Source organism: Anolis sagrei, chromosome 4 (genome assembly GCF_037176765.1).
Source record: "Anolis sagrei isolate rAnoSag1 chromosome 4, rAnoSag1.mat, whole genome shotgun sequence".
In the NCBI taxonomy this organism is placed as follows: domain Eukaryota; kingdom Metazoa; phylum Chordata; class Lepidosauria; order Squamata; family Dactyloidae; genus Anolis; species Anolis sagrei.
The window spans coordinates 246,237,393-246,309,081 of NC_090024.1; the positions used below are offsets into that span (position 1 = coordinate 246,237,393).

Genomic DNA, 71,689 nt, shown 5'->3' on the forward strand with positions numbered 1-71,689 from the left:
AAGCTTGGAACCCCAGGTTTCGGCGGTGTCCAGGGGAGCATTTGCACAACTCAAACTTGTGCGCCAGCTGCGCCCGTACCTTGGGAAGTCGGACTTGGCCACGGTGGTCCACGCTCTGGTCACATCCCGGATTGATTACTGCAACGCACTCTACGTGGGGTTGCCCTTGAAGACAGCTCGGAAGCTTCAGATGGTCCAGCGCTCGGCAGCCAGGTTGCTAACAGGAGCGGCACTCAGGGAGCACACCACTCCCCTGCTGAGCCAACTCCACTGGCTGCCAATCCACTACCGGGCTCAATTCAAGGTGCTGGCCTTGGCCTATAAAGCCCTAAACGGTTCTGGCCCCGCTTACCTCTCCAAACGCATTTCCGCCTACGAACCGACTAGAACATTAAGATCGTCTGGGGAGGCCCTGCTCTCGATCCCGCCTGCGTCACAGGTGCGCTTGGCGGGGACGAGAGACAGGGCCTTCTCAGTGGTGGCCCCTCGGCTATGGAATGCCTTGCCAGCAGACATCAGACAGGCACCTTTGTTGCTGGCGTTTCGGAGAATGGTCAAGACCTGGCTTTACGAACAAGCGTTTGGCTAAGCAATGCAACTAACTAAGGAAGACGGTAACTGAACATAGGAACGGCACAATGGCTATGAGAATGGATCTGACTTTAACGGAGGCGTTATATATGTTGTTTGTTGATTTGTCTGTCTGATGTTAATTGTTGTGGAGCGACGTTGTCATCCCGGTTGTTGTATTGCCGTGTTTTAATTACACTGTAAACCGCATTGAGTCGCCTGCCAAGGGCTGAAATATGCGGTATAAAAGTGAAGCAAATAAATAAATAAAATAAATAATGTTGGTGGACAGCAAAAGAGATTGAAAGATGGGCTCAAAGCCAACCTTAAAATCTCTGGCATAGACACTGAGAACTGGGAAGCCCTGGCCCGTGAGCGCTCCAGCTGGAGGTCAGCTGTGACCAGCAATGCCGCAGAATTTGGAGAGGCACAATGGAGGGTGAAAGAGAGAAACGTGCCAAGAGGAAGGTGCATCAAGCCAACCCCGACCGGGACCACCTTCCACCTGGAAACCAATGCCCTCACTGCAGAAGAAGATGCAGAGCAAGAATAGGGCTCCATAGTCACCTATGGACCCACCCTGGAGGATTATCCTACCCGGACAATGAGAGATCGCCTGGACCAAGCCTACATGACATATGACCCACGTGCCAGGTGTGGCCTGCAAAGAGCTTCCCTATGTCCCTAGACAGCTATAGAGTTACATAGTTGCAGTGACCCAAAGTTTTCTCTCTCTGTCTACCTAAACCACCTCTGCTGTGATGGATACTGATCCCCAGTGGGATGTTTCTCCACCTCTTCTGCTTCCCATCAGTTCTCTCTCTACTTTTGCCTGGAACAGAGCTACATGAGATCAGCACTCTGAGCAAATTTCCTTGATATGGAGTTCCCATGATAAATAAAGCATGTTGCTCCATGGCAGGCATTGTTGCCTTTGCTCCTCAATTCAGATCCCCAATAGCTATGTGGTATGTGTGTGTTTTGGGAATGTTTCTGGGAACAGGAGTGACACACTGGCCATCCAGGTTGTCCTCTTCTTCCACCCCTCACTAACAACCCAGCAACCCCATCACAAGTGAAATGGACTCACACTACTAGTCGGTAAGGTGTCATGCACGCCTTCTCACAATTCTGTTTGCAACACTTGTCATGAAAGGGGCAGTCATCATCTGTTTCACATTTCATTTTCAGATTGTCACAGTCCTTCACAGTCGATTGTTTTGGGCAAAACCCAGGCTTTTCTGGAAGAGAGGGCAAATGCAAAAGCTATGAGACACCCCCACCCCATCCCCCGCACAGATACAGCCCAGAAAATCCAACATTTTCAGAAGGGTGAGGAGGTCGCATCAACTCCTAGGGTTTGGACCCCTACTAGGCACAACCCTTTGACTTGATCTCATTTATCTTGCACACCCACCACCTTGCACACCTGTCAAAGGGGAAACCATTGCTATCCCAGAATACTCTGACCATCCCATTGCTGGATGACCTCTTCATCCTCTTCAGTTGCTCTCCATCCACTACGTTCCCTTCACATACTTTGGTTAATGGGCCCCTTCCACCTCTGTGTCCAAATGCTGGCAGTAATCTACGAATGCCTCCACTTTCATAACTCGTCAACAGATGGCAGTAATGGTATGCGGCAGGAACTGGCTTGTTCAGTAGACTCTCCTCTACAGTTCCATTTTAACAGGAAGCCTTAGCATTGAATGGTTGTGTTGTTAGAGTGCGAAGTATGGAACCTTGTGCAGATGGTCAGTCAATGCGACTTAAGCAACGTGTAGTCATTGAATTCTTGACAGCAGAAGGTGTCATCCCAAAGGAGATTCATCAGAGAATGCAAGCTGTTTATGGTGATTGTGCTGATTGTGTTTATGGTGATTGTGTTGATGTACTGGCTTGTTCAGTAGACTCTCTGCTACAGTTCCATTTTGGCAGGAAGCCTTAGCATTGAACGGTTGTGTTGTTACAGTGCAAAGTATGGAACCTTACACAGACAGTCAGTCAATGCAACTTAAGCTATGTGCAGTCATTGAATTCTTGACAGCACAAGGTGTCACCTCAACATCTTTGAGCCTACTCGCCCAATGATGCACAGTACTCACATCAACACAATCACCACAAACAGCTGGCATTCTCTGATGAATTTCCTTTGGGATGACACCGTCTACTGTCAAGTATTCAATGACTGCATGTTGCTTAAGTCGCATTGACCGACTGTCTGAGAAGGGTTCCATACTTCGCACTGTAACAACGCAACCATTCAATGCTAAGGCTTCCCGTCAAAATGGAACTGTAGAGGAGAGTCTACTGAACAAGCCAGTACCTGCTGCATACCAGTACTGCCATCGGTTGAGGAATTATGAAGGTGGAGGCATTACTTTTCGTTCAACCCTCATAGCATTGGAGGATAGGATTTCTTTGGAAGGCAGCAGAGTGGTTAGTACCGATGTCCAGGAGACAACAGTAGGAAAGACTAGTAGGGCCCTTTGACTGGGCCCTCTAAACACTCCTGGTCAGCCACCTCCCAGACCTCCACAATCCAGTCATTTTATTTGCAAAAATTGTATAATCCATATTTAACAAGGAGATCGGTCTATAATTTTTGATATCTGTGTCTGGTGATCCTTCCTTATGTATTACAGTAATTTCCGGTTCATTCCATGAGTCTGGTATCTTCTGAAAATGCATTGCTTCATTCACAATCATTTTAAAGGTTGGTATTAGAGTTTGTTTAAGCGATTTATAAAAGCCGGCCGTAAAGCCATCCGGTCCTGGGGCTTTATCTGCATCCATTTTATTAATTGCCTTTTCTATCTCCAGTCATTTTGACCATGCTGTGCTCTAATATCTACACCTGGATCTGAAGTTGAATGAAGGAGAACAGGTCAAGGCAAGCATATGTTTGAAAGAATGCCTCATCTGGAATGGGGTCAGCAAGACCTTTGGGAGGCTTGGTCATCTGGGTACGACTCACCTTTGCCAGAAGCTGCAGGAATCAAGGCACAGAGGGCCAGGAGTGCAAGGAGGACAAGGAGACCACCAGAGGACTTCATGGTGAGTCAGGACCAAGTGAAGCTGCAACTCTGCCCACTTTGTTTATATCCCCTTCCAGAAGAGGTTGGGCAGCCCCTGCCCAGGGAGCCGAGCAGAGGAAAAGCACAAAGGCTGCCTCCGGAAAGGAACTTTTTGGCAGAGAAAGACTGTTGAGATAACCAATGGTGCATATCTGAAGTGGTGAATTTGGGGAGTGCTCCATGTTCCATGTTCTAGCAGAGCTCAAATAGTATTGTATTTCAGTGTTGATGTTGAGTTTTGAGGAGAGGTGGCTACCAAGGTAGCAGAAAGAGTCAATGTTTTCTAATTCTACACCATTAGGCTGTATTTCTGGCATTGCAGAGGGATTGCCTGGTGACTACTGAGGGAACACTTTGGTTTCCTCTATGTTCAGTGAGAGGCCAAGCTTTTTGTATGCTTCTACAAAGAGATTTCATAGAATCAAAGAGTTGGAAGAGACCTCATGGGCCATCCAGTCCAACCCCATTCTGCCAAGAAGCAGGAAAATCGTATTCAAAGCACCCCTGACAGATGGCCATCCAGCCTCTGTTTAAAAGTTTCCAAAGAAGGAGCCTCCACCACACTCTGGGGCAGAGAGTTCCACTGCTAAACAGCTCTCACGGTCAGGAAGTTCTTCCTAATGTTCAGCTGGAATCTCCTTTCTTGTAGTTGGATGCCATTGTTCCACGTCCTAGTCTCCAGGGAAGCAGAAAACAAGCTTGCTCCCTCCTCCCTATGATTTCCTCTCACATATTTATACATGGCTATCATGTCTCCCCTCATCCTTCTCTTCTTCATGCTAAACATGCCCAGCTCTTTCAGCAGCTCCTCGTAGGGCTTGTTCTCCAGACCCTTGATCATTTTAGTCACCCTCCTTTGGACGCATTCCAGCTTGTCAATATCTCTATTGAATTGTGGTGCCCAGAATTGGACACAATATTCCAGGTAAAGTGGTCTAACCATGGCGGAATAGAGCATGGGGAGCATGACTTCCCTGGATCTAGACACTAGGCTCCTCTTGGTGCAGGCCAAAATCCCATTGGAATTTTGCCACTATGATTCTATTATATTGTGCATTGTGCTCCAACTGATGACAGCAAGAGGAAACAACAACAACAACAACAACAGTAATAACCACTACTACTTTATTTTTATACCCCCATCTCCATCTCCCTGAGGAGACTTTGAACAGCTTACATGGGGCCAAGCCCAACAGAACAGTTAAAACATCACACATTAAAATGCATATCAACAAAATGATAACAAAACACTATAATGAAATAAACAACATTAAACAGTATATAAAAGTATACAATTTCTGAGACTGGTATGAACTTTCAACATTGTCTAAAGGCTGTATTTGAAGAGCAACTCAGGACATGGACAAATAAAGGCCATTTTAAATCTCTCATAAAAGGACATTATGTGAGTCGATGCAACTGATCATATGATTGTAAATCTGTTGTTCTGAATTATGAAGAGTAAACGACTTGTTCTTTACTGTTCATCTGCATGGCATATTTTCTTTCTCTGGCAAGGCAGTGTGGGGGCTGCTCAAACGTGAACTACGCCTGGTTTATTCTACGTAACGCTACAAGCTCCGCTTGGGCTTCGGGGCAACGACGACGTCCTGGTAGCCCTTCACCCCTTTGAGCTTGTCACTTTCAAAGTCCACCACCAATTTCCGCAGACCGGATTGCCAGGGAACGAAGACCACTCTCACTTTGGCTTCTTCACCTGGATCAATTGGAGACTCACTGGGGAGAGACAGGAGAACCACGATCAATTAGCTGACTTCAACCATCACCTGACATCCGCCGGGAAGTAGCAGCCAATAGTGAAAGGACCAAGGCAGAGACATCTCCAGCTCATCCCCTGTTTGGGTATCAGCCAGCATGTCAACGACTTAAATCTAGAAATAGTTTTCTAAGCTCTACAGAGACACTCGCTGGAACACCTCAGCAAGCGAGAGTCCAAAAGTGGCAGGCTCAAACCCAGAACCTCAACCCATGCCTGATACCCAATGAGAGACTCCCCCCTGGGCACACAGAGGACTGGGCAACTTGGAAGGCGCTGAACAGACTGCGCTCTGGCACCATGAGATGCAGAGCCAACCTCAAGAAATGTGGCTACAAAGTGGAATCCTTGACATGCGAGTGTGGAGAAGAGCAAACCACTGCCCACCTGCTGCAATGCAACCTGAGCCCTGCCACATGCACAAGGGAGGACCTTCTTGCAGCAACACCAGAAGCATTCCAAGGGGCCAGATACTGGTCAAAGGACATTTAATCAACTACCATACTCACAAATTTTGTAATCTGCTTGTTTGCTTTGTTCTGTTAGAAATGTAATATAATTTGACTGGTTGATCTGACACGACAAATAAAAACTCGTGGTGATGCTAAAAGAAGGCTTTCCGCCTGTATACTTCTCTGTTTTTAGAGCCAAACCATGGCCAAGTCATGCCAGACAAACCTTGGCTAGTATTTTCCCACCTGATAGAAGGGGGCTGTGCTGGTGGACTGAATGGACCTTGGGTTCTCTTCCAAATTTACAATTCCAGTAGAGTTCTAGTTCTAACTCTCCCCATAATGAGTGACCATATGCTTTTTCCTTTCTATTGACATTGGGATGATGTAATGAATCCCTTACCTTAGCTAGCTGGCAAAAGCCTAAGGGAGTGGGCCTGGCAAAGCCACAACATCCATTTTAGGAAAGGGAGACAAGGAGACACCATCTTAGTTGAGGTTTGCCTTAAGGGGATGTGTTCTAGTCTTGGAGGGAAAGTTAGAAGGCTAGGATTGGTCAGAAATATGGGGGCGGAGCCTAAGTGATCTAAAGGAAAAAGTGTCTTTTAAACTGAGGTTTGAGTTCCCAGTTGGGCAGTTGGAGCTTGGAAAGGGTAGAGAGAAGAAGTGTGGGTGTTAGTGAGAGCAGTCTGAGTTTTGAAGAAGTTTGGGTCAGTCTTTTGTAAAGTATTCAGGGTAGCTATAGAGAATATAGCTAGAATACTGTGTGGAGCAGAACCCCATTAGTGGTCTGTTCATTTCCTAAGGAAGTCTAGTTCAGGGTTTTTGGCTCAATTCCTAAGGGGGATTTTTGGGAGTTACTTTCAGAGATTCATTTTCTGAAGTAATTTTCTGTGTTGTAACTTGTAACCCAGAAGTTTTAAGATCTTTACTCAAACGCAACCACAAGCTTTTTATGCCAGTATTTTACTGAAACCATTAAGCATTTGTACCTGAATATTTCAAGCCTGTTCAATAAACGTTATTGTTATTTTTATCAATTTATACCAGCCTCAGTGTGAATACCTTTGTGGCTAAAGCATTATTCAAGTCAGCTTTTAACAGCCTCTAAGAAAACTATAGTGACACAGCGTGGGTCATAGAACCATCTCTCAACATAGAAACAACCTGTTTATTAGTAATATGGTGGCAGCGGAAATCTTTTGAAGAAACATTTTAAGTCTCTCAGTTCCAGTGGTTCCCAGTTCCTAACTTTTAAATAGACAGTTGGTTCAACAACCATACTCCCTCGATATTTTGGTGAGCTAGTCTGTAGTGGAGGTGTTATTGTTATAATTTGGTGAAGCAGCATTGGGATTATTTTATAAATATTTCCCTGTCTAAAGTAATTTAATTAAAAATCTTCTCTCTCACCTACTACCCACTGCGGTTCATTATAGATGGCTTGAAAAAGGAATAGAAATGTTGACAGAATGTGATCTTTGACAACTGTGAGTCTTCCCAATCATTATAATTGTAGTGTTGAACATTGTTTTACTTTTTGTTGAATATGGAAACATTTGAATCGAGTCCATGAATCAAATTCACAAAAGTCAAATTCTTAAATGTGGATAGCCACCTGTGGCTTGCAAAACTGTAAATCCCATAATTGCCTAGCATAGAGCCCTAGCAATTGATCTGCAATTCTTGTGCAACCTGAAAGCACTGTTTAAGAAGAGAAGACACCTACATTTCCTGGACCTTCTGTCCATCCGTGAGTCCAGCCCCTTCCACTGTGAAGACACAACCGGTCAGAGGAGTGGGCAGTGGGTTGGTCAGTGTCAGTTCGGCCACCAGCTTCCGCTTCTGCATTGGCTCCCCCAGGATCTGTGTTTGTAAAGAAGACATTGCAATGGGGGCAAAAAATGTGGAAGAACTTTGTATGGGGAGGAAATGCCATCATCTTTCCTTGTTCGCTGGGTTCAAGGGTTCAGGACTCCCATGAATATGCTTCCCAAACTTTGGTCCTACAGAAATTCATGGGTCACCGTAAGTGGATAGTTGACCTGAAAAGCTGTCCTTGTTTACTTTTCAGACTCTCCTGGGAATTCTGGGAGCTGTGGTCCAAAAAGAAGAACCTTCTCCAAGCCCAGAATTGCTGCCAAGGAATCCAAATGCCATAGGTGTTTAGAATAGACAAAGTTCAAATTTACATGGGAAGTTAGGTTGTGGTTAAGCACAAAGGTTGTGGTTAAGTGCAAAATCTGTAGGTGCAAGAAGGTACTTTCCTTCAAAAGGTCAAGGAAGGGGGGCTAGAAAGAGAGTACTTTCCACGACCAAAAAACCCTTGTATTACTTGAGTATAAAGGTCAGCAAAAACAGAGGAGGGGGCAGCAGTCTGTGAAAGCTCACACAGAAATGCTGTCTATCCACCTCATGCTGATCAGCTTGAATAAATGGTGTCTTACATGAACGTATTGGACTCCGTGGATTTCTTCGAAAGGGGATCCCGCACCCTAAACCCGGGATCCCTTACAGTTACATCTCTCAGTCTGTTTGTCTTTGCCTTTGTCACCCTGTACCATCTGCCAGATGATAATAATTCAAAAAAATAATATGCTGAGTGAGATGGTTTCAGATGAAGGAACTGCCAAAGCTGTGGGGATTTGTAAAAAGGCACCATGATGTAATGGGTTGACTGGAAAGGCATCTGTTGGCAGCTAATTGGCTGAGCATGCCAGGAGCCAGAATTCTGATTGGCTACTGTCTCTAGCTTGCTGCTGAGTGAAACGGTTTTAACTGCCATTTTCACCTCAGAGAGTGAAGAGAGCGCTGACTGGAAACAGCCAGGAAGGAAATGACTGCCAACTTTCTGAAGCCTTATCATTTCTAAGGCAAGAAGCATATTTTAAAGACTGTTTAAAAGGACTGTTTATTCCCTCTGTTCTCTGTGAGAATTCAGAGACTGCTATTTATATTGTTGCTCTAATTGACCTTTTGAACTGAAGTAAAGATACTGTTACTCGTTACACAAATCTGAGCGATACATTATTATACTACAGAGTAGATTTTGGTTCAGAAACAGTGGTAAAGCTTCTGTTTATTTACATTTACAACCCCCAACAAAAGCCACCTCTGAGTGTTTCTGGCCTAAGAAAATCATGGGTTCCCCATAAGTCTACTTAAAGGCACATGCGTGTGCAAACACACACCATGAGGTCTTATGCAGTAGTTCCCACATCTGCTGGAATCTCTGACTGTTGACCAAGTCAGCTAAAACTTCTAGGACCTGAAGTCCAAAACTCCTGGAAAATTCAAAGTTTGGGAATCATTGGCATTTTTCAATTCTTTCCAAGAATTGTGCCACCTGTGCTGGTACGGTTGTACCGGGAGCTCCAAACTCCCTTTTGTTCTTTGTGCGTTTGCATGTGCTTGTTCTGGCCATGCATTTTGCAGTTGGATGGTTCCTGCTAGGCTGCAGTCATGGGGCTAGCCACCTGTCTATCATTGTTAAGTTTTAGTTCCGCCCTTTTTTCCAGGTTCAGGAGGGAAAGGGAACCATTTTAGTTCACTCTTACAGTTGGAAGCTCAGCTTCAGGACATGAAAGATTTCTACCTGTAGAGAAGCTTCGTTTCTTACAAAGTTCCAGGGGAAAACAGTCCTAAAAGCTCTGGCTGGGGAATTTACAGCCTCACAGCTTTAAGAACAGTCTCTAGAGAAAGGCTTTCAAGAATCATAGAATCATAGAATCAAAAAGTTGGAAGAGACCTCATGGGCCAGGAAAGGAAAGTTCTCCAAGCAAGTTGCCTGTCCATTGTAGACACGTTAAGAAGCATTTGTTTGATTTGTTGAAGATCTAAGATTGTTTGTTGAAGACCTAAGCAATAATAAAGAACTTTGTTAAACTTTTAAGCTTCTAAAGACTTTGTATAGGAAAACCCATAGGGTCTCTCAGCCAAGGCACCCTGGCTTCCCACTGGGCACAAAGAGCACGTCCTGTTCAAAAGCCAATTGCTATAGGCCCAGCGCGTGACAGCACACCACCTGAGTGGACAATGTATCATTCATTCTTCAGCTTTTATTTCCACAGGTGAGATAAGACTACAACCCCCCATCCCAAAACTTCGGGGTGATTCTTACCCTGATTTTGATATCTGGGTTCTTGACATAGATGCTTCGGGCCCCGAGGACCACCTCTTTAGTATAAAGGTCCATGAGGAGGGCCCTCACCTTAATCATGTTGTCCTGAGTCAAGTGGTGGCCATAGTTCTCATAGCGGATGAGCAAAGGGACAGTCCGCTCTGGAAGGAAAAGAAAACCTTGTCAGGAGGGTGGACGGCAGCACCATCATAGAATCATAGAATCAAAGAGTTGGAAGAGACCTCATGGGCCATCCAGTCCAACCCCATTCTGCCAAGAAGCAGGAATATTGCATTCAAATCACCCGTGACAGATGGCCAGCCAGCCTCTGTTTAAAAGCTTCCAAAGAAGGAGCCTCCACCATACTCCGGGGCAGAGAGTTCCACTGCTGAACAGCTCTCACAGTCAGGAAGTTCTTCCTCATGTTCAGATGGAATCTCCTCTCTTGAGCTTCCAAAGTCAGAAATCGCAAATAGAATCACAGAAACTTAGAGGTGGAAGAGGGCTCTACTATTATCTTCTCCAACTAAGGTCCTCAGTCCTTAAAATTTTATTTATTTATTTGCCATACTTATACCCCGCCCTTCTCAACCCCGACAGGGGGATTCAAGGCAGCTTACAGTAGCACACACATCGTGCCTTGACAACAATTACCTAAACATTTCCAAAAAAAAAATGGCAACATATTAAAACAGAGTTAAAACAGATTAATATTAAAAACTTAGAAAACACTCCATCCAAAGTTCATGGTCTGAGGTTCTTGTGGGTTTTTTCGGGCTATATGGCCATGTTCTAGAGGCATTCTCTCCTGACGTTTCACCTGCATCTATGGCAAGCATCCTCAGAGGTAGTGAGGTCTGTTGGAACTAGGACAATGGGTTTATATATCTGTGGAATGACCAGGGTGGGGCCAAGAGCTCTTCTCTGCTGGAGCCAGGTGTGAATGTTTCAACTGACCACCTTCATTAGCATTTGAAGGCCTGGCTGAGCCTGGAGAAATCTTTTGTTGAGAGGAAACAACCAGGCACATCTTAACACCTCTCAACAAAAGATTTCTCCAGGCTCAGCCAGGCCTTCGAATGCTAATGAAGGTGGTCAGTTGAAACATTCACACCTGGCTCCAGCAGAGAAGAGCTCTTTGCCCTTTGCCCCACCCCAGTCATTCCACAGATATATAAACCCATTTTCCTAGTTCCAAGAGATCTCACAACCTCTGAGGATGCTTGCCATAGATGCAGGCGAAACATCAGGAGAAAATGCCTCTAGAACATGGCCATATAGCCCGAAAAAACGCACAAGAACCTAGTGATTCCAGCCATGAAAGCCTTCAACAATTCATGGTCTGAGTCCGTTCCAAGGTCAAATTGCACAAGATTTCAATTCAAAATACTGCATTGCCCTGGTTTCCAAAGGCCTGCTCATAGAGCCAGGTTTTGAGTCTTTTCCTAAAGGCTAATAGGGAGGGAATCGCTCTGATGTCACTAGGGAGAGAGTTCCACAACCGAGGGGCCAACACTGAGAAGGCCCTGTCTCTCATCCCTGCCAGCCGTGCTTGCGAGGCCAGCGGGACCGAGAGCAGGGTCTCCCTAGAAAATCTTAATCTACGTGCTGGTTTGTAGGGGGTGATATATTCGGACATGTCATCATCATCATCATCTTTACTTATACCCCGCCACCATCTCCCCGATGGGGACTCGGGGCGGCTTCATGAGACTATGCAACCCTCCTACCATAGAATCATAGAATCAAAGAGTTGGAAGAGACCTCCTGGGTGATTCATCCAGTCCAACCCCATTCTGCCAAGAAGCAGGAATATTGCATTCAAAGCACCCTCAACAGATGGCCATCCAGCCTCTGCTTAAAAGCTTCCAAAGAAGGAGCCTCCACCACACTGCTGAACAGCTCTCACAGTCAGGAAGTTCTTCCTCATGTAGAAAGACACCATTCTAAGCCCTCTGGACAGATGCTATTTTTTAAAAGTCAGAAAATGAGAGTCCACCAATTATTCCAGCTTCCTTCTTGAGCTGGATTATTAAATCAGTGTAGATGACCTCACAGCCACGTTCTTCTTCTGGGTCGTGCTGCTTCACCTGATCGAATGGCAAAAGAGTAAACAATGACACAAAAACTCAATGCTCACCTCCATATGGCTCCAGCGTGATGTTATTCAGGTCTTTGGATCTGATTTCGGGACCCAGCACCCCATTGTAGCTGACGATATGAGTGCCAAACTTCAGGTGGCACCGGTGCTCCTCCCCCGTGTTGTTGGTGAGGACAGCAAAGACTTTGAAGTCGGAGCCGTTGTTGATGCCTTCAGAGGCTTTGATCCTGACCTTCAGTCCTCCCTCGGCTGGTGCTCGGTCTTTGCGATGTAGGGCCTTTTTGAAGACGGCTCTCTCTTCCCTTGATCCTGCCAAGGGACACAGCCATGCCTTAAGTCCTCAACATCAGCACTTGTTACATGCCCAGGAACCCAGAATATAACAGGGCTATTTGGCCAGGGCTTCATGAACCCAAGTCTCTCAGTGAATGCTGGTCCTGGGGCTTGCTGAATCATAGAATCATAGACTTGTAAGAGACCTCATGGGCCATCCAGTCCAACCCCATTCTGCCAAGAAGCAGGGAAATTGCATTCAAAGCAGCCCCAACAGATGGACATTCAGCCTCTGCTTAAAAGCCTCCAAAGAAGGGGGCTCCATCACACTCCAGGGCAGAGAGTTCCACTGCTGAACAGCTCTCACAGTCAGGAAGTTCTTCCTCATGTTCAGGTGGAATCTCCTTTCTTGTAGTTTGAAGCCATGATAGCTGGTCACCACTTCTGCTGGTTGACTTTGATGGATTTGATTGAAATCATCTCTCTAAGAATTTTGGGACTTCCAGTGCAATTCTATGGTCAACCTCCAGCAGAAGTTGACCATGGAGTCATGCTGGAGGACGTATAGATGCCTAGACAGTATCTTAAGGCCTCCAGTGAGATTCTATGACCAACTGGAGAAGTGGACCCTAGGTGCCCTTTTGTTCCGTCACTTCCAGAATCCCCTGGCCAGCTATGCTATGTTGTTTGAGGGATACAGAGAGTGGCAGTCCAAAAAGAACAATTTTCCACAAAGGACTGCCACCATAAGTCAACACAATGCTTGAAGACACCTACTTACACAACTAAAATCTAGAGTTTTCTGAGGTCTTCTCCCACCCATCTGAGGTCTTCTCCCACCCATTGCTGCCCATCACCAACACATACACTCTCCATAGCACTCCCATAAGAAGCTCTGCCCACCTTCAGGGTACTTGTAGTGATGGGTGATGTCCTCCCTGGTGTCCTTGCCCACACTCTTGGTGCTGATCTTCATGCCCACCAGGCTGGTGTGGGTGATCTTCTTCCAGGACATATCAGTCTGGCGCACATAATTCACCACGTCAGCATTGACCTCAGCGAAGACAAAGGGGACATCGTATTTGACATGAAGGTCTCCCTCTTTAATGGCTTTGACAGGTGCTGGGCCACAGCAGTAAACACCTGCCGAGCAGAAAGAAAGTGGTCAACAGGTGGAGAAACCCAGTGCAGTGAAGGAAGGTGAGTGCTTGAGAGGCATTTTGTCCAAATTCCAGCATAGAGATCAAAAGTAGCCCATGAATATCTGCCCATCCTGCCTCCACAGATAGTCAGTCATCTGTCAACATGAGAACTTACAAAGATGTTCTCAAGTTGAGATGACCACCTTGTAGAGGTCAGAACTTCTTCCTTTCTATCTGGGGAATTAAACATTCCCCATGCAAAGAATGGAACAATGGCAGTCTTGACCAAACTAGCACCCCAGAGATATACTGGATTACAAGTCCATGCTAGCTGTGGATGATGGAGGTTAGGATTGCTATACCATCTCTCAGTCCAATAAGATGGGAGTTCTTGACCACTGTCAAAGAGTGATGGGGAAAAGATCTCCAGAAATGGATATGGAAGGCCATGTTTTCCTTCATGAGACCACCCAAGCTTCATAACAATTTTAGACGATAGAGATACATGTTGTTATTCCACCTCACCATCCAGTGTGATGGAGTTTTGGGGCATTGTTGAAATGTGATGGAGGGAAAGACCTCCAGAAATGGATCTGGCAGACTATATTTTCCTGTATAAGACTGCCCAAGCTTCATGTTAGCTGTGGATCATGGAGCTGGATGTCATTCCATCTCACAGCCTAATGCAGTGGTTCTCAACCCGGGGTCCCCAGATGTTTTTGGCCTCCAACTCCCAGAAATCCTAACAGCTGGTGAAGTGGCTGGGATTTCTGGGAGTTGTAGGCCAAAAACATCTGGGGACCCCAGGTTGAGAACCACTGGCCTAATGGATGTTGATCACAGGGTTGCACTGAAGGATAAAGAGAATACAATCAAATCTGCAAAAGTTAAACCCCCAAGTGTGAAGGGACAACTGTACAGATTCTGGTGAATTGTGTGTGAGGAGAACCCAAGGGAGTCTCGGTTCTCCCAGGCATTGAAATGACCTGTTACCTTCGCTTTTCTCCTGGGGAGTTGAGTCCAAAGCCTGCCACCCATCATATCCTGCTGCAAGATCTGGACGTCCCATCCAAGATTCAACCCAGCAGTGATAATTCCTGTAGAAATCATGGGAAAGAAGCAGGTACAGATGACCAACTGCCATCATCATCATCATCATCATCATCATCATCATCATCAGTGGTTCTCAACCTTCCTAATGCCGCAACCCCTTAATACAGTGCCTCATGTTGTGGTGACCCCCAACCATAAAATTATTTTCGTTGCTACTTCATAACTGTAATGTTACTACTCTTATGAATCATAATGTAAATATCTGATATGCAGGATGTACTTTCATTCACTGGATGAAATTTGGCACAAATACCCAATACGCCCAAATTTGAATACTGGTGGGGTTGGGTGTGGATTGATTTTGTCATTTGAGAGTTGTTGTTGCAAGGATTTATAGTTCATCTACAATCAAAGAGCACTCTTAACTCCACCAACAATGGAACTGAACCAAACTTGGCACACAGAACTCCCGTGGCCAACAGAAAACACCGGAAGGGTTTGATGGGCATTGACATTGAGTTTTGGAGTTATAGTTCACCTACATCTAGAGATCACTATGGGCTTCAACAATGATAGCTCTGGACCAAACCTAGCGCAAATACTCAATATGCCCAAATGTTCACGCTGGTGGAATTTAGGGAAAATAGTATGGCTGGTCAATTCGTTTCGTTAATTCGTAATTCGTTAAAAAATTCGTTAATTTTTGAATTACAAAACGATTACAAAACTTATTTTTAAACCTGGAAGTGTTTTTAAATATCGAAACGGCAGGCGCCAAAAAATTTTGTATTTCCGTCCATTTTGGAAATACATAAGATGGCCACCTGGCTTGCTGGGAGCTCTCCTCTCTCGGCGCCGGCTGAGCAAGCGAGAGGGCGAGCGAGAGGGCGAGCGGCGAGCGAGAGGGTGAGTGAGAGGGCGAGCGGTGAGCGAGAGGGCGAGGGCGAGCGGCGAGCGAGAGGGCGAGTGAGAGGGAGAGCGGCGAGCGAGAGGGCGAGGGCGAGCGGCGAGCGAGAGGGCGAGTGAGAGGGCGAGCGGTGAGCGAGAGGGCGAGCGGCGAGCGAGAGGGCCCGCCAGAGTGAGTGCCTGCCTTCCCTCAATAATAATTTCTCCTCCCTATTCTACTAAATTAATAATTAAATTTAAAAAATATTTTAAAAATATTGAAAAAAAAGGGCGCCATCTTTACAAAATGTTTTGTAAATATTTACGAAATTTCGTAAATACCGAACTTTTTTTTTGGAAAATTTTGTAATTATTTTAAATATCGAAACAAAAAAAAACCCCAATTACAAATCGATTTTAGAAACAAATTTTTGCGTTGTTACCCAGGCCTAGAAAATAGACCTTGACATTTCAGAGCTGTAGTTGCTGGGATTTATAGTTCACCTACAATCAAAGAGCTTTCTGAACCCCACCAATGATAGAATTGGACCAAACTTCCCACACAGAACCCCCATGACCAGCAGAAAATACTGTGTTTTCTAATGGTCTTTGGTGACCCCTTTGGCAACCCCTCGCAACCACCACCCCCCCCAGGGGTCCCGACCCCAGGTTGAGAAACATTGACCATAATCATCATCTCCTGCCTTTCTCCTGGTAATTGCACTCAAGATATCCCAAATATAACACATTAACAAAAGTATAGATATTAGGTTGGCATAGCAGTAAATCCTGGCCTTAGTTATCATCTCCCCAGACCACCACTTCCTGAATTCCATAGCATTGATTCATAGTACCAAAAGTAGTGTTAAAGTGCATCCATTCTACAGTGTAGGTGCACCCGAAATGGCCAAGGGGAAATTTGCCAACTAAATGGTGAGTTGGGGGTAAGAGGATGAACAAAGCATAGTTTCACCCTGTCAAATTGACTTTGACTTATGGCAACCTTGTGAATGAAAGACCATCTTAACGTGGTGTCAAACTGCACCCATTCTACGGTGTAGATGCACTTATGGTTGCCCAGGGGAGACCTTTGGGGCAGGAGTCTACTCACCAGATGGACTCCCGGCTTCTCGGCTGCCCATTCTGGTCCATGTATCGTTCTATGGTCAAGTTGCTGTTGGTGTCATGGGCAGACTCGAAGTTGGTGACCACGCGGGTGGGGATGCCTAGGCACCGGAGCACTGGGAAGCAAAGAGAGAGTGAGGAAACATGCGGTCAGAAGGTGCCTCCAGACCTTCTAACTTCTAAGGCTGCAAAAGGGATCTGGTAGGACTTTTAAGAGCACATCTGCAGGGATGCAAACTTGGGTCTCCCGGGGTCTTAGCATCATGCTGGCTCCATTGTTTCTGGTTTCTGGTGACCCTTCCAAGGGGTTTTTTTTCCCACCAAGAGCCATTGTGAGGTCTATCCTTGACTTCCACTAGGATTGTTGCCAAACCAATTTCTCAGTAGAGAAGCAAGATATAGATTTTAGCTTTCAGCATTGTATAGTGGTGATCTGAGTCCTGTGAGTTATAATTTTACAGAGTCCTTAGCCTTCTTGGCCAAAGAGTGGGGGTGCATCACCAAACTAGAACTCCCAGGATTCCATAGCATTGAGCCACAGCAGTGAGCATAGTATCAAACTACATTATGTCTACAGTATAGATGCACCCTAAGCAGATCAACTTCCAAAGACTACAAAACTACAACTCTCAGGATTCCACAGCATTAAGCCCTGGCAGTGATAGTGGTGTCAAACTGCATTCATTTCACAATGTAGATGCACCCAAAGAGGACTGCCTGGGAACCTTGGGAGGTATAATCCAGAGAGAGGAGTCTCCTTAAGCTTTAGGGGAGAATGGCATAGGGTGTGCATGAAGATAGTGGGCTGAACTGTGTCTCTCTTTTTCAAGGTTCCTCACCTGTGCATGCCACAGCTGCAAAGACCCAGCATTGCCCATAACGGACCGGTTGGCATCCAGACTTCTGCCACCTCTGAAGGATGTCCACACTTCCAGTCCAGGATAGGGGACTAATGCCATCATCGTACTGGTCGTCCCATCGTCCCCAGAGGATGCCTTTGTCATCATTGCAATTCACCTGCAAACCAAGAAAGCAGAGCGGATCAGAGCCAATGAATTTTACTCAGGATTTCCACCCAGTTTTGTGTGATAAGTATGATGTGTGGATTGAATGAAATTGCATGATTGGTGTATACATTTTGCTAGAGTTTGTAAGCTGCTTTGAGACCCCTTCAGAATGAGAAAGTTGGGGTATACATAAAGTAAATAATAATAATAGTAGTATGACTAAAATGATCAAGGGTCTGGAGAGCAAGCCCTATGAGGAGCGGCTTAGGGAACTGGGCATGTTTAGCCTGAAGAAGAGAAGGCTGAGAGGAGATATGATAGCCATGTATAAATATGTGAGAGGAAGCCACAGGGAGGAGGGAGCAAGCTTGTTTTCTGCTTCCTTGGAGACTAGGACGCGGAACAATGGCTTCAAACTACAAGAGAGGAGATTCCATCTGAACATTAGGAAGAACTTCCTGACTGTGAGAGCCATTCAGCAGTGGAACTCTCTGCCCCAGAGGGAGTGTGGTGGAGGCTCCTTCTTTGGAAGCTTTTAAGCAGAGGCTGGATGGCCATTTGTCAGGGGTGATTTGAATGCAATATTCCTGCTTCTTGGCAGGGGGTTGGACTGGATGGCCCTTGAGGTCTCTTCCAACTCTTTGATTCTATGATTCTATGATTCTATGATTCTATGACTGAAACCTGGCAAAGACTGAAGGCACCACCCTTAGAAAATTGGAACCTGGAAGAATGCCATTATGGAGAAACAAAAGGAGTTGAAAAATGTATGAACTGGGTTGTTGTAGGTTTTTCTGGGCTATATGGCCATGTTCTAGAGGCAGGAGTTATGACATGGCCATATAGCCCGGAAAAACCTACAACAACCCAGTGATTCTGGCCATGAAAGCCTTCGACAATACAATTTATGAACTGCTTAACTGTGGTTGAAAACAACATGTTTACATGGTCAAAGATAATGATTCTTTAAATTAAGGGAAAAAACACAATGCACCTTATGTAAGAAGGAAAACTAACATCTCTCAGGAACTAATTTGCAGGAACTTTTAAATTGCTGGCTCCCAGTTTGTTTCCGGGGGCAATTCAAAGTGCTGACTTTAGCCTATAAAGCCCCAAATGGTTCAGGCCTACCCTACTTGAGAGACCACATCTCCTCCTACAAACTTGCACGAGCTCTGAGATCATCAAGAGAGGCCCTTTTCTCACTCCTACCACCATCACCAATGTCTAGGTATCTCCTGGAATAACCTCATGTCCAAAGTTCAAAAAGGAGATGGAATGTGTCTAGAGAAAGGCCACCAAATTAGTGAAAAATCTGGAAACCACGAATCCCTCTGAGGAGTAGCTTAGGGAGTTGGGGATGTTTGTCTTGAAGATCAGAAAGTGAAGAATCATAGAATCATAGAGTTGGAAGAGACCTCATGGGCCATCCAGTCCAACCCCTTTCTGCCAAGAAGCAGGAATATTATTATTATTATTATTATTATTATTATTATTATTATCTTTATTTGTACCCCGCTAGCATCTCCCGAAGGACTTGATGCGGCTTACACAGGCCAAGGCCTCAAATACAACACAACAATAAGCAAATTAAAACAGTAAAAGCAATACTAACAACAAGCAATAACAGTACAACAAGGACACTCTAAAACTGGGCCGGGCCAGGACAATGGGTACAGGATTAAAAAGTGCTGGTGTGACAAGTTAATGACTGAGATGAAGGGCTAGAAGGCAGGATCATCAAGTTTGCAGACGACACCAAATTGGGAGGGAGAGCCAATACTCCAGGGGACAGGAGCAGGATTCAAAACGATCTTGACAGATAAGAGAGATGGGCCAAAACTAACAAAATGAAGTTCAACAGGGACAAATGCAAGATACTCCACTTTGGCAGGAAAAATGAAATGCAAAGATACAGAATGGGGGACAATGCCTGGCTCGAGAGCAGTACGTGTGAAAAAGATCTTGGAGTCCTCGTGGACAACAAGTTAAACATGAGCCAGGAATGTGATGCGGCAGCAAAAAAAGCCAATGGGATTTTGGCCTGCATCAAGAGGAGCATAGTGTCTAGATCTAAGGAAGTAATGCTACCCCTCTATTCTGCTTTGGTTAGACCACATCTGGAATATTGTGTCCAATTCTGGGCACCACAATTCAAGAGAGATATTGACAAGCTGGAATGTGTCCAGAGGAGGGCGACAAAAATGATCAAGGGTCTGGAGAACAAGCCCTATGAGGAGCGGCTTAGGGAACTGGGCATGTTTAGCCTGAAGAAGAGAAGGCTGAGAGGAGATATGATAGCCATGTATAAATATGTGAGACGAAGCCACAGGGAGGAGGAGGGAGCAAGCTTGTTTTCTGCTTCCCTGGAGACGAGGACGCGGAACAATGGCTTCAAACTACAAGAGAGGAGATTCCATCTGAACATTAGGAAGAACTTTCTGACTGTGAGAGCTGTTCAGCAGTGGAACTCTCTGCCCCGGAGTGTGGTGGAGGCTCCTTCTTTGGAAGCTTTTAAGCAGAGGCTGGATGGCCATCTGTCAGGGGTGATTTGAATGCAATATTCCTGCTTCTTGGCAGAATGGGGTTGGACTGGATGGCCCATGAGGTCTCTTCTCTGTCTCGTGTCCCCACCAAGCGCACTTGCGACGCAGGCGGAATCACGAGCAGGGCCTCTCCAGATGACCGAAGTGAGCGTGTGGGTTCATAGATGGAGATGCGGTCACGCAGGTAAAAGTTTGAATATTGCATTCAAATCACCCCCCGACAGATAGCCATCCAGCCTCTGTTTAAAAGCTTCCAAAGAAGGAGCCTCCACCACACTCCAGGGCAGAGAGTTCCACTGCTGAACGGCTCTCACTGTCAGGAAGTTCTTCCTCATGTTCAGATGGAATCTCCTCTCTTGTAGTTTGAAGCCATTGTTCCATTGCGTCCTAGTCTCCAGGGCAGCAGAAAGGAAGCTTGCTCCCTCCTCCTCCCTGTGGCTTCCTCTCACAAGAGGGGACAAGAGAGTCATTTAAAAAATGCCACACCGAGGAGGAGGCAGGTTCGATGTCTGCTGCGCCGGAGACTAGGACACAATGGAACAATCGATTCAAACTGCAGGAAAAGAGATTCCACCAGAACTTCCTGAGAGTTAGAGCCAGGCATGTAGCCGGGGGGGGGGGGGGGATCTTGGTGGGCTTGAGCCCCCCCTGGAATTCTCATGGTGGTCCGCGAAAAGGCCTTACTGGTACATTATTTTAACTGTTATGCTTATTCATATCATGAACTGATCACTATGCTCAATATATCTCATATGTATGGGGGTATTGGGGTAAGAAAACAAAAGAATTGCTAGGGTAGACCCTCTTTCACCCAGACTCAGCCCCCCAAATCAAACTCCCCCCCCCCCCCCCGAATCGAAATCCTGGTTAGAGCTGTTCAGCTGTGGAAACACTGCTGCCTGGGAGTCCAGTGGAGTCTCCTTCTCAGAGGGGTTTAAACTGAGACTAGATGGCCATCTGTTGGGAGGGCTTGGATTATGTCTTCCTGCCTTGCAGAAGGGGGTGGGACTGGATGGCCTCTGGGGAATCCTTCCAACTGCACTGGATTTTGCACCTCCTTAAAAGTTCATACTGAAATGCAGTGGCCACAGCTACGATCCCATGATGGTTAGGCCACTTACTCACTGGGACGTCACGCCGGGGTGAAAGGAAAACTATATGTGGATGACACTTTCACCATTTGGAGCCACGGAGAAGAAGAACTCAACAGGTTCCTGGAACATCTGAACAGCATCCACCCTAACATCCAGTTCACTATGGAATAAGAAAAGGAAGGAAGACTGCCTTTTCTAGATGTCCTAGTCATCCGCAAACCAGATCAACAATTGGGTCACACCGTTTACAGAAAACCCACACACACAGAGAGATATCTACATCAAAACTCCAATCATCACCCAAGTCAAAAAAGAAGCCCCATTAAAGCCTTGGCAGACCGTGCAAAAAGAATCTGCGAAGCCCACCTCCTCCAAGATGAACTGAACCACCTCAACTGGGCTCTACAGGCCAAGGGAGACTCCACCTCAGACATCAGAAGAGCTGCAAGACCAAGAACAAGCCACAAGAGTCAAGATGAAGACCCACCCAGAGGAAAAGTGTTCCTGCCATACATCAAGGGAACCACTGACCGCATAGGGAAGCTGATGAGGAAACACAACATACAAACAATCTACAAACCCACCAAGAAAATCCAACAAATTCTACGTTCAGCAAAGGACAAGAGGGATCCTCTCACCTCTGCAGGAGTCTACCGTATACCATGCAGCTGTGGACAGGTCTACAGAGGGACCACCAAACGCAGCGCCCAAACAAGAATCCAGGAACATGAAAGGCACTGCAGACTCCTTCAACCAGAGAAGTCAGCCATAGCAGAGCACCTGATGAACCAACCTGGACACAGCATATTATTTGAGAACACAGAAATGCTGGACCACTCTCACAACCACCATGTCAGACTACACAGAGAAGCCACTGAAATCCACAAGCATGTGGACAATGCCAACAGAAAGGAAGAAACCATGAAAATGAACAAAATCTGGCTACCAGTATTAAAAAATTCTAAAATTAAAACAGCAGAGAGAAAAACAGGCAGGGACATCTAATCACCTTTCAAGAAGAGTTTGCTCCAGGCACAGTCAGCCCATTGTATGCTAATCAAGGTGGTCAATTGAAAAGATTCACACCTAGCCCAAATAACAAAAGCCTTTTGTCTCACCCTGGTCATTCCACAGATATATAAACCCCTCTTTTCCCAGCTCCAGCAGACCTCACCCTCTGAGGATGCTTGCCATAGATGCAGGCGAAACGTCAGGAGAAATGCCTCTAGAACATGGCCATATAGCCCGAAAAAAACTCACAAGAACTGAGTGATTCCAGCCATGAAAGCCTTCGACAATACATTGAAAACTATATGTCTGGCTATTCCCGGTGGCTATCGGTATACCCTAAAAATAAAGACTCTTGAAACAGGATTAAAGTAAACCAAATAAGTTTACTGGAAACAAAAGGCAAAGCCAACTTCAGTCAGAGTTCTTAAAAGGTGAGTCAAAATAAAATATTGCAAAGACAAAGTCTGTTGGGTTGTTGTAGGTTTTTTTCAGGCTATATAGCCATGGTCTAGAGGCATTCTCTCCTGACGTTTCACCTGCATCTATGGCAAGCATCCTCAGAGGTAGTGACTCACTGCCTCTGAGGATGCTTGCCATAGATGCAGGTGAAACGTCAGGAGAGAATGCCTCTACACCATGGCCATATAGCCCGAAAAAAACCTACAACAACCCAGTGATTCCAGCCATGAAAGCCTTCAACAATACAACAAAGTTTGTTGATTGAATTTAGTTACACTGGAAATAAACACTTGACTATATTAATAAAATATGAGGTTAAACACTTGACTATAATTGTGGTAAGTCACTTGGTAAGTACTTGGCTATTAAAAGTAAAAATATTGGACTAAATGATTGGTTAAATGCTTGGTTATATTGACTTCAATATGCCTAATGACATAATACAGAACTAAGATGGTAAAGTACAGAACTAAAATAACTATATGATAAAGGTACAAGCTATATTGGTAAAGCACTCTGGGCTATAGTGTCTATATGGTAAATATACAGCTAAGATGACTATGTGGTATATACTATAATGATGGTATGAATACAAAGCTATAAGGTATATACAGCTCCGAAGGTCTACAAGGTATATACAGCTGGTAAATACATGCAATGCTGGTAAATACGTGTTATAGAATGCCTGTTTATAGAATGCCTGGGAGTGATCCTGGACTCATCGCTGAGCCTGGAACCCCAGGTCTCGGCGGTGGCCGGGAGAGCTTTTGCACAACTAAAACTTGTGCGCCAGCTGCGCCCGTACCTTGGGAAGTCGGACTTGGCCACGGTGGTCCACACTCTTGTTACATCCCGACTGGATTACTGCAACGCACTCTACGTGGGGCTGCCTTTGAAGACTGCTCGGAAACTCCAACTGGTCCAGCGGGAGGCAGCCAGATTGCTCACTGGAGCGACATACAGGGAGCACACCACCCCCCTGTTGTGTCAGCTCCACTGGCTGCCGATCCAATTCCGAGCACAATTCAAAGTGCTGGTTTTGACCTATAAAACCCTATACGGTTCCGGCCCAGTGTATCTGTCCGAACGGATCTCCCTCTACGTTCCGCCTCGGAGTTTAAGATCTTCTGGGGAGGCCCTGCTCTCGACCCCGCCTTTATCACAAGTGAGGTTGGCCAGGACGAGGAGCAGGGCCTTCTCGGTGGTGGCCCCCCACCTGTGGAACTCCCTCCCCGGGGAAATTAGATCGGCAACGTCCCTTCTTTCATTTAGGAAAAAATTGAAAACCTGGATATGGGACCGGGCATTTGGACACCTGGGCAGCTAAAGAAAAACCTAATGACGTGCTGGAACTTGTCGAGATGGAATGGACTTATGAAACTTCGAACGCTGAACTCAGGATTAACCTACTGCTGTGTTATTGTATTAATTGGTTAGACCACACCTGGAATATTGTGTCCAATTCTGGGCACCACAATTCAAGAGAGATATTGACAAGCTGGAATGTGTCCAGAGGAGGGCGACTAAAATGATCAAGGGTCTGGAGAACACGCCCTATGAGGAGCGGCTTAGGGAACTGGGCATGTTTAGCCTGAAGAAGAGAAGGCTGAGAGGAGATATGATGAGGGCCATGTATAAATATGTGAGAGGAAGCCACAGGGAGGAGGAGGGAGCAAGCTTGTTTTCTGCTTCCCTGGAGACTATGACGCAATGGAACAATGGCTTCAAACTACAAGAGAGGAGATTCCATCTGAACATTAGGAAGAACTTCCTGACTGTGAGAGCCGTTCAGCAGTGGAACTCTCTGCCCCGGAGGGAGTGTGGTGGAGGCTCCTTCTTTGGAAGCTTTTAAGCAGAGGCTGGATGGTCATTTGTCAGGGGAGATTTGAATGCAATATTCCTGCTTCCTGGCAGGGGGTTGGACTGGATGGCCCTTGAGGTCTCTTCCAACTCTTTGATTCTATGATTCTATGATTCTAATGTGTATTGATGATTTTAATTTTTAATTCGTAATGGTTTAATTTGTTTATATATGTATGTATATGTGATAAAGGCATCGAATTGTGCCTTCCTCTGTAAGCCGCCCTGAGTCCCGTCCCCCCGGGGGTGAGAAGGGCGGGGTAAAAGTGACGGAAATAAATAAATAAATAAATTTAGATTGCCAGGCCAAGGAACCCAGACAATTTCTGGCCTTCTCCTCTAAAACTCTGGCACAGACTGAAAAGGAGGGGAAAGTACTTCAGAAAGGTTCTGAGGCAAAAAAAAAAGGCTAAACCAACAGAGTCAGGCCTCTGGGGGGTTTTAAGCTCCATCCCTAAAACTAATCACAAATGGAAAAGTCCACACCAAAGGAAGAACAAACAAGGAAGTGAAACAGAGGAGGGAAAAGGCTAGGCCAAGACATCCCACTCACCATGGCACTGACCACCCGGCTGATGTAGACAGGGCTGTTGCGGCGGGAGCAGTCCTTGTCCTGGTTGCGGAGGAATTTGGGGTTGCTGTCCAGCAGCTGCAGGCAGATGTCCACAATCCCTTCTTCAAACTGGGAGAAGATGGAAAAGAGGATGAGCAAACACCTTTCTATGGTTCCAAAAGCCACGAAAGGACTGAAGGGAAACAACCCTCCATACATCAATGGAGTATGCATCTCTGTGTGCGTCCACACTGTAGAATGAATGCAGTTTGGCCCCACTTTAACTGCTCATGGCTCAATCAATGGAGTGTGCACCTCTGTGTGCATCTACACTGTTGAATGAATGCAGTTTGGCACCACTTTAACTGGCCATGGCTCAATGTAGCTTTACCATTCATTTATGTCTTCCCAGGGCATCTCTTTCCAAGAATGAATGCCAAGGAGGAAAAATACATTCTCTGGTTGGAAACTGATTTTTTCAAAATTTGCATTGAAGCTGGGGGGGGGGGGGGGTAGGGTTAGAGTGACAGAAGAGAGGGATAAATAGAAATAGAAGATAGATAAATTATGGAGAGCCAATAGAAAGACAGGCAGATAAAGAGAGAGAAGCTACAGATGGATAAAAGTGACAGAGAAACAGATTGAGGATAGATAGATAGATAGATAGATAGATAGATAGATAGATAGTCAGACAGATAGGTGAATGATAGATAGGAGAGAGATGATAGACAAGACAGAAGATAGGCAGAAACAGAAGAGATAGAAGGAAATAGGAAATAGAAAGATATAGGATATATGATAGATAGATGATAGATAGAGATAGATGAGAGAGAGAGAGAGAGAGAGAGATGATAGACAAGACAGGCAAAAATAGAAGGAAATAGAAAATATAGAGGATAGATCGATAGAGAGACAGATAAATAGATATATAGGTGACATAGGAGAGAGAGATGATGATTGACAAGACAGAAAATAGGAAGAATAGGAGAGATGGAAGGAAATAGAAAGTAGAAAGACAGAGGATAGATAGATAGATAGATAGATAGATAGATAGAGAGATAGAGAGATAGAGAGAGAGGAAAGAGAGAGAGATGATAGGCAAGACAGAAGACAGGCAAAAATAGAAGGAAATAGAAAATACCAAGATAGAGGATAGATTGATAGAGAGACAGATAAATAGATATACAGATGACAGATAGGAGAGAGAGAGATGATTGACAAGACAGAAAATAGGAAGAATAGAAGAGATGGAAGGAAATAGAAAATAGAAAGACAGAGGATAGATAGATAGATGATAGATAGATAGATAGATAGATAGATAGATAATAGACAGACAGACAGGAGAGATGTGATAGACAAGAGGGAAAATAGGCAGAATAGAGAAAACGAAAGGAAATAGAAAATACAAAGATAGAGAATAGATAGGCAGATAGACAGACAGACAGACAGATAGAGATAAATAGGAGAGAAAGAGATATATATGATAAGCAAGACAGAAGATAGGCAGAAATAGAAGAGACTGAAGGAAATAGAAAATAGAAAGAGGATAGATAGATCAATAGATAGATAGATAGATGATAGATAGATAGATGGATGGACAGACAGACAGACAGACAGATGGGGGGGAGAGAGAGATAGCAGGAAATAGAAAGATAGAGGATGGATGGATGGATGGATGGAGATGATAGATGACAAATAAAGAGAGAGATTTAAGGGAGATGGGGGGGGGGGGTGAGAGCATGCCAAATAATGGTAGATGGTAGATAGAAAATAGAAATAGCAGATAGCTAGATTGATAGATGATAGATAAACAGAAGATGACTGAAAGAGTGAGAAATAAGAGACAGGAAGCTGATAGATAGATAGATAGATAGATAGATAGATAGATAGATAGATAGATAGACAGACAGACGGGTGGGCGGACAGGTAGGCAAGCAGATGGTAGTGAATAGATGTATCCACAGAGTAGATGCAGCAGTGGTTGCAAGCATCCTCTTTTCCCTTTATCCGCATGGCTCCATCCTATATGTGACGGCGCGAGTGGCGCCACCTATGTATAGAACTGTTAGTTGTAAGATTTAAACTGTTGTATCATGCTTAATCCTGCCCCTTTTTACCTTGCTTGTGTATATTTGTATGGATTGGTTACTTATAGCTGTCAATCAGCACTGTTTGGCTCCACCTCTTCCTGCAAGAGGGGAGAACTTCCTTTTCTTTTCATTCTGCCATCAGAGTTTGTACCACATGGACGTGAGTAAGAGACTTCATTCTTAAAGACCCTGTTTTAAGTTACCTCTTAGCACCAATTCTGAGGTTTTTTACCCCTGGGACTCATGCTTTATGTCCAGATCATCCTGGACGATACTGAGGAGACCCAGGCGCCTTCAAGCCAGTTCTTTTGGCACCAGAGGAAGATCCTGAATCTTCAAAATAGGCCATCTGAATTGGGGTTGTTGTTTGCTCTGGCATTGACAGCCATTGAGGAAGAGGAAACCTGGTGAGGCTTCTCAGCTTCAAAGCCCTTGGACCCAGGACTAATAGAGACTGTAAAGTGTGTTTTTCCTTCACCCCTCTAAAGTTTTCCAGTTCATTGCATTGAAGAAATGACTTTGTGACAAATAAAACTTATTTTGAGTTATTTACATCGTTTTGGGTTCTTGGGAGTTCCAGTTTCCTAAAGGAGGGCAAGAAGCAATCCCTTGGGGGAAAGATGCCACGTCCATCCTCCTTTTAAGACTAATAGCCCCCAAGCGCTACGGCACACTATAGAACACTAGAATTTGTCTATAACTCAGTAATACATCTTATTGGCCTATTCATTTTGACTAACCCTGTATATTTATACTTTATAGCAGTTTGATCTCACTTTAAATGTTACCCATGAGAGAAACCCACCTGCCCGAAGACCCAAGGGCAGCCAAAGATGAAATCCTGGGATCCTTGGTAGATCTGTCCATGTTGGGTCAGGACATATTCGACCCGGGCCTCTTCGCTTTTCATGAAGACAGTGTCATCTGAGCAAAGAGAAGAAAGACACAGGTGGAAGAGCAGAAGAGAAAACGGAGAGACAACCTGGCCCTGCGCAGGAAGGGGAACAGCCAGGGATCCAAATTGAACCAGTTCTTACTTTTGATGGATTTATTTATTTATTTCGATTACTTCTACCCCGCCCTTCTCACCCCGGGGGGGGGGGGGACGACGACGACTCAGGGCAGCTTACAAAAGCGAGGCACAATTCGATGCCCGCATCGCAACAACAATAAAATATATAACATCAGTTAACAAAACAGTAAATCTAGCAATAACATCAATTCACAGACATTAGCACCGTCTCCCAAAGCAGTTGCTCTACTCCAAACTTAAGAACGGAAAACGGAACGTTGGTGGACAGGAAAAGAGATTTAAAGATGGGCTCAAAGCCAACCTCAAAAACTCTGGCATAGACACTGAGAACTGGGAAGCCCTGGCCCTTGAGCGCTCCAGCTGGAGGACAGCTGTGACCAGCAGTGCTGCAGAATTTGAGGAGGCACGAATGGAGGGTGAAAGAGAGAAACGTGCCAGGAGGAAGGCGCATCAAGCCAACCCCGACCGGGACTGCCTTCCACCTGGAAACCAATGCCCTCACTGCGGAAGAAGATGCAGAGCAAGAATAGGGCTCCACAGCCACATCTGGACCCACAAGGAAATCCATAATGGAAGACCATCTTACTCGTCCAACGAGGGATCGCCTAAGTAAGTAAGTAAGTAAGTAAGTTCGTATAGGCAAGAATAATCATAAAAACTAAAATCGGCAATAAGACTAATACAAACCATTTCTCCTCATTAACGGTCAATGTTCCACCATCTCATAGTTCACCTTCCATACCACAACAGTCAGTCCTTTCAGTCCTATCCATCTGGTTGTCCACGTCTAATTGTCAGATTGCCCAAAGGCCTGGCCCCACAACCACGTCTTTACCTTCCTCCTAAAGGCGAGGAGGGACGTTGATGCCCCGATTTCCCCAGGGAGTGAGTTCCACAGGTGAGGGGCCACCATTGAGGAGGCCCTGCTCCTCGTCCCCACCAGCCTCACTTGTGATAGCGGTGGGGTTGAGAGCAGGGCCCCCCCCCCAGATGATCTCAGATTCCAAGGTGGGACGTAGAGGGAGATACGTTCGGACAGATATGCTGGACCGGAACCGTATAGGGTTTTGTAGGTCAAAACCAGCACCTTGAATTGTGCTCGGAATTGAATCGGCAGCCAGTGGAGCTGACACAACAGGGGGGTGGTGTGCTCCCTGTATGTCGCTCCCGTAAGCAATCTGGCTGCCGCTCGCTGTACCAGTTGAAGTTTCCGAACAGTCTTCAGGGGCAACCCCACGTAGAGTGCGTTGCAGTAGTCTATTCGGGATATAACAAGAGCGTGGATGCCCCTGTTCTAGGGCTCAAGTAATTACAGAAATTAATGTGGCAAAAGAAAATGTTGACATTAGAAGGCCACGATATAAGAAGAGGGTGGCACGCCTACCTTTGTTATGGGAAAGCGAAAATAGAATACAACTTTACCAATCACTATGTCAGAGCCGCCCTATTGAAAATCTGGAATAAATATAAAAATGTCATGTACCCTCAAATACCCATGTGAACGTCACCAGTTGAGGCTCATCACAAAAGAGAAATACCGAAAAACAGATGGCTCAATTACAGACAATTGCTGACAAAAATTAACAACGAATGGCACCTGAAATCAATGGAAGAACTGAAGGGAGAAGACAAAGAAATAAACTGGTTACAATATATGCAAATCAAACAGTGCTTCAAGGAAGATCTAAAGGTTGGGTTCAGTGAAAAAGAAAGCTGCTGGGATATAATCATGAAAAAAGACAAAAAATTGATTAGAATATTATATAAGAACTTGCTTGAATGGAACACTGAGAGGGAGGTGGTAAAAGAGAATATGGTCAAGTGGGCTAGGGACGTAGGTCACTCCATCTTATTAAGTGAATGGGAGCAAGCATGGAAAACCAAACTGAAGTACACCAAATCCATCAATATTGTTGAGAACTGGTTTAAGGTTTTCTATAGGTGGCATCTGACTCCGGTCCAACTAGCCAAGTTTAGCAAAAACCCTAATAACCGATGCTGGAGGTGCGGAAAAGAAGCTGGCACTTATTTTCATATGTATTGGAGCTGCAAAAAAATAAAAGCTTTCTGGAAAATGATACACGAACATACACAAATCATTATAAAAACGAAATTTGACATAAAACCCGAATACTACCTACTAAATATAATGGAAATCGGGCTAGGGAAAAATGAAGAAATTTTTTTTTTCTATTTATCATCAGCGGCTAGAATACTAATAGCGTAAAAATGGAAAAGTAAAGAGATTCCCTCCAAGGAAGAATGGATAAAGAAGATAATAGACTACAGGAATTGTGATAGCCTATCGTGCTTACTAGAGGAGCAGAGTAAGAACAAACAAACAAATTGGAAATACCTTAAAGAATACTTAAAAGGAAAAATCAAACTGGACATATAAATTTCTATGGGGAAAGAAACAAGAATTACGAGAAGAAGGCAAAAGAATAAAGGAGACAAACAACTACCCTCTGTGGACTGAACGGAAGTTGTATATACATGTGTGTATACCCCTACCCCAACAACCCCTCCCACTATCTTCTCAGCCCCCTCCTTTCCCCACCCATACCCACCCACAATTCTGTCCTTCACAATCTGTCTAAATTCTGTGACTTTCTATCACAATGATTGTTCCCCCTCTTTCGTTGTAAAGAAAAACTGTATAAAAATATCAATAAAAAAAAAGAAAAGAAATTAATGTGGTAACTAAAGAGAAAAAGAAGAGAATAAAGACAGAAGAGGAAGACAATGAAGAGGAGGAGGAGAGGCTGAAGCTAAGGTCAGCCTTCTCTCTCCAGAGCCAAATCGGACCTTTTCTCAGGATGGATTTCAGTTCCCTGCTATGGAAGTCAAATCAAGGTTCAATAACCGGAGTGGCCAACTCATTTTGCAAACGGGGAAAACCCATGTAATTTCGCAACTGCTGGCAAAATCGAAAATGCTTTGTCACCAAAAGAAGTGGCTTTTGCAACAAGAATGATTGACAACTGGAAAATAGAGGGAGAAACCATGGAGGCCGTTACAGGGTTTGTATTTCTAGGTGCAAAGATGACTGCAGATGCAGACTGTGGCCGGGAAATCAGAAGACGCTTCCTTCTTGGGAGGAGAGCAATGTCCAATCTCGATAAAATAGTAAAGAGTAGAGACATCACACTGGCAACAAAGATCCATTGCATCAGGGCCGTAGCCAGAAAAAAATTTCGGGGAGGGTTGACTTTTGGGGGGGGGGTTGAAAATTTCGGGGAGGGTTGAAAAATTTGGGGGGGGGGGTTGAAACCTGCCTCCTAGCTCACGCTGAAGCCAAGAGTACAGCAGGGGGCAGAGCAACCTTCAATAGCCTGCAGCTCCACCCCTGTCAACCACCTCCACCAAGTCTGGCCTCCTTAATGAGAGCATTCAACACACACACCCCCAACTTGGTTGCTTCATTACATCGGCTATTGCTGCAAGTAATGACAGTGTGAATAAATTGTCAATATTTGCTTGAGATAGTGTTTACAGTTCTGGAGGGACTCTTAATTTTTTGCATCTCATAGACTTAGCATGGGGATTGGGTTAACCAGTTAAAACTCATGAGTAAACCAGGTTTTTTAAACAAATCTGAAACATTTCGGGGGGGGGGTTTGAACCCCTAAAACCACCCCCTCGCTACAGGCCTGCATTGCATAGTCAAAGCCATGGTATTCCCTGTAGTAACCTACGGATGTGAGAGCTGGACCTTCGGGAAGGCTGAGCGAAGGAAGAGAGATGCTTTTGAGCTGTGGTGTTGGAGGAAAGTGCTGAGAGTGCCTTGGACTGCGAGAAGATCCAACCAGTCCATCCTCCAGGAAAGAAAGGCCGACTGCTCATTGGAGGGAAGGATACTAGAGACAAAGTGGAAGTCCTTTGGCCACATCATGAGGAGACAGGAAAGCCTAGAGAAGACAATTATGCTGGGGAAAGTGGAAGGCAAAAGGAAGAGGGGCCGACCAAGGGCAAGGTGGATGGATGGCATCCTTGAAGTGACTGGACTGACCTTGAGGGAGCTGGGGGTGGTAACAGCCGACAGGGAGCTCTGGCGTGGGCTGGTCCATGAGGTCACGAAGAGTCGGAGACGACTGAACGAATGAACAACAACATAAAAAAAAATGTGTCCCCAAGAATCTTATGCAATATTCAAGGGAAGGAATGAGCAGAGGGCCAGAGAGCCACAGGTTCAGCAATATGACAAGACTACAGATATCATGACCATTTTCTCCCCACATCAGCTGAAATCAGAAACCTTTTCCCTTCCCACTTTTGCTTTGGCATCCCTTGGGTCAGTGTTGTTTCAGCATCGTATTATTTGTAAATGACAATAAGGGGAACAAAGGGCCATTTTTGCAAGTGGCGAGCTGAGTGCTATCAGCAGGGTTCCCCCCTGGCCCGGTCCTGTTTAAGATCTTAGAATCATAAAATCATAGAATCATAGAATCAAAGAGTTGGAAGAGACCTCCTGGGCCATCATCCAGTCCAACCCCATTCTGCCAAGAAGCAGGAATATTGCATTCAAATCACCCCTGACAAATGGCCATCCAGCCTCTGCTTAAAAGCTTCCAAAGAAGGAGCCTCCACCACACTCCGGGGCAGAGAGTTCCACTGCTGAATGGCTCTCACAGTCAGGAAGTTCTTCCTCATGTTCAGATGGAATCTCCTCTCTTGTAGTTTGAAGCCATTGTTCCGCGTCCTAGTCTCCAAGGAAGCAGAAAACAAGCTTGCTCCCTCCTCCTCCCTGTGGGTTCCTCTCACATATTTATACATGGCTATCATATCTCCTCTCAGCCTTCTCTTCCTCAAGCTAAACATGCCCAGCTCCTTAAGCCGCTCCTCATAGTGCTTGTTCTCCAGACCCTTGATCTGCTCCCTCCTCCCTGTGGGTTCCTCTCACATATTTATACATGGCTATCATATCTCCTCTCAGCCTTCTCTTCTTCAGGCTAAACATGCCCAGCTCCCTAAGCCGCTCCTCATAGGGCTTGTTCTCCAGACCCTTGATCTGCTCCCTCCTCCCTGTGGGTTCCTCTCACATATTTATACATGGCTATCATATCTCCTCTCAGCCTTCTCTTCTTCAGGCTAAACATGCCCAGCTCCTTAAGCCGCTCCTCATAGGGCTTGTTCTCCAGACCCTTGATCTGCTCCCTCCTCCCTGTGGGTTCCTCTCACATATTTATACATGGCTATCATATCTCCTCTCAGCCTTCTCTTCTTCAGGCTAAACATGCCCAGCTCCTTAAGCCGCTCCTCATAGGGCTTGTTCTCCAGACCCTTGATCATTTTAGTCGCCCTCCTCTGGACACATTCCAGCTTGTCAATATCTCTCTTGAATTGTGGTGCCCAGAATTGGACACAATGTTCCAGGTAAAGTGGTCTAACCAAATCTTCATTAATGACGTAGAGGAAGGGTTAGAAGGCAGGATCATCAGTGGGTGGTTGTAGGTTTTTTGGGCATTCTCTCCTGACGTTTCACCTGCATCTATGGTAGGCATCCTCAGAGTTGGTGAGATCTGTTGGAACTAGGAAAATTGTGTTTATCTGTGGAATAATGTCCTAGGTGGGAGAAAGAACTCTTGTCTGTTGGAGGTAGGTATGAATATCTCAACTGGCCATTGTGCCGTTATACCCAGACGCTTTATAAAAAACGAACTATGATGTGCTGTCCCTATGTCTGTGCAAACCGCTGGGACTTTCTGAAGAAAATTGGGATAATCAGCAATTGAGTCTGTTGCGAGGTCTGAAGGATATTTATGTCAAAGTCTTGCAGACTTGGTACAGTTCTTTCAAGGTTGCAATCAAACAGTCAATAGATAAGGTCTAGCCTGAAGAAGAGAAGGCTAAGAGGAGACTGGTTGTTGAAATTAAATCCAGACAAGACGGAGGTACTCCTGGTCAGTCGCAAGGCCGAACAGGGCATAGGGTTACAGCCTGTGCTGGATGGGGTCGCACTCCCCTTGAAGGCGCAGGTTCGCAGCTTGGGTGTGATCCTGGACTCATCGTTGAGCCTGGATCCCCAGGTTTCAGCGGTGACCAGGGGAGCATTTGCACAGCTTAGGCTCGTGCTCCAGCTGCGCCCGTACCTTGGGAAGTCTGACTTGGCCACGGTAGTACACGCTCTGGTCACATCCCGCCTTGACTACTGCAACGCTCTCTACGTGGGGCTGCCCTTGAAGACGGCCCGGAAGCTTCAGCTAGTCCAACGCTCGGCAGCCTTGTTGTTAACAGGAGCGGGACGCAGGGAGCATACAACGCCCTTGTTGTTCCAGCTCCACTGGCTGCCGATTTGCTACCGGGCCCAATTTAAGGTGCTGGTGCTATCCTACAAAGCCCTAAACGGTTCCGGCCCAAAGTACCTTGCGGACCGCATCTCGGCCTATGAGCCCTCGAGGACCTTGAGATCATCTGGGGAGGCCCTTCTCTCGATCCCGCCTGCCTCACAGGCACGTCTGGCGGGGACGAGAGAGAGGGCCTTCTCAGTGGTGGCCCCCCGTGTTGTGGTTCAGCACCAACTTGATGGGAATGGGAGTGAAGAGAGTGCTGGGAATGAGAATAGTGCAGATGTGGGCTCTCAGTTTTCTTCCCATGAATGTAGAGACAGGCCTGTGTCTTCAAGGCCGTCACAAGATTGGAATGTGGTTGATAAGACAGTTGCTGGGTTGCAAGGTCGCACAGGACAGGTGGTGCGAAGGAGTTCGCAGCTGGCAGAGAAGTGTTGACCTCATCTGTGAGAAAACTCCTCGTTAGAGGCTTGTTTGATGTTTGTCTTTTGCTGTATAACGTATAAGTAACCTGCCTGGACATTGATCCTGTGTTAGTTTCAACGTTGCGATATGGCTTGCAGTAGCTCTTCATGGAACCGTAAGCTGCTTCCTGGTTTTGGCTTGATGCTTTGCTTCATGTCTCCTGCTTAAACTGCAAAGGATTATATTGGATCTTTTACCTTGTAACCACTGAATTTTTACTGCATTTACTTTGATTGTTTCAATAAACTTTCTACTTCTCAAGATTGGCTGGTTTTGTCAGAGAGAGAGCAAGGTGAATCTATTCTGAGGCACAACACCCCGGCTGTGGAACTCCCTCCCTGCTGACATCAGACAGGCGCCCTCCCTTATGGCCTTTCGTAAGGGCCTGAAGACATGGCTATTCGAGAAGGCATTCAACTGAGTGCTATGTTACTGGAAATGACAACCGGAATGGATTACGACTACGAGACTGATTATGATTCCATGATAAGACGGAGCGGATTATTTTTTAGTATAATTAGATGTTGTGTATTAGTAATATGTTAGTTTTGTTGTCTTGGCTCATTGTAAATTGTCTTTTATGTGCTGTACACCGCCACGAGTCGCCCTAGGGCTGAGAGCGGCGGTTAATAAATGCAGGAAATAAATAAATTGTTCTGACGCGACAAATAAATAATCCAGGTCTCTTCTCCAGGAGAAGGAAGCAAGGATGGCAATGTATGTATGACGAATGAATGAATGTTGACATCTGTGTGGATGCTGAATAAAAGGTAGTATCTAGGCCTGGGTAACAACGCAAAAATTTGTTTCTAAAATCGATTTGTAATTGGGGTTTTTTTTTTGTTTCGATATTTAAAATAATTACAAAATTTTCCAAAAAAAAAGTTCGGTATTTACGAAATTTCGTAAATATTTACAAAACATTTTGTAAAGATGGCGCCCTTTTTTTTTCAATATTTTTTAAATGTTTTTTAAATTTAATTATTAATTTAGTAGAATAGGGAGGAGAAATTATTATTGAGGGAAGGCAGGCACTCACTCTGGCGGGCCCTCTCGCTCGCCGCTCGCTCGCCGCTCGCCCTCTCGCTCGCCCTCTCGCCCTCTCGCTAGGATGGGTTCCTTCCAGGAGGGGCTCTTTTTCCCAGGCTGCCAAACTACAACTCCCAGGATGCTACAGCATTGAGCCAATGAAAGAAAGAGAAGGAGACCTCCCTCTCGCCCTCTCGCTCGCCCTCTCGCTCGCCCTCTCACTCGCCCTCTCGCTCGCCGCTCGCCCTCGCCCTCGCCCTCTCGCTCGCCGCTCGCCCTCTCACTCGCCCTCTCGCTCACCGCTCGCCCTCGCCCTCTCGCTCGCCGCTCGCCCTCTCGCTCGCCCTCTCGCTCGCCCTCGCCCTCTCGCTCGCCCTCTCGCTCGCCGCCCGCCCTCTCGCTCGCCCTCTCGCTTGCTCAGCCGGCGCCGAGAGAGGAGAGCTCCCAGCAAGCCAGGCGGCCATCTTACGTATTTCCGAAATGGACGGAAATACAAAATTTTTTGGCACCTGCCGTTTCGATATTTAAAAACACTTCCAGGCTTAAAAATAAGTTTTGTAATCGTTTCGTAATTCAAAAATTAATGAATCTTTTAACGAATTACGAATTAACGAAACGAATTGACCAGCCCTAGTAGTATCCTCTTTGTTTGTGTACCCAATGTAGTTATATAGAATCTGTGTGTCTACCTTCATTCTCTGCATAGTACCCAATACTCTGTCTAACTGTAAATGGAATAAAATAATATCTTTAACATTTAAAAAGTATTTCTGACACTCCATGTTTCAATCAGATCTTTAAGGGGGCCAAATCGTTTCCCCAAACACCTTGAATTGTAAGCCCTAAACCCAGAAGAAATGGAACGTGGCACCTTCTACAAGGTGGACCTGAAGGATGCAACACAGCTTCCTACTGGCCAATCTGAGGAGACCTACCTGTGGACCATGGATTGAAGAGCAGGATGAACTCCCCCAGGTCGTAGCTGAACTCTTGACCTTCAGTGGAGATCTCCAGGGTCAGGTGGTAGCGGCCAATCCTGGCATCCGGAGGAGGGAAGATCGCTACGGTCAGGGAGGACCCATCCTGGCCTTCCACAGTGGAGCTCCATTTGGCCTTTTTCAGGGAGGAGGAGAGAGGGAAGGAAGAACTGGTCCCAGATGTCTGGGTGGGGCGAGGACCTGGAAGAAGAGAAAAAGAGGAGGGAGAAGAGAAGAAAGATGGAGGAGGAGGAAGAGAATGAGGAGGAATGAAAAAGAGAGCAAGGAGGAGAAGCAAAGGAGAAGCAGAGAGGGGAAAAGTGGAGGAGGAAGAGGAGAAAGAGAAGAGAAGAGAAGAAGAGAGCAAGGAGGAGAAGCAAAGGAGAAGCAGAGAGGGGAGAAGTGGAGGAGGAAGAGGAGAAAGAGAAGAGAAGAGAAGAGAAGAAGAGAGCAAGGAGGAGAAGCAAAGGAGAAGCAGAGAGGGGAGAAGTGGAGGAGGAAGAGGAGGAAGAGAAGAGAAGAGAAGAAGAGAGCAAGGAGGAGAAGCAAAGGAGAAGCAGAGAGGGGAGAAGTGGAGGAGGAAGAGGAGAAAGAGAAGAGAAGAGAAGAGAAGAGAAGAGAAGAGAAGAGAAGAGAAGAAGAGAGCAAGGAGGAGAAGCAAAGGAGAAGCAGAGAGGGGAGAAGTGGAGGAGAAAGAGGAGAAAGAGAAGAGAAGAGAAGAGAAGAGAAGAGAAGAGAAGAGAAGAAGAAAGCAAGGAGGAGAAGCAAAGGAGAAGCAGAGAGGGGAGAAGTGGAGGAGGAAGAGGAGAAAGAGAAGAGAAGAGAAGAGAAGAGAAGAGAAGAGAAGAGAAGAGAAGAGAAGAAGAGAGCAAGGAGGAGAAGCAAAGGAGAAGCAGAGAGGGGAGAAGTGGAGGAGAAAGAGGGGAAAGAGAAGAGAAGAGAAGAAGAGAGCAAGGAGGAGAAGCAAAGGAGAAGCAGAGAGGGGAGAAGTGGAGGAGAAAGAGGGGAAAGAGAAGAGAAGAGAAGAAGAGAGCAAGGAGGAGAAGCAAAGGAGAAGCAGAGAGGGGAGAAGTGGAGGAGGAAGAGGAGAAAGAGAAAAGAAGAGAAGAGAAGAGAAGAAGAGAGCAAGGAGGAGAAGCAAAGGAGAAGCAGAGAGGGGAGAAGTGGAGGAGAAAGAGGAGAAGAGAAGAGAAGAGAAGAGAAGAGAAGAGAAGAGAAGAGAAGAGAAGAGAAGAGAAGAGAAGAGAAGAGAAGAGAAGAGGAGAGGAGAGCAAGGAGGAGAAGCAAAGGAGAAGCAGAGAGGGGAGAAGTGGAGGAGAAAGAGGAGAAAGAGAAGAGAAGAGAAGCAAAAGAGAAGCAGAGAGGGGAGAAGTGGAGGAGGAAGAGGAGAAAGAAGAGAAGAGAAGAAAAGAGGAGAGGAGAGGAGAGGAGAGGAGAGGAGAGGAGAAGAGAGCAAGGAGGAGAGGGAGGACAAAGAAGAATTTATTTATTTACTTATTTACAGTATTTCTATTCCACCCTTCTCACCCCGCAGGGGACTCAGGGCGGATCACAATGCACATATACATGGCAAACATTCAATGCCATAGACACACAACATATATAGATAGACACACAGAGGCTATTTAACTTCCCAGCTTCATGAGGGTATGCATTGAATTCTGGCCACTGGGGGAGCTGTTGCGTCACTGTCCACTTGTGACACTGATGGAGTACTTCCTCATTCTTGCACAGATACATGGCAAACATTCAATGCCACAGACACACAACATAAGGTATTTAGAAAGACACACAGAGGCTATTTAACTTCCCAGCTTCATGAGGGTATCTTTGAATTCTGGCCACCGGGGGAGCTGTTGCGTCACTGTCCACTTGTGACACTGATGGACTACTTCCTCATTCTTTTGCACGCTGCTGGAGACTTTTATGGCATCGTGAATTAGTTAAATTGGCCTCCTCGTAGGAGGTACCTAAATTTCCTACTTGTCCAATTCTGGGCACCACAATTCAAGAGAGATATTGACAAGCTGGAATGTGTCCAGAGGAGGGCGACTAAAATGATCAAGGGTCTGGAGAACAAGCCCTATGAGGAGCGGCTTAGGGAACTGGGCATGTTTAGCCTGAAGAAGAGAAGGCTGAGAGGAGATATGATAGCCATGTATAAATATGTGAGAGGAAGCCACAGGGAGGAGGAGGGAGCAAGCTTGTTTTCTGCTTCCTTGGAGACTAGGACGCAAGGGAACAATGGCTTCAAACTACAAGAGAGGAGATTCCATCCGAACATGAGGAAGAACTTCCTGACTGTGAGAGCCGTTCAGCAGTGGAACTCTCTGCCCCGGAGTGTGGTGGAGGCTCCTTCTTTGGAAGCTTTTAAGCAGAGGCTGGATGGCCATTTGTCAGGGGTGATTTGAATGCAATATTCCTGCTTCTTGACAGGGGGTTGGACTGGATGGCCCTTGAGGTCTCTTCCAACTCTTTGATTCTATGATTCTATGATTCTATGAAGCTAGACAAATGGTCGGGAGCTTACTCCGACCCAGGCTGGCTTCAAACTCATGACATTTCAGTCAGTAGTGATTTTAATGCAGCTGCGCCACAACCCAAAGAAGAGAAGAAAGCAGATGGAGGAAGAAGAAAAGAGGAACAGGAGAAAGGAGAAGGAAGAAGAGGAGAAGTGAAAGAAAAAAAGAGGAAAAAATAAAGAAACGATTAAGAAAATTATGGGCCTCAACTTTCCCCACGGGAATTTAGCAAGGCCACCCCTAAGCAGGGGCAGTGAAGGAGCAGCTTTGGAGAGGAATGTCTTTTGAGGGAAGAACCAAACAGGAGAAACCAAGATATTGGGGCATAACTCCCAGAAGAGCAGAGAACAGAGTGGCGCAGCAGAAGCATGCATGTTGCAGATGCAACATGCATCTTGTGATTGCAAATCATAGAATCAAAGAGTTGGAAGAGACCTCCTGGGCCATCCAGTCCGACCCCTTTCTACCAAGAAGCAGTAATATTGCATTCAAATCACCCCTGACAGCCTCTGTTTAAAAGCTTCCAAAGAAGGAGTCTCCACCACACTCCGGAGCAGAGAGTTCCACTGCTGAACGGCTTTCACAGTCAGGAAGTTATTCCTCATGTTCAGGTGGAATCTCCTCTCTTGTAGTTGGAAGCCGTTGTTCCACTGCGTCCTGGTCTCTAGGGAAGCAGAAAACAAGCTTGCTCCCTCCTCCTCCATGGCTGTCATGTTTCCTCTCAGCCTCTCTTCTTCAGGCTAAACATGCCCAGATCCTTAAGCCGCTCCTCATAGGGCTTGTTCTCCAGACCCTTGATCATTTTTGTCACCCTCCTCTGGACACATTCCAGCTTGTCAATATCTCTCTTGAATTGTGGTGCCCAGAATTGGACACAATATTCCAGGCGTGGTCTAACCAAAGTGGAATAGAGCATGGGTAGCATTACTTCCTTAGATCTAGACACTAGGCTCCTCTTGATGCAGGCCAAAATCCCATTGGCTTTTTTTGCCGCCACATCGCATTGTTGGCTCATGTTTAACTTGTTGTCCACGAGGACTCACCAAGATCTTTTTCACACGTCCTGCTCTCGAGCCAGGCCTCATTGTCCCCAATTCTGTATCTTTGCATTTCCTTTTTTCTGCCTAAGTGGAGTCTCTTGCATTTGTCACTGTTGAACTTCATTTTGTTAGTTTTGGCCTATCTCTCTCATCTGTCAAGATCGTTTTGAGTCCTGCTCCTGTCCTCTGGAGTATCCAGGGGAACCTGAATGCTACTTCTTTTGGGGACCCCTGATATAAGAGTCTACAGTTCTAAGGTGGTTCATGCCTTCAGTTGGGCCAAAGCAAAACTCACCGGTCTTGACGTGGAAGGTGAGCTTGTCCACCTCTTTGTTGAAGGACCTCTTGGAGAAGTGCAGCGTCACAAGGAAGGACTGGCCCCGGCGCACAAGGAGACGCTGGGAACCGGCGTCGGAGGTCCGGTGGTCCTTGTTGTTGCGTTCACATTGCAGGTCCCAATTCGCCAAGAGCAGTGCTGTCAAGAAAAGAGAGAAAGTGGACAAGAAGTTCCTTTCGGACTGTTTTTTTCTGAAAGACTGTGCAGGAATTCCCAAAGATGTGTAGATCAGTGGTTCTCAACCTACCTAATGTCACGACCGCTTAATACAGTTCATAGAATCATAGAATCAAAGAGTTGGAAGAGACCTCCTGGGCCATCATCCAGTCCAACCCCATTCTTCCAAGAAGCAGGAATATTCCATTCAAATCACCCCTGACAGATGGCCATCCAGCCTCTGCTTAAAAGCTTCCAAAGAAGGAGCCTCCACCACACTCCGGGGCAGAGAGTTCCACTGCTGAACAGCTCTCACAGTCAGTTCTTCCTAAGTTCCAAAGTTCTTCCTAATGTTCAGATGGAATCTCCTCTCTTGTAGTTTGAAGCCATTATTCCACTGCGTCCTAGTCTCCAAGGAAGCAGAAAACAAGCTTGCTCCCTCCTCCTCCCTGTGGCTTCCTCTCACATATTTATACATGGCTCTCATATCTCCTCTCAGCCTTCTCTTCTTCAGGCTAAACATGCCCAGCTCCTTAAGCCGCTCCTCATAGGGCTTGTTCTCCAGACCCTTGATCTGCTCCCTCCTCCCTGTGGCTTCCTCTCACATATTTATACATGGCTATCATGTCTCCTCTCAGCCTTCTCTTCTTCAGGCTAAACATGCCCAGCTCCTTAAGCCGCTCCTCATAGGGCTTGTTCTCCAGACCCTTGATCTGCTCCCTCCTCCCTGTGGCTTCCTCTCACATATTTATACATGGCTATCGTATCTCCTCTCTGCCTTCTCTTCTTCAGGCTAAACATGCCCAGTTCCCTAAGCCGCTCCTCATAGGGCTTGTTCTCCAGACCCTTGAGTTCCTCAAGTTGTGGTGACCCCCAACCATAACATTATTTTTGTTGCTACTTCATCACTGTAATTTCGCTACTGTTATGAATCGTAATATAAATCTCTGATATTCAGGTTGAATTTTCATTCACTGGACCAAATTTGGCACAAATACCCGATACGCCCAAATTTGAATACTGGTGGGGTTGGAGGAGATTGATGTTGTCATTTGGGAGCTGTAGTTGCTGGGATTTATAGTTCGCCTACAATCAAAGAGCATTCTGAACCCCACCAGGAATGGAATTGAACCAAACTTGGCACACAGTTCTCCCATGACCAACAGAAAATACTGGAAGGGTTTGGTGGGCAGTGTCCTTTGGTTTTGGAGTTGTAGTTCACCTACATCCAGACATCACTGTGGACTCAAACAATGATGGATCTGGAGCAAACTCTACACGAATACTCAATATGCCCAAATGTCAACACTGGTGGAGTTTGGGGAAAATAGAATCTTGACATTTGGGAGTTGTAGTTGCTGGGATTTATAGTTCGCCCTTGAGTTTGGGAGTTGTAGTTCACCTCCATCCAGACATCACTGTGGACTCAAACAATGATGGATCTGGAGCAAACTCTACACGAATACTCAATATGCCCAAATGTCAACACTGGTGGAGTTTGGGGAAAATAGAACCTTGACATTTGGGAGTTGTAGTTGCTGGGATTTATAGTTCGCCCTTGAGTTTGGGAGTTGTAGTTCACCTCCATCCAGACATCACTGTGGACTCAAACAATGATGGATCTGGAGCAAACTCTACACGAATACTCAATATGCCCAAATGTCAACACTGGTGGAGTTTGGGGAAAATAGAATCTTGACATTTGGGAGTTGTAGTTGCTGGGATTTATAGTTCGCCTACAATCAAAGAGCTTCCTGAACTCCACCAACGATAGAATTGAATCTAGACCTGGCCACACAGAAATCCCATGACCAACAGAAAATGCTAGAACAGTGGACATTGACCTTGAGTTTGGGAGTTGTAGTACACTTAAATCCAGAGAGCACTCTGGACTCAAACAATGATCAATCTGGACCAAACTTGGCATGAACACTCATTATGTCCAAATGTGAACCCCACCGATGATAGAATTAGGCCAAGCTTCCCACACAGAACCCCCATGACCAACAGAAAATATTGTACATTCTGATGGTCTTCGAGGACCCCTCTGACACCCCCTCGCGACCCTCCCCAGGGGTCCTGACCTCCAGGTTGAGAAACACTGATACAGATAATCAATTTGTGCAATACACAATAGCTGTGGACTTCTGCAGACATCTCCAACAGCTCAAAGCTTTCCTCAGTCTTGTCACATTTACCCTGTTTTTGGAAGGAAAAAAGGTATACAAATCAAAGACACCAGGGATACCGTTTTGCCTTTCCTACTAAATTGGAAGAGATGCTCTTCCTTATGTACTCGAGTATAAGCCGACCCGAATATAAGCCAAGGCACCTAAATTTACGGCAAAAAACCTAGGAAAACTTATTGAGATGAGTATAAGCTGAGGGTGAAAAATGCAGCTGCTACTGGTAAATTTCAAAATAAAAATAGATAGCAATGAAATGATATTAATTGAGGCCTCAGTAGATTAAATGTTTATGGTGGAGTTTGAAGCCATTGTTCCATTGCGTCCTAGTCTCCAGGGAAGCAGAAACCAAGCTTGCTCCCTCCTCCTCCCTGTGGCTTCCTCTCACATATTTATACATGGCTATCATATCTTCTCTCAGCCTTCTCTTCTTCAGGCTAAACATGCCCAGCTCCTTAAGCCGCTCCTCATAGGGCTTGTTCTCCAGACCCTTGATCATTTTAGTCGCCCTCCTCTGGACACATTCCAGCTTGTCAATATCTCTCTTGAATTGTGGTGCCCAGAATTGGACACAATATTCCAGGTGTGGTTTAACCAAGGAGGAATAGAGCATGGGGAGCATGACTTCCCTAGATCTAGACACTAGGCTCCTCTTGATGCAGGCCAAAATCCCATATGCTATCATATTACCCCTTCTGTTGGATCTCCACATGTTGCAAGGATCAGATTGCAATAACTGTATTACAAAATCTAGAAATACAGAGAGAAAGCCAAAGGGCCCTTGAAAAGTTTCCTTCCCTTTGTGCGTTCATTACCTGTAGTCATCCTGTTGTTCACTGGATTGATCCAAGTCCTTTCTGTTCTGCTTGGCCTTCTGTGGCTTCTTCTATCTGCTGACAGCCCAACAGTACCAAACTTACTTCCAAACACACACATATATATACGAATCCAAAGCACACACCCCTCTGATGGGTGAGCGTCAGGGGTCAAAAGAGGAACCAGAGGATTTCTAGGGAAAGGCAAGGAACACTTAAGAAATTCAGATGACGGAGCCAGGAGGTGAATGACACACTGCTTTGCAGGTCAAGAGAAGTTTTGGGTGGCAAAAGAGCCCTGTGCATCTCAGCAGAGACCCACTATCTCATGCATAGTCCCAACTAGTCCTGTAGCTGGAGGGGAAGTAGGGGTTCAAAGTAAGTACTGTGTGGTGTTTGGAGAAGTTGGGGTGTAAAGCTGGTCATCAGAACCTTGGTGCATTGGTTGCTCAACCATTTGTGCAATGGGAAAACGCAATAGAAGTCTTATAGAGTGGAGATTGTGCAGAGCAGGATTTGGTCTTCGGTCAGAAGTCATGAGTGATTGCTGTCCATGGATTCAAGGTTCCTTCAAGGGCGGACTGTGAAAAAAAAATGGGATCAGAAGTCAGAGAATGAAGGTAGCCAAATAGACATACAATGTTTCCTATTTTTATCTTCCCCAAAGTAATGGAAACCTGGTTCAGATGTCATAGACATTTCCCCTAACCCAATCCATAGAATCCTAGAATCAAAGAGTTGGAAGAGACCTCTTGGGCCATCCAGTTCAACCCCATTCTGCCAAGAAGCAGGAATATTGCATTCAAATCACCCCTGACAGATGGCCATCCAGCCTCTGTTTAAAAGCTTCCAAAGAAGGAGCCTCCACCACACTCCGGGGCAGAGAGTTCCACTGCTGAACGGCTCTCACAGTCAGGAGGTTCTTCCTCATGTTCAGATGGAATCTCCTCTCTTGAAGTTTGAAGCCATTCTTCCATTGTGTCCTAGTCTCCAGGGAAGCTGAAAACAAGCTTGCTCCCTCCTCCCTGTCGCTTCCTCTCACATATTTATTATACATGGCTATCCTATCTCCTCTCAGCCTTCTCTTCTTCAGGCTAAACATGCCCAGCTCCTTAAGCCGCTCCTCATAGGGCTTGTTCTCCTGACCCTTGATCATTTTAGTCGCCCTCCTCTGAATACATTCCAGCTTGTCAATATCTCTCTTGAATTGTGTTGCCCAGAATTGGACACAATATTCCAGGTGTGGTCTAACCAAAGCAGAATAGAGCATGGGTAGCATGACTTCCCTAGATATAGACACTAGGCTCCTATTGATGCAGGCCAAAATCCCATTGGATTGGATCCCCCACATACGACCTAGCACAACACACTCTGGGGCAGAGAGTTCCACTGCTGAACGGCTCTCACAATCAGGAAGTTCTTCCTCATGTTCAGGTGGAATCTCCTCTCTTGTAACTTGAAGCCATTGTTCTGTGTCCTAGTCTCCAGAGAAGCAGAAAACAAGCTTGCTCCCTCCTCACTTTGGCTTCCTCTCACATATTGATACATGGCTATCATATCTCCTCTCAGCCTTCTCTTCTTCAGGCTAAACATGCCCAGCTCCTTATGGAGATATGATAGCCATGTATCTTCAATGGACACAAAAAAATACAGTACTAACAAAACAACTTGGCCATACAGCCCGAAAAACATACACCAACTCACTGATTCCGACCATGAAAGCCTTCGACAACACATAAGGTGGATCTGTAATTGGTTAAGTGGACGAACACAGAGAGTGCTCACTAATGCTTCCTCTTCATCTTGGAAAGAAGTGACGAGTGGAGTGCTGCAGGGTTCCCCCCTGGGCCCGGTCCTGTTCAACATCTTTATTAATGACTTAGATGAAGGGCTAGAAGGCATGATCATCAAGTTTGCAGACGACACCAAATTGGGAGGATAGCCAATAGTCCAGAGGACAGGAGCAGAATTCAAAACGATCTTGACAGATTAGAGAGATGATGGGCAAAAACTAACAAAATTAAGTTCAACAGAGACAAATGCAAGATACTCCACTTTGGCAGAAAAAATGAAATGCAAAGAGACAGAATGGGGGACACCTGGCTCGAGAGCAGTACGTGTGAAAAAGATCTTGGAGTCCTCGTGGACAACAAGTTAAACATGAGCCAGGAATGTGATGTGGCGGCAAAAAAAGCCAATGGGATTTTGGCCTGCATCAAGAGGAGCATAGTGTCTAGATCTAGGGAAGTCCTGCTACCCCTCTATTCTGCTTTGGTTAGACCACATCTGGAATATTGTGTCCAATTCTGGGCACCACAATTCAAGAGAGATATTGACTCTAAGCTGGAATGTGTCCAGAGGAGGGCGACTAAAATGATCAAGGGTCTGGAGAACAAGCCCTATGAGGAGCGGCTTAGGGAACTGGGCATGTTTAGCCTGAAGAAGAGAAGGCTGAGAGGAGATATGATAGCCATGTATAAATATGTGAGAGGAAGCCACAGGGAGGAGGAGGGAGCAAGCTTGTTTTCTGCTTCCTTGGAGACTAGGACGCAATGGAACAATGGCTTCAAACTACAAGAGAGGAGATTCCATCTTAACATGAGGAAGAACTTCCTGACTGTGAGAGCCGTTCAGCAGTGGAACTCTCTGCCCTGGAGTGTGGTGGAGGCTCCTTCTTTGGAAGCTTTTAAGCAGAGGCTGGATGGCCATTTGTCAGGGGTGATTTGAATGCAATATTCCTGCTTCTTGGCAGAATGGGGTTGGACTGGATGGCCCATGAGGTCTCTTCCAGCTCTTTGATTCTTTGATTCTATGATTCTATGATTCTATAAAACAACTTGTGCTTGGCTGAAATCTTCTTGCTAATTCACAGTGGAAAATGTCCTCATGTAACCCGTCATCATGAAAAAGGAAAGCAGAAGAAACCAGAAAGACGCTTCTGCTAATTGTGGAAACTATGGTTCTTTTTGGGTGACAGGAACTGGCTTTAAGAGGAAGCAATGATTCTTAGGCAGAAAAAAATGAAATGCAAAGATTCAGAATGGGGAACGCACGGCTCGCAAGCAGTACGTGTGAAAAAGATCTTGGACTCCTTGTGGAAAAGTTAAACATGAGCCAACAATGAGATGCAAAAGCAAAAAAAAAAAAAGCCAATGGTATTGTGGTCTGCATCAATAGGACTATAATGTCTAGATCCAGGGAAGTCATGCTCCCCATGCTCTATTCTTCCTGGAGAACGGGAGACGTTCCAGCAGACTGGAAGAGGGCCAACGTGGTCCCAATCTTCAAGAAGGGAAAAAAGGATGACCCAAACAATTACCAATGTCCGGTCAGCCTCACGTCAATACCAGGTTCTGGAAAGGATTGTGAAGGAAGCGGTCTGCAAACACTTAGAAAGAAATGCGGTCATCGCTAAGAGTCAACATGGATTTATCCAAAACAAGTCATGCCAGACTCATCTGATCTCTTTCTTCGATAGAGTTACAAGCTGGGCAGATGCGGGGAATGATGCCGTGGATGGAGCGTGTCTGGATTTCAGGAAGGCCTTCAACAAGGTCCGTCCCCCGTCCCCCCCCCCCCGTCCCCCCGGACCTCCTGGCAAGGAAACTAGTCCAATGTGGGCTAGGCAAAACTATGGTGAGGTGGATCTGTAATTGGTTAAATCAGCGGTTCTCAATTTGGAGGTCGCGACCCCAGGGGGGGACATTGGGCCAGTTTTGGGGGGTCGCAAAGGTGCCTTGGATGGCCCAACCCCCTCCAAAACGGCTGCCAACCCTCTGTGCCAACCAAAAAGCTAGCACTCCTGATCTGCTCCTCCTCCTGCTCTTCCCACACGGCTGTGTGGTGCCAAGAGGAGGAGCTTGCAGGAAAAGGCACATGTGGGAAGAAGGTTCACTTTGGTTCTTGTGCCCGAAAAAACCCACAAGAACCTAGTGATTCCAGCCATGAAAGCCTTCGACAAGGTTCACTTTGCCATTAGAGTAGGGCATGGGGAGGGGGGAGGGGGAGGGCTGCCTTCATGGCCCTGCCATTTGGGCAGCCATTTTGCCCGACCCCCATGTCTTTCCCAGCTGGAACTGTGAGAGCCGTTCAGCAGTGGAAACATGCAATGCAGTACAGTGTTCAACTGTTTTGGCAGATGAACCTTTGGATGTGAGTATCTTAGAACAGTCATCCCTTTCTGTAAGGTACGTTGATGCAGAAGTTGCATAAATAAGAGAAGACTCCATAGGTGAAGGACTTGCAGGCATTCTTTTGAAAACACTGAAAAAATTGGACTGAACCTGCAATACTTGTGTGGACAGTATTGAGAAAGAAAGAAAGAAAGAAAGAAAGAAAGAAAGAAAGAGAAAAAGAAAGAAGGGAGGGAGGGAGAAAGAAAGAGAGAGAGAAAGAGAGAAAGAAAAAGAAAGAAAGAGAGAGAGAGAGCGAGAGAGAGAAAGGAGGGAGGGAGGGAGGGAGGGAGGGAGAAAGAAAGAGAGAGAGAAAGAAAGAAAGAAAGAGAGAGAGAGAAAGAAGGGAGGGAGGGAGGAAGGGAGAAAGAAAGAGAGAGAGAAAGAGAGAAAAAGAAAGAAAGAAAGAAAGAGAGAGAAAGAAAGAAGGGAGGGAGGGAGGGAGGGAGAAAGAGAGAGAGAAAGAAAGAGAGAGAGAGAGGAAGGAGGGAGGGAGGAAGAAAGAGAGAGAGAAAGAGAGAAAGAAAAAGAAAGAAAGAAAGAAAGAAAGAAAGGAGGGAGGGAGGGAGGGAGAAAGAAAGAGAGAGAGAGAGAGAGAGAGAGAGAAAGAAAGAAAGAAAGAAAGAAAGAAAGAAAGAAAGAAGGGAGGGAGGGAGAAAGAAAGAGAGAGAGAAAGAGAGAGAGAAAAAGAAAGAAAGAAAGAGAGAGAGAGAAAGAAGGGAGGGAGGGAGGGAGGGAGGAAGGGAGAAAGAAAGAAAGAGAGAAAAAGAAAGAAAGAAAGAAAGAAAGAAAGAGAGAGAGAGAGAGAGAGAGAGAGAAAGAAGGGAGGGAGGGAGAAAGAAAGAGAGAGAAAGAGAGAGAGAAAGAAAGAAAGAGAGAGAGAGAAAGGAGGGAGGGAGGAAGAAAGAGAGAGAGAAAGAGAGAAAGAAAAAGAAAGAAAGAAAGAAAGAAAGAAAGAAAGAAAGAAAGAAAGGAGGGAGGGAGGGAGGGAGAAAGAAAGAGAGAGAGAGAGAAAGAGAGAGAAAGAGAGAGAGAGAGAAAGAAAGAAAGAAAGAAAGAAGGGAGGGAGGGAGAAAGAGAGAGAGAAAGAGAGAGAGAAAGAGAGAGAGAGAGAGAAAGGAGGGAGGGAGGGAGAAAGAGAAAGAGAAAGAGAGAAAGAAAGAAAGAAGGAAAGAAAGAAAGAAAGAGAGAGAGAGAGAGAAAGAAAGAAAGAAAGAAAGAAAGAAAGAAATTCTTTCAAAATATGGTGCTGGAGGAGATGCAGGATTTACAAAAAGACAAAAAAAAATGGATCTTAGAGTAAACCAAGCTTGACCTCTCCCTGGCATCCAAAATGACGAAACTGAAGGTTTTTCTATTGTAAGTTGACATGACTCACTGGAAATGATGAATGAATAATAGTAGAGTGGAAGACCAGAGGAAAAGGAGGAAGTGCATGTAGATTGACTCCGTTAGGGAAACCACCGGCCTCTTGATTCTGCAGATTTGGAGCAATGTAAACATGGAAGCAATTGAGTTGTTTTGGGTTTTTAGGGCTGTATGGCCATGTTCTAGAACAGTGGTTCTCAACCTGAGGTCCCCAGATGTTTTTGGCCTACAACTCCCAGAAATCCCAGCCAGTTTAGCAGCTGTTAGGATTTCTAGGAGTTGAAGGCCAAAAGCATCTGGGGACCCCAGGTTGAGAACAACTGTTCTTGAAGCATTCTTCTGGAATATGGCCACACAGCCCAAAAAACCTACAACAACCCAGTGATTCCGCCCATGAAAGCTTTTAACAATACAATAAACACTCAAAAACAGGGGAACTCCAGACAAGAAATAATCAAGGACAGCTAATCAACTCTCAACAAAGTATTCCCCCAGGCAGTAAGAAGTCACACCTGAAACTTCTAGGCATTAAATACCAATCAAGGTGGCCAATGGAAAGCATTCTTTCCCCCACCCTGGACATTCCAAAGATATATAAACCCCATTTTCCTAGTTTCCAACAGACTCCTCAACCTCTGAGGATGCCTGCCATAGATGCAGGCAAAACATCAGGAGAGAATGCGTCTAGAACATGGTCATACAACCCGAAAAACCTACAACTACCCCGTGATTACACCCATGAAAGCCTTCAAAAGTACATGGAAGCAATTTCTCAATTCTATAGCATCCTAGAATCCTAGAGTTGGATGGGGTCTTCAGAGATCATCCAGTCCAACTCCATTCAGCCAGGCAGGAAGACAACATCCAATCCCTCCCAACAGATAGCCACCCAGGTCAGGTTTTGTGTGTGCATGCATATCTTCAAATTTCCTGTTGATGTAAGGCAGCCCCATGAACGTAATAGGATTTTCTTAGGCAAGGAAGACAGAGGTGGTTCTGCCAGATCCTTCCAATGAAATATTACGTACCCCACCTGGGATTTGTTGGTGATCCCCCATCCAAGTCCCAACCCGGACTGATCCTGCTTAGCTTCCAAGATCAGGCAGGGTTTGACGCCTTACATTCACTGTCATGGTTCAATGCTATGGAATCCTGGTTGTTGGTGGTGGTCCCCATCCAAGACTCGACCAGGGCTGATCCTGCTTAGCTTCCAAGATCTGGCAAGGCTTAACTCCTTACTTTAACTGCCATGGTTCAATGCTATGGAATCCTGGTTGTTGTCATTTTACAAGTTCTTCAGCTTTCACTGCCAAAGAGAGCCAGCGGCATACCAAACTACATCTCCCAGGATCCCACAGCACTGAGCCATGACTTGAAGTGGGGTTAAACTGCATTAATTCTACAATGTGGATGCACCCCATAAGGATGTTCATCATGCCATAGAATCATAGAATCCTAGAGTTGGAAGAGACCTCATGGGCCATCCAGTCCCACCCCATTCTGCCAAGAAGCAGGAAAATTGCATTCAAACCACCCCTGACAGATGGCCATCCAGCCTCTGTTTAAAAGCTTCCAAAGAAGGAGCCTCCACCACACTCCGGGGCAGAGAGTTCCACTGCTGAACGGCTCTCACAGTCAGGAAGTTCTTCCTCATGTTCAGATGGAATCTCCTCTCTTGTAGTTTGAAGCCATTGTTCCATTGCATCCTAGTCTCCAGGGAAGCAGAAAACAAGTCCCCTAGAAGGGGACAAAGACACAATGGTTTGATTATCGCACTCCATTTTTAGATAGGAAAGTTGCTCTGAGTGCTGATCCAATCTAGCTCCATCCTGGGAAGAGCAGAGAGATGACTTGCCAGAAGAAGAAACACGGATCAAAGTAGCAGTTCCCATCACAGAAACTTCACTTTAGGAAGAGATAGAGGAGGACACTCCAGCTATCCAACCCTAGATCCTGCTTAGACAGACACTGTCTTTGGTGAGCCCAATTCCATTCTGCTAGCACTTTAGGTAGACTTGGAAGGAAGGCATTTGTGGTCATTCCAGTAGGCTTGGGCAATCCATGGTTCTAAATGGTTCTAAAGTACTTACAAAACTAAAGTTCTGTTGATGAAAATTTCAAAACTCTCACAAAACTCTCAAAATTTCATTATAAATGGCAGTTCCTAATTGGTTCTGTCATAAAAATCGCCAATAATGAAATAATAATTACATTTTGAAAGTTTTGTTAGAGTTCTGAAATTTTCATCACCAGAACTTTAGTTTTGTAAGTACTTTAGAACCATTTAGAACCATGGATTGCCCAAGCCTACATTCCAGCTCTCTAACCCTATGTCTACTGACCACTGTGAGGGATTCCTGACTCTCCAACCCTACTCACCCTCCTTAGTGGGGCGATCTTCTTGACCCTTAGGCTACTGGTTATCTTTTCAACCATCTCTATGGGGGGGACATTCCAGGGGGTTGATGTAACAAGAAATTCAATGTGCAGATTTGACAAATATGAATTTAATATGATATGTGGGAATGAATGGAAGAATGGAAGGATGTATGGATGGAGCCAATGATTTTGGAAACAGCAGTATAATATTAAGGACTGCAATGACTAACTACCTGCTTGCTGCTCTGTGATCAAAACCTGTTAATGAGATCTGAAGGGTAAACTCTGATAAGAATTGGGACAGTGATAACAGAAATGTTTGCAACATTCCTTATGTTAAGAAGGAAGTCAACATAAGATCAACACCAACCAAGAAGATCAACATCTGGCCAGGAAACTGAGATGGAGCCAGGATGGAAGACGTCTACCATTAATTTACAACTTTGGGACGACATCAGTAGAATATTCCTATAAAAGACTCAGTCTAATAATACTCAAATTGTGGCAGATCTGAGGAGTCTGTTCCACCCACCTTTCTGTTCCATAGGAAGGAGAGAGATGGTGTATTCGGAGAGTGTCAGATATGTATTGTCGAAGGCTTTCATGGCCGGAATCACTCAGTTCTTGTGGGTTTTTTTGGGTTATATGGCCATGTCTCAATGCCTCTAGAACATGGCCATATAGCCCGAAAAAACCCACAAGAACTGAGTGTCAGATCTGCTATGGGAAAGCATGATTCTGGTCACTTTGGGGCTTCTTTCTCAAGGGAAGAGGAAGAAGTGCGCTTTTGGAGTCTTGGATTTTGTGCAGGGAGTCAGGTTCTGCTGTATAGAAAACAGAGATCTGGTCCTTGGCATTGTGCTTAGGGAAAGAAGTTTTGGCATTTCAGCATTTTGAAGTTTTGGCATTATAGAACTATGCATTGACAGGAAAACAAGGTCTGGCCTAAGAGGTGCTTCTCCAAGGAGGGAGAAAAGGATATGGTAATATTTTGATTGCATTGTGGATGAATGTGTGTACTTGTGTGTGAAGGTTGAGTGAAATTGTAATTCCCCTTTGTTTGTTTGTTAACCAATGTAATTGTAAATCCAATGTAGTTACATAGAATCTATATGTCTGTATGTCCAATGTTATTCTTTGTCTAAATGTTTTCTATAATCTGATATACCCTCTCATGTTGGAAATTGCAATAAAAAGAAACTATGCTTCAAAGTGATTGAAAAGTCATTCATGACAGTTGATACAGGGGTCAAGTGGTGGAAAGTAGGAGCAGTAGTCATGGATGTGGTGCCACTTCAACCCTTCACTCTTCCAAGCATGCAAACCCTGATCTTCCACCAAGAAAATCTGTCTATATCAGGTATGAGCAGACTTTGGCCCTCCAGGTGTTTTGGACTTCAATTCCCACAATTCCTAACAGCTGGTAGTTTGCCCATGTGTGGTCTATATGGTAGCAGAGTTGGAATTGTCTCCAGATCCTACTTAAGACTCTCCAAACATCTTCTGGGGGTTTCCACTGGTTTCTTGCATTCACATTGGAGAGAGGAGGGCTAGGAGCAAGCAGTCCAAAGAATTATATGTGGCATTTCTTTCTGGAGAAGAAGGAGACCTTTGAGACCATCAGCAAGACAAGACCACCTCCTTCGGTCAGGAAGAAAAATGAGTCCAGACTCTGGAGGTGCAGAGGATTGTGCCATTTATTGTCAAGGGAAGGAAGGCAGTTACGCTTGCAGAATTGGGGCCCTCGTCAATGGGGCAAGTGGGGATGATGCAGAATGGGATTTGGTCTCTCTAGAAGCAAGAAGAGATGGGAAGAGGAACTGCGGCCAGGCTTCGCTGGTGGTGGCTGGCTACCCATAGCTCCAGCCTCTTTGCAGGTCACCCTGTGAAAAGTAGAAAGCGTCAGAGACAGGAGGAAGAAGGGGAGAAAGCCACAGAATTATTATTATTATTATTATTATTATTATTATTATTATTATTATTAACTTTATTTGTACCCCGCTAGCATCTCCCGCAGGACTCGATGCGGCTTACACAGGCCGGAGCCTCAAAACACAATACAATAAAACATAACACAATAATAAACAAGCAAATCAAAGCAATTAAGCAAAATAACCACAATAACTACATCAAGACACAGATTAAAACTGGTTCAGCCGGCGCAATGGGGTACAGGGTTAAAATGCTGAAATGGCAGGAGGAACGTGGATTAAAAGGTGCGGTGTGCAGTAACATCGGTTGTGCTAAAGTGCTTCTAGGTAGGGCTGGTCAATTCGTTTCGTTAATTCGTAATTCGTTTAAAAATTCGTTAATTTTTGAATTACGAAACAATTACAAAACTTATTTTTAAACCTGGAAGTGTTTTTAAATATCGAAACGGCAGGCGCCAAAAAATTTTGTATTTCCGTCCATTTCGGAAATACGTAAGATGGCCGCCTGGCTTGCTGGGAGCTCTCTTCTCTCAGCGCCAGCTGAGCAAGCGAGAGGGCGAGCGAGAGGGCGAGCGGCGAGCGAGAGGGCGAGGGGCGAGCGAGAGGGCGAGGGCGAGCGGCGAGCGAGAGGGCGAGTGAGAGGGCAAGCGGCGAGCGAGAGGGCGAGGGCGAGCGGCGAGCGAGAGGGCGAGCGAGAGGGCGAGGGCGAGCGGCGAGCGAGAGGGCGAGCGAGAGGGCGAGGGCGAGCGGCGAGCGAGAGGGCGAGGGCGAGCGGCGAGCGAGAGGGCGAGTGAGAGGGCGAGCCGCGAGCGAGCGGCGAGCGAGAGGGCCCGCCAGAGTGAGTGCCTGCCTTCCCTCAATAATAATTTCTCCTCCCTATTCTACTAAATTAATAATTAAATGTAAAAAATATTTTAAAAATATTGAAAAAAAAAGGGCGCCATCTTTACAAAATGTTTTGTAAATATTTACGAAATTTCGTAAATACCAAACTTTTTTTTTGGAAAATTTTGTAATTATTTTAAATATCGAAACAAAAAAACACCCCAATTACAAATCGATTTTAGAAACAAATTTTTGCGTTGTTACCCAGGCCTACTTCTAGGACTTGGGATGGGGGAATTCCTAATCTGAGAAGGCACATCGGAACAGCCAGGTTTTTAGGTTCCTTCTGAAAACTGCTAAAGTGGGGGCCTGTCGGATATCTTTTGGAAGGGCATTCCAAAGTCGGGGGGCCGCCACAGAGAAGGCCCTGTCCCGTGTCCCCACCAAGCGCGCTTGCGACGTGGGTGGGATCATGAGCAGGGCCTCCCCAGATGATCGGAGTGAGCGTGTGGGTTCGTAGATGGAGATGCGGTCACGCAGGTAGGGTGGTCCCAAACCGTTCAGGGCTTTGTAGGTGAGCACCTGCACCTTGAATTGGGCTCGGAAAATAAATGGCAGCCAGTGGAGCTCCTTAAACAGAGGGGTAGACCTCTCTTGATAATGGGCCCCAGTTAACATCCTGGCTGCTCCCCGCTGGACCAATTGAAGTTTCCGAGCCGTCTTCAAGGGCAGCCCCACGTAGAGCGCATTGCAGTAATCCATTCTAGAGGTGACCAAGGCGTGGACCACCCCGGCCAGATCTGCCTTCACGAGGTACGGTCGCAGCTGGCGCACAAGTCTCAGTTGTGCAAAGGCCCTCCCGGATACCACCGACACCTGAGCCTCAAGTGTAAGCGAAGAATCCAAGAGGACACCCAAACTGCGGACCTGTGGCTTCAATACACAATCAATATTCAGTGAGTGGTATACCTCCCATGATTGCAATATCTATCTTCCCCAAAGTGATGGAATCCTGTCAGTTTCAATGTGGTGGACTATTTCAAGTCCAGTTCTGGGACCACAATTGAAGAGAGCTTTATTTGTCGTGTCAGGGCAACTAGTCAATTATATTACATTTCTAACAGAACAAAGCAAACAATCAGACAAAATACAAAATTGATTAAATGTCCTTTGACCAGTATCTGGACACTTGGAGTGCTTCTGGTGTTGCTGCAAGAAGGTCCTCCCTTGTGCATCATGTGGCAGGGCTCAGGTTGCATTGCAGCAGGTGGTCTGTGGTTTGCTCTTCTCCACACTCGCATGTCGTGGATTCCACTTTGTGGCCCCATTTCTGAAGGTTGGCTCTGCATCTTGTGGTGCCAGAACGCAGTCTGTTCAGCGCCTTCCAAGTCGGCGAGTCCTCTGTGTGCCCAGGGGGGAGTCTCTCATTTGGCATCAGCCATGGCTTGAGATTCTGAGTTTGAGCCTGCCACTTTTGGACACTCACTTGCTGAGGTGTTCCAGCGAGTGTCTCTGTAGATCTTAGAAAACTATTTCTAGATTTAAGTCATTGACGTGCTGGCCGATACCCAAACAAGGGATGAGCTGGAGATGTCTCTGCCTTGGTCCTTTCACTATTGGCTGCAACATCCCGGCGGATGTCAGGTGGTGCAATACCGGCTAAACAGTGTAATTTCTCCACTGGTGTGGGTCGCAGACACCCTGTGATAATGCGGCATGTCTCATTAAGAGCCACATCCACTGTTTGAGCGTGGTAAGATGTGTTCCACACTGGGCATGCATACTCAGCAGCAGAGTAGCACAACACAAAGGCAGATGTCTTCACTGTATCTGGTTGTGATCCCCAGGTTGTGCCAGTCAGCTTTCGTATGATATTGTTTCTCGCACCCACTTTTTGCTGGATGTTCAGGCAGTGCTTCTTGTAGGTAAGAGTACGGTCCAGAGGAAGAATGTGTCCAGAGGAGGGTGACTGCACACTGGCACACTATCCATCAGCCAAGAGCCTTTGTCGGTTCACTGTTTATTATTGTTCTAAATTATTAGAACGAGATTAATCACAGAGTCATGTTTTTGTCACTTTGCTTTGTGTGCTTATCTCTATGTTGACACCCCGGACATTGCATCTATCTCACTTGGCCGAAGGTGTCACGACAGGCTCCCTAGGCACTGGTGGCCAGGTTGTTAACTGGAGCGGCATACAGGGAGCGTACCACTCCTCTGTTGCGCCAGCTCCACTGGCTGATGATTAGCTTCCGGGCACAATTCAAAGTGCTGGTTTTAACCTTTAAAGTCCTGAACAGTTGTGGCCCAGATTACCTGTCCGAATGTATCTCCTGCTATGAACCATCACGAAGCTTAAGAGCATCAGGAGAGGCCCTGCTCTCGATCCCACCACTCTCGCAAATGTGTTTGGTGAGGACGAGAGACAGGGCCTTCTCAGCAGTAGCCCCCCGTCTGTGGAACTCTCTCCCTAAGGACATCAGGTTAGCCACCTCCTGCCTGTCCTTCAGAAGGCAACTGAAGACCTGGATCTGGGGCCGGGCGTTCGGTTAGAGGCCAGCAGCAATAGGAAAAGGAAATTTGGATTTTGCAATATGGATTCTCCCACCTCGGCTAGGTTTTACTGGCACATTAATCTATTAATGTATTGTTAAATTTTACTGATGATGTTGTACAATGTTTTAAAATGATTTTATTGTGAATTGTAATTTTTATGGTGTTTATGCTGTTGGCATCCTCTGATGCTCATGTGAGGCCGCGCTGAGTAGCCCTTGTGGGGAGAAGGCGGGATAGAAATATAGGAAATATTTATTTATTTAAAAGTTTTGCATACCAACCTTCTCACCTCTCTTGAGGGACTCAGACCGGTTTCCAACCATAATATCACATACAGTCAATAAAGCATCATAATTCATATTACAATAAAACATTAAAACAGCAATTACATTCAATAACTACAGTGGCCAGTCGTCACTAAAATCGTTGCTCATCATCCTCCATCATATGTGAGAGGAAGCCACAGGGAGGAGGGAGCAAGCTTGTTTTCTGCTTCCTTGCAGACTAGGACGCGGAACAATGGCTTCAAACTACAAGAGAGGAGATTCCATCTGAACACGAGGAAGAACTTCCTGACTGTGAGAGCCATTCAGCAGTGGAACTCTCTGCCCCAGAGTGTGGTGGAGGCTCCTTCTTTGGAAGCTTTTAAACAGGCTGGATGGCCATCTGTCAGGGGTGATTTGAATGCAATTTTCCTGCTTCTTGGCAGAATGGGGTTGGACTGGATGGCCCATGAGGTCTCTTCCAACTCTTCGATTCGATTCTATGATTCTATCCATATCTCAGGGTGTTGGCTCATTCGTCGAATGCCTGTCTCCATAACCAAGTCTGCACCTGTTTCCTAAATGTCAGGATGGAAGGGGCGGTTCTGATCTCCAGTGGGAGAGAGTTCCAGAGTTGAGGGCCCACCACAGAGAAGGCCCAGTCCCTCGTCCCCACCAGACGCACTTGCGAGGCCGGTGGGACCGAGAGCAGGGCCTCTCCAGACGATCTTAATAATCTTGATGGTTCATAGGGGAGAATACGTTCGGAGAGGTAAACAGGGCCAGAGTCGTTTAGGGCTTTATAGGTTAACACCAGCACTTTGAATTGTGCTCGGAAGCTGACTGGCAGCCAGTGGAGCTGGTGTAACAGCGGAGTGGTGTGCTCCCTGTACCCAGCACCCGTTAGTAGTCTGGCTGCCGAGTGTTGGACTAGCTGCAGCTTCCGGGCAGTCTTCAGGGGCAACCCCACGTAGAGAGCGTTGCAGTAGTCTAAACAGGATGTAACCAAGGCGTGGACCACCCTGGCCAAGTCAGACTTCCCATAAATAAATAAACACTGAGAGATTTGAACCCCACAGTTACCAATGCCACATGTCTTAGGAATGACTTTTCCTGGCACATGGCTCCACCAATCAATTAATAATCCGAGGGGAAAGGGACTCACCAAAGACAGGGTTAAAGCAGTCTTTCTTGCACCCCCAGTCACAACACTTCATGTGCCCAAGGCAATCGTGGTCAAAGGTGCACTTAGCCAGGCAATTTGTCACTATGCCTTTGGGTGGAACTGGGCATTTCCCGGGCTTTTCTGGAAGAGAGGACAAACATGCAAACAGCGAGATGACTCCCATTTCTTCTCTCGTGCCTCCTCGCAGCCCAAGGAACCCCAGCATTTCCAGGCGGACAGCACAACTTGGCAGAATATTATCTCATGTCAAGGCCACATAAGCTTTTGCAAGGTGAAAGCATTTCTGCTTGGTAGAAATGGGGGCTGGACTCTTCGGTGCTAAGCAATGCTCCATTTCCAACAGGCATGGCTGGCTGGCTGCACATTTTGGCACTCAGACTGTCTTATAGGAGGGCCAAGCACTGATTGTGAAACGTAATGTTGGTGAACAGGAAAAGAGATTTAAAGAGAGGCTCAAAGCCAACCTTAAAAACCATGGCATAGACACCGAGAACTGGGAAGCCCTGGCCCTTGAGTGCTCTAGCTGGAGGTTAGCTGTGACCAGCAGTGCTGTGGAATTTGAAGAGGCATGAATGGAGGGTGAAAGAGAGAAACGTGCCAAGAGGAAAGCGCATCAAGCCAACCCCGACCAAGACCTGTTGAAGCTGTTTGCAATTTATAACGTAGATTTCAAAGTATACATGTATGTCTAAAATGCAGTAGCTATGTGCTGGGTGTAATGTATTCCTGTGTGGAAAGAGTTAACTGAACCATCGAGGGAATGGCATTCCTAGAGAGGTCATAAATCAAGTGTGTAGAACAAATGGCTACAGCGTCATACGTCACTCTGGAATGCAGGAGGTGTGGACTAGTACTGATAAGGTGCTGGCATTGGCCTATAAAGCCCTAAACGGTTCCGGCCCAAGATACCTAACTGACCGCCTCTTGACCTATGAGCCCACGAGGACTTTGAGATCTTCCGGGGAGGCCCTGCTCTCGATCCCCCCCGCTTCACAGGCACGGCTGGCAGGGACGAGAGATAGGGCCTTCTCGGTGGTGGCTCCTCGGCTGTGGAACACCCTCCTGGCAGACATCAGACTAGCTCTCTCCCTGATGATATTCCGCAGGAAATTAAAGACCTGGCTATTTAAAAAGGCGTTTGAACAAGAAATGCAATGACTGGTAATTGACCATAGGAATGGAACAACGGAAAATGATTCTGGATTGTGGTTTTGACGATGAGACGACATGGAATGGCTTTTGTAGTAATGATGATGTTTTTTGATGAGGATGTTTTTGATAATGATGAATTGTGGATTATTTTATACTGAAATTTTCACCTGTTTTTCTATGTTGTACACCGCAGTGAGTCGCCCCTGGGCTGAGAACTGCGGTATATAAGCAAAGTAAATAAATAAATAAATAAATAACAGTTGAAGAGTTCACGATGTTGCGTGTGCAAGTGCGATACACCTCCCACGGCCAACCCAAGAAGTACACTCACACATGATGTGGGATGAACAATGGCCACAACTCATTTATTGATAACAGGAACAAGGGTTGGCAGCCAAGCATGGGTCCTGGATCATGATCGGACAGCCCAATACTGTCCGATCCCGCACACACCGGGGTGCCGCCGGCACAATACCGGGCACACGCAACTCGGCACCCCCCCTGGGACCACCGGGCGTCCCCCCTAACCGCTAGGGGGGATACCAAACCGGATCCAGGGCCCATGCCCCACGCCCCTCAAGGAGTTGTGACGAGAAGCAAAGATAAACAATTAACTGTTAACAGGTAACCGTGACAAGGTGAACATCTCCAAAATTAACAGCCATGAAAACATAAACTGCATGCAGGGTGGGTGGGATGGATCAGCTGTTGCAGGCCAAGTGCCTGCCGGGGAGCCTGGGCAGCCTTAAGAAGGCTGACCCGAAAGGGGGGAGAGGCCAGCTCAGGCCTCAGCTGTGGTGGGCGTGGTCAATAGGCCATTGGCCCCTTGACCCGCCGGCGGGAATTCTTCCCGCCATCGGAGGGGGCTTCTGGGAGGAAGAAGCCCCCTCAGGCAAGAATGGCGGTGGGGAACACTCTGCACCACAACTTCTTTGGCCCGGTGAGTCGGGCCATGCTATTTACGATCGGACGGTAAAGAAGCAAGTAGTAGCTTCTAATGTATATAGTAGGCTTGGGCAATCCATGGTTCTAAATGGTTCTAAAGTAGTTACAAAACTAAAGTTCTGGTAGTGAAAATTTCAGAACGCTAACAAAACTCTCAAAATTTCATAATAAATGGCAGTTCCTAATTGGTTCTGTCATTAAAATCACCAATAATGAAATAATAATTAAATTTTGAAAGTTTTGTTAGAGTTCTGAAATTTTCACCACCAGAACTTTAGTTTTGTAACTACTTTAGAACCATTTAAGTGGACGAACACAGAGAGTGCTCACTAATACTTCCTCTTCATCTTGGAAAGAAGTGACGAGCGGAGTGCCGCAGGGTTCCGTCCTGGGTCCGGTCCTGTTCAACATCTTTATTAATGACTTAGGTGAAGGGCTAGAAGGCATGATCATCAAGTTTGCAGACGACACCAAATTGGGAGGGATAGCCAATAGTCCAGAGGACAGGAACAGAATTCAAAACGATCTTGACAGATTAGAGAGATGATGGGCCAAAACTAACAAAATGAAGTTCAACAGAGACAAATGCAAGATACTCCACTTTGGCAGAAAAAACGAAATGCAAAGATACAGAATGGGGGACGCCTGGCTCGAGAGCAGTACGTGTGAAAAAGATCTTGGAGTCCTCGTGGACAACAAGTTAAACATGAGCCAACAATGTGATGTGGCGGCAAAAAAAGCCAATGGGATTTTGGCCTGCATCAAGAGGAGCATAGTGTCTAGATCTAAGGAAGTAATGCTGCCCCTCTATTCTGCTTTGGTTAGACCACATCTGGAATATTGTGTCCAATTCTGGGCACCACAATTCAAGAGAGATATTGACAAGCTGGAATGTGTCCAGAGGAGGGCGACTAAAATGATCAAGGGTCTGGAGAACAAGCCCTATGAGGAGCGGCTTAGGGAACTGGGCATGTTTAGCCTGAAGAAGAGAAGGCTGAGAGGAGATATGATAGCCATGTATAAATATGTGAGAGGAAGCCACAGGGAGGAGGAGGGAGCAAGCTTGTTTTCTGCTTCCTTGGAGACTAGGATGCAGAACAATGGCTTCAAACTACAAGAGAGGAGATTCCATCTGAACATTAGGAAGAACTTCCTGACTGTGAGAGCCGTTCAGCAGTGGAACTCTCTGCCCCGGAGGGAGTGTGGTGGAGGCTCCTTCTTTGGAAGCTTTTAAGCAGAGGCTGGATGGCCATTTGTCAGGGGTGATTTGAATGCAATATTCCTGCTTCTTGGCAGGGGGTTGGACTGGATGGCCCTTGAGGTCTCTTCCAACTCTTTGATTCTATGATTCTATGATTTAGAACCATGGATTGCCCAAGCCTAGTATATAGCTGTAAAATAAAGTAGTTTATAGCCTAGGTGGCTATGATTGACCTATTCCTGCATTGCTATGGTGCCAATGTCACTGACATTCGAAGAGGCACGAATGGAGGGCGAAAGAGAGAAACGTGCCAAGAGGAAGAAGGCGCATCAAGCCAACCTTGACTGGGACCGCCTTCCACCTGGAAACTGATGTTCTCACTGCGAGAGAACATGCGGAGAACAGCCACCCCCCACCAAGACACTTGGACCATCATCCTTGGGCTACGAGGGATTGCCTAAGTAAGTAAGTAAGTAAGTAAGTAAGTAATAGAATCCGGGCCAGCTCACATCAGAATGGGCACCAAGTCACTCTCAAGCATCCAGAGAACACTGTCCAAGATGAGAGGGCAACTAGGCAGCTGCTCAAGAGGGGAAGTGCCACCCAGTTTTTCAGGGCAGGAGTGACATTGGGCAAAAGGGTCTTCAAGTCCCACTCCCATGTCAAATGTAACCAGATGCAGGCTCTCTTACCAGGCACGGGGTCCACGCAGGCAGGACCACACTCAATTCTGCAGCACTTCTTCCTGTCGGGGCATTCATAGTCCCTTGAGCAGCGGAAGAAACAAGGGTCGATTTCTCCTGGTGGAGTTCTTGCAGGACACACTCCTGGTTTCACCAGGAAAGCAGATGGAGATGTGACAGAGGCTCAGAATCAGAGTCAACTGGAAAGTCATGATCATAGTTCCGGAGGAGGGGTCTCATGGCTGCCTTCTGCTAAGACAAGGGGAGAAATGCTAACACCCGCTCCCTCCAAACACTTTGGTAGCACCTGAGTTAGTATAACTCTAGTATAACTTTATTGTCATTGTACAACAAAATTAAATGCCTTTCCCAGCACACACCACAAAACAACACACCATCCCTCCACACTCCCACCACCACCGCACAGTCCCCAATGCCACATCAATGCAAAACCATGGAGTTCAACATAGCCACAGCTCTAGGATAAGAAACTAAATCTCAGCCTATTGTCAAAGGCTTTCATGGCTGGAATCATTGGGTTGTTGTAGGTTTTTCGGGCTCTATGGCCATGTTCTGGAGGCATTCTCTCCTGACATTTCGTCTGCATCTATGGCAAGCATCCTCAGAGGTTGTGAGGTCCTCTCAGCCTCTCTCAGTCTCTCTCAGTCTGTTTGTCCTTGCCTTTGTCACCCTGTACTATCTGCCAGATGACAATAATTCAAAAGAAGAAGAATATGCTGGGTGAGATGGATCCCCAAGACTGCTCTGAGCTTTCTTAAGGCTGCGGGACTTATAAGGTTCTTCCAAAGAGGGAGAAAGAGGGCAACCCATGATTCCCTGTGCAGTAGTGGTGACCCTTTTGTAGCGCCAACCAGGTGGAACAATTCTGCAGTTCTAGAGAGGATTGAGAAGGGCAGAGTCACCTTCAGCACCCAATGAAGTTTTGGGGTGCCTTCAGGTGCTTCCAGAGTAGGTGCCAGATGACTTGGTCTGAACATTTTATTGAAAACAATGTGGAAGTCAGAGAGCAGGTCCTCCATTTCCAGCTGGGAAACAACAACCAAGCTGTGGCCACTAGGCATGTGCAATCCATGGTTCTAAATGGTTCTAGAGTACTTACAAAACAGAAGTTCTGGTTGTGAAAACTGGGGGGGCGCTGGTGCTTTGCTTCTACAGTGTTGCTAAAGTTCTGGTGGTGAAAATTTCAGAACTCTAACAAAATATTCAAAATTTCATTATTATTTCATTATTGGTGATTATTATGACAGAATCTATTAGGAACTGCCATTTCTAATGAAATTTTTCTGAAAGTTTCACCACCAGAACTTTAGCAACACTGTAGAAGCAAAGCACCAGCGCCCCCCCCCCCCCTAGTTTTCACAACCAGAACTTTTGTTTTGTAAATACTTTAGAACCATTTAGAACCATGGATTGCACATGCCTAGTGGCCATGGATGAGCGAAGGAAGGGAGATGCTTTTGAACTGTGTTGTTGGAGGAAAGTTCTGAGAGTGCCTTGGACTGTGGGAAGATCCAACCAGTCCATCCTCCAGGAAATAAAGCCCAACTGCTCATTGGAGGGAAGGAGACTAGAGGGAAAGATGAAGTCCTTTGAATGCCACATCATGAGGAGACAGCAAAGCCTAGAGAAGGGAATGATGCTGGGGAAAGTGGAAGGCAAAAGGAAGAGGGGCCGACCAAGGGCAAGATGGATGGATGGCATCCTTGAAGCGACTGGATTCACCTTGGAGGAGCTGGGGGTGGTGACGGCCGACAGGGAGCTCTGGCGTGGGCTGGTCCATGAAGTCATGAAGAGTCGGAAATGACTGAACGAATGAACAACAACAAAACCTGTAAAAGCATAAACAGAAATAATATCAGTGAAGCCACGAGAAGGAGACAGGTGGTTCCATACGGATGGCTCTCCGCATCCAGGGACTCCACCATTTTGAAAATGCGGATTCTGGCCTGTCTGGATCCGCCATGAGATGGACTGGGAGGAAATTGTAAATTGTAGTTCTGTGGGTTATGTAGGATTGTGTATCACATACATTGAAGGAGATAATGGAAGTGGATATATATATATATACTGTGTGTGTGTGTGAAAACTTTAAAATCCCCAAAATCCGTAGATATGCAAATCTTTCTGAAACTTGGGGGAATGTCAGCCCACTTCATAGAAAAAATCAGCAACCTCAAGCTGAATACCAACGACAAACTGATCAGCTTTGATGTGGTGTCTCTATTTACCATTGTTCCAATAGCAGGCACCATCACACTAATCAAGCAGAAGTTCCCAGAAGACATCGCAGCTCTGTTTCACCTTGGAAGGGCGTTGCAGAAGCGAGGGGCCACCACCAAGAAGGCCCTCTCTCTCATCCCCACCAACTGTACTAGTGACGGTGGGGGGAGCAAAAGGAGGACCTCCCTGGAAGATCATAGAGTTCGTGTTGATTCATAGAAGGAGATGTGACTGTGAAGATAGACAAGGCCTGATCCATTAAGGGCTTTATAGGTCACAACCTACGGATGTGAGAGCTGGACCTTAGGGAAGGCTGAACGAAGGAAGAGAGATGCTTTTGAGCTGTGGTGTTGGAGGAAAGTTCTGAGAGTGCCTTGGACTGCGAGAAGATCCAACCAGTCCATCCTCCAGGAAAGAAAGCCCGACTGCTCACTGGAGGGAAGGAGACTAGAGACAAAGTTGAAGTCCTTTCGCCACATCATGAGGAGACAGCAAAGCCTAGAGAAGGGAATGATGCTGGGGAAAGTGGAAGGCATAAGGAAGAGGGGCCGACCAAGGGCAAGATGGATGGATGGCATCCTTGAAGCGACTGGACTGACCTTGAAGGAGCTGGGGGTGGTGACGGCTGACAGGAAGCTCTGCCGGGGGCTGGTCCATGAGGTCACGAAGAGTCGGAGACGACTGAACGAATGAACAACAACAAGGTCATAACCTACACCTTGAATTTGGCTAATGCTAATCAAGGTGGCCAATGGAAACATTCACCCCTAGCTCCAACAGACAAGAGTGCTTTCTCCCACCCTGGACCTTCCACACATATATTAACCCCATTTCCCAGTTTCCAACAGACCTCACAACCTCTGAGGATGCTTGCCATAGATGCAGGAGAAACGTTAGGAGAGAATGCTTCTAGAACATGGCCATACAACCAGAAAAACTTACAACAACCTTGGGGGGGGGGGGAATGCTCTCCTGTTATTTTGTGTCATTGCATAGAAAATTCAATGAGGCTGCTCTTATTTTTCTTTTTTTATAAAAAAAGTTTGTATAAACTTTTAAAATTCTGCAAACTTCTATGGATGAATGAAACATTCTGAAACTTGATGGCCTAACAGTGGTCAATGTGGTCTATCATGGATTCATGCTGATCGTTCTACCAATGAGGGAGAAAGGAGTCCCTGAAGTTTCCCGATTGGCAGAATTACTTCGTTAAGAATTACTGAACGAAAAAGTAATTACCTCGTTGTAGTTCCAAAACGGACCCCATCCAATTGAGGAAACACTTTCGAAACAATTCCCAATCCCACCCCCTAGTTTAGCAATGAGCACTGAAACATTGTTCAGGATCACTCCCAAACTGCGAACCTGCGTCTTCAGGGGGAGTGTAAACCCTTTTTCCTACTTCCAACAGACCTCCCTACCTCTGAGGATGCTTGCCATAGATGCAGGCGAAATGTCAGGAGAGAATGCCTCTAGAACATGGCCATATAGCCTGGAAAAACCTACAATAACCCAGTGATTCCGGCCATGAAAGCCTTCAACAATAATAATAATATCCTGCGCTGCCAAACAGCAAGAAATTCACCCAAACTTTCCCACTTGCTGTACATGGATGATCTAAAGCTTTACGGGAAATCAGACAGAAATCGAGTCACTGACCAACACAGTCAGAATCTTCAGCCCTGACATCCGTATGGAGTTCGGTATAGACAAATGTGCCACAGTGGCATTAAAGAAAGGGAAAATGACACACAGCGAGGGCATAGAGATGCCAAAAGGACAAACCATGAAGTGCAATCAGCCTGAAGCCTATAAATATCTGGGCATACTACAGTTGGACAATATCAAGCATGGGCAAGTGACAAATGTGGTCAGCAAAGAATAGATCCAAAGAGTCAGAAAGGTTTTGAAGAGCAAATTAAATGGCGGAAATACGATCAAGGCTCTCAACCCCTGGGCCATCCTCGTCATGAGAGACACGGCTGGGATTGTGAACTGGACGCAAGCAGAGCTGGATGGTCTGGAGAGAAAAACAAGGAAGACATCTGCCCTTGCGCTGTGCTACTCTGCTGCTGAGTATGAGTGCCCAGTGTGGAACACATCTCACCACGCTAAAACAGTGGATGTTGCTCTTAATGAGACATGCCGCATTATCACGGGGTGTCTGCGCCCTACACCACTGGAGAAATTACACTGCTTAGCCGGTATTACACCACCTGACATCCGCCGGGGAGTAGCAGCCAATAGTGAAAGGACCAAGGCAGAGACATCTCCAGCTCATCCTCTGTTTGAGTATCAGCCAGCACGTCAACGACTTAAATCTAGAAATAGTTTTCTAAGATCTACAGAGACACTCACTGGAACACCCCAGCAAGCGAGAGTCCAAAGGTGGCAGGCTCAAACCCAGAACCTCAACCAATGGCTGATACCCAATGAGAGACTCCCCCCTGGGCACACAGAAGACGGGGTGACTTGGAAGGCGCTGAACAAACTGTGCTCTGGCACCACGAGGTGCAAAGCCAACCTTGAGAAATGGGGCTACAAAGTGGAATCCTCGACATGTGAGTGTGGAGAAGAGCAAAGCACTGACCACCTGCTGCAATGCAACCTGAGCCCTGCCACATGCACAATGGAGGAGGACTTTCTTGCAGCAACACCAGAGACACTCCAAGTGGCCAGATACTGGTCAAAGGACATTTAATCAACTACCAAACTCACAAGTTTTGTATTTTGTCTGTTTGTTTGCTTTGTTCTGTTAGAAATGTAATATAATGGACTGGTTGCTCTGACACGGGAAATAAAAATAAATAAGCAAAGAATAGATCCAAAGAGTCAGAAAGGTTTTGAAGAGCAAATTAAATGGTGGAAATACGATCAAGGCTCTCAACCCCTGGGCCATCCCCGTCATGAGAGACACGGCTGGGATTGTGAACTGGACGCAAGCAGAGCTGGATGGTCTGGAGAGAAAAACAAGGAAACGGATGACAATCCACTCCTCATGACACCCGCATAGTGATGTCGACAGACTTGACCTGCCCAGAAAATCAGGAAGCAGAGAGAAGAAGGCTTCTGCAAGGGAAACAAATGGCAGAAGAAAAAGTAATTACCTCGTTATAGTTCCAAAACGGACCCCATCCAATTGAGGAAGCACTTTCGAAACAATTCCCAATCCCACCCCCTAGTTTAGCAACGAGCACTGAAACATTGTTTACATGGATCGCACAGGCCGAAGAATTTATTAAAGGGTTTAGATCTGATCGAGTTTAGAGATTTATAACTGTGGCTGGTTTGGTCTTGATCTTCCGATGCTTTGAACTTGTTCCAAGTCTGGAAAGGGCCTTCTTGTTTAAAAAAGGGAAACGTCCTATGCTGGTGAACTATACGTCTTGAAATCTACAGACACCCTCCTTTACAGGGCATCACGAAGAGACCCCTGGCACCCCAGACTGGGCTGGCCCCATGGATTCACATTGAGAGCTGGGGACAAAGGAGAGCATCAGACTTGGGTCTGATGAGAGTCTGATGAGAGTCTGATGAGGGTCTGACTTGGCCACAGTAGTCCATGCGCTGGTTACATCCCGTATAGACTACTGCAACGCTCTCTACGTGGGGTTGCCTATGAAGACTGCTCGGAAGCTACAAATGGTCCAACGATCAGCAGCCAGGTTGTTAACAGGAGCGGCAGTCAGGGAGCACACCACTCCTCTGCTGCGCCAGCTCCACTGGCTGCCAATTTGCTCCCGGGCACAATTCAAAGTGCTGGCTTTAGCCTTTAAAGCCCTAAACGGTTCTGGCCCGACCTATCTGTCCGAACGCATCACCCCCTATGAACCAGTTAGGACATTAAGATCGTCCGGGGAGGCCCTACTCTCGATCCCGCCAGCCTCAAAAGCACGGCTGGTGGGGACGAGAGACAGGGCCTTCTCAGTGGTGGCCCCTCGTCTGGGGAACGCCCTTCCCGCAGACATTAGATCGGCCCCCTCCCTGCTGGCGTTCAGGAGAAGAGTAAAGACCTGGCTCTTTGAACAGGCATTTAATTAAGCAGTGCAACCAACTGATTGGTCTTGGAACTTGGAATACTGGACGAGGAGATCGGATTATGTGATGGATTAGTTTTATAGATGTTTTGATGTTATATTGATGTACTGATGTATTGTTATATTGATGTAGTTGCCTTAGTTACTGTTTTAAATGCTAATGTTGGGCACTTTGTATATTGACCTGGCTGTAAACCGCACTGAGTCGCCTACGGGCTGAGAGAGTGCCGTATACAAATAAAGTCAATAAAGTAAATAAATAAATAAAATCAAGGGGAAAAGGCTGTGGGGAAGCCAGGCCCAAGCCAGCTCCAAGCCTGGGCTGTGACTGCCTAGAGGTTCCATGGAAACCTTTGTGATGCGTCCCGCAGCCTCCTACATAAGCAGGTCTCCTCCTCTGGGTTCTCTGTTTCCTGTGCCAGGGAGGAAGGAGGGCCGGAAACTGCGGATTGTGACGGGTAAGACTTCTATATTTCTGGTTTTGGGCCATCTCCTGCCTTTCCAGCTTTGACCCATCTTCTCCCTTTCCAGGTTTGACCCATCTTCTGCCTTTCCAGCTTTGACCCATCTTTTGCCTTTCCAACTTTGACCCATCTTCTGCCTTTCCAGCTTTGACCCATCTTTTGCCTTTCCAACTTTGACCCATCTTCTCCCTTTCCAGTTTTTGGCCCATCTTCTGCCTTTCCAGGTTTGACCCATCTTCTGCCTTTCCAGCTTTGGGCATCTTTTGCCTTTCCAACTTTGACCTATCTCCTGCCTTTCCAGTTTTTGGCCCATCTTCTGCCTTTCCAGCTTTGACCCATCTTCTGCCTTTCCAGCTTTGACCCATCTTCTCCCTTTCCAGCTTTGGGCATCTTTTGCCTTTCCAACTTTGACCTATCTCCTGCCTTTCTAGTTTTTGGCCCATCTTCTGCCTTTCCAGCTTTGACCCATCTTCTCCCTCTCCAGCTTTGACCCATCTTCTGCCTTTCCAGGTTTGACCCATCTTCTCCCTTTCCAACTTTGACCCATCTTCTCCCTTTCCAACTTTGACCCATCTTCTCCCTTTCCAGGTTTGACCCATCTTCTGCCTTTCCAGCTTTGACCCATCTTCTCCCTTTCCAGCTTTGGGCATCTTTTGCCTTTCCAGGTTTGACCCATCTTCTCCCTTTCCAACTCTGACCCATCTTCTCACTTTCCAACTTTGACCCATCTTCTCCCTTTCCAGCTTTGGGCATCTTTTGCCTTTCCAGCTTTCCAATCTATTGTATCATTAGAGACATGGAGGGCTGGTGGTAGTGGTAGTGATGGTGGTGGGATTATCATTATACATACTCTTTAATAAAGGAAGGAAGTGAAGTCAAAGGAGAAAAAGAATCCCAAGCTTCACATCCTTTTGGACAAGTTTGCCCAATTCTCCTTCCGAATCTGCGTTCGTTTCTTTTGCCTTCTTGTATTGTCCCTTCTGTGTAATATTCCTTCTCCTTATTTCATCAGTTAAGACATTCCAATTGTTTTTTCTATTCTTAATGGCAGTCACCTCCGTAATGTTGTAAAGTGTATGTAAATATTTATTATAATTACCATATGTACCCGAGTGTAAGCCGACCCGAATATAAGCCGAGGATGGGACTGAAAAAAGGCCTGAAGAACTAGGCGTGTACTCGAGTGTACACAGGATGTCTCATTCACACGGGAACGACACATAGTCAAGCTTACAGAAGCATTTCTACCTATTTATGGTTTCAGCCTTCGTGGAGCTGTACACTTTTGTACTTTATTTCAAAAGATTGACTCACCCATTTTCTTGAAAAACCCAAACTTTTCTTTGGCTCTTGGGTATACACATTGGAAACTGGGAATGTTGGGACAGGCCTTGGAGAGCGCCCAGTCCCAATGGTCTGCCATTGATGCCACAGCGCCGAACTTTCCTCCCATGTGCTAGATCATGTGCTAAATTTGCACCATCCCATTCCCTGCTCCTGTTTGCAGTTGGCTAGAGAATCCTAGAATCCAAGAGTGGGAAGAGACCTCATGGGCCATCATCCAGTCCAACCCCATTCTGCCAAGAAGCAGGAATATTGCATTCAAAGCACCCCCGACAGATGGCCATCCAGCCTCTGTTTCAAAGCTTCCAAAGAAGGAGCCTCCACCACACTCGGGGGCAGAGAGTTCCACTGCTGAACGGCTCTCATAGTCAGGAAGTTCTTCCTCATGTTCAGATGGAATCTCCTTTCAAATCACCCCTGGCAGATGGCCATCCAGCCTCTGTTTCAAAGCTTCCAAAGAAGGAGCCTCCACCCCACTCTGGGGCAGAGAGTTCCACTGCTGAACGGCTCTCATAGTCAGGAAGTTCTTCCTCATGTTCAGATGGAATCTCCTTTCAAATCACCCCTGGCAGATGGCCATCCAGCCTCTGTTTCAAAGCTTCCAAAGAAGGAGCCTCCACCCCACTCCGGGGCAGAGAGTTCCATTGCTGAACGGCTCTAACAGTCAGGAAGTTCTTCCTCATGTTCAGATGGAATCTCCTTTCAAATCACCCCTGGCAGATGGCCATCCAGCCTCTGTTTCAAAGCTTCCAAAGAAGGAGCCTCCACCACACTCGGGGGCAGAGAGTTCCACTGCTGAACGGCTCTCATAGTCAGGAAGTTCTTCCTCATGTTCAGATGGAATCTCCTTTCAAATCACCCCTGGCAGATGGCCATCCAGCCTCTGTTTCAAAGCTT

At 46.2% G+C, this 71,689-nt stretch overlaps 1 protein-coding gene across 2 annotated transcripts; it reads right to left on the reverse strand.

Moving 5' to 3' along the window:
* Positions 1–4,750: 4,750 nt before the first annotated feature.
* On the reverse strand, positions 4,751–44,622 carry LOC132772695 (protein-glutamine gamma-glutamyltransferase 2-like). Of its 2 annotated transcripts, none has more exons than XM_067468300.1 (13): positions 44,046–44,622; positions 40,847–41,026; positions 36,948–37,190; positions 28,001–28,119; positions 25,106–25,234; positions 17,415–17,592; positions 16,562–16,691; positions 14,506–14,609; positions 13,274–13,513; positions 12,137–12,406; positions 10,087–10,157; positions 7,606–7,742; positions 4,751–5,384 (listed from the first exon to the last, which is right to left on the reverse strand). In XM_067468300.1, exons 1-13 carry the CDS (start codon positions 44,164–44,166, stop codon positions 5,219–5,221), a joined length of 2,088 nt encoding a protein of 695 aa, XP_067324401.1. In that variant the 5' UTR covers positions 44,167–44,622; the 3' UTR covers positions 4,751–5,218. The 2 variants fall into 2 exon arrangements, with proteins under 2 accessions (XP_067324401.1, XP_060627546.2); XM_060771563.2 differs by having other exon boundaries at positions 9,997–10,157.
* Positions 44,623–71,689: the final 27,067 nt, after the last annotated feature.

Excerpts from the sequence above, each read along its gene's own strand:
- LOC132772695 (XM_060771563.2), bottom strand. The coding sequence starts at position 44,166 with ATGTGTGTGTTTGGAAGTAAGTTTGGTACTGTTGGGCTGTCAGCAGAT. Across the intron at positions 28,120-36,947 it reads CTTCAATCCATGGTCCACAG|ATGACACTGTCTTCATGAAA; the intron begins GTAGGTCTCCTC and ends CTCTTTGCTCAG. Across the intron at positions 10,158-12,136 it reads CACGCTGGAGCCATATGGAG|AGCGGACTGTCCCTTTGCTC; the intron begins GTGAGCATTGAG and ends TTTTCCTTCCAG.